Source organism: Pelophylax lessonae (assembly GCF_965119305.1).
Source record: "Pelophylax lessonae genome assembly, chromosome: 6".
Classification (NCBI taxonomy): Eukaryota; Metazoa; Chordata; class Amphibia; order Anura; family Ranidae; genus Pelophylax; species Pelophylax lessonae.
The window spans coordinates 186308737-186369684 of NC_138773.1; the positions used below are offsets into that span (position 1 = coordinate 186308737).

General features: G+C 44.1%; 2 protein-coding genes across 3 annotated transcripts in view; one reads left to right on the forward strand and one right to left on the reverse strand.

Annotated features, from left to right (window-relative positions):
- LOC309559239 (mitochondrial protein C2orf69) overlaps positions 1-8659 on the forward strand; it is a 13984-nt gene extending 5325 nt beyond the window's left edge. Inside the window, exon 2 of the mRNA XM_082262458.1 lies at positions 7676-8659. Within this exon, the coding sequence (XP_082118584.1) occupies positions 7676-8503 (828 nt within the window). The 3' untranslated portion in view covers positions 8504-8659. The remainder of the gene's footprint in view (positions 1-7675) is intronic.
- A 23840-nt stretch (positions 8660-32499) lies between these two features.
- Positions 32500-60647, reverse strand: TYW5 (tRNA-yW synthesizing protein 5). 2 transcript variants are annotated; one of them, XM_082260196.1, is made up of 8 exons: positions 60602-60647; positions 55802-55956; positions 55620-55689; positions 49747-49791; positions 48210-48347; positions 47825-47912; positions 42665-42781; positions 32500-32925 (listed from the first exon to the last, which is right to left on the reverse strand). In XM_082260196.1, exons 2-8 carry the CDS (start codon positions 55888-55890, stop codon positions 32669-32671), a joined length of 804 nt encoding a protein of 267 aa, XP_082116322.1. In that variant the 5' UTR covers positions 55891-55956; positions 60602-60647; the 3' UTR covers positions 32500-32668. The 2 variants fall into 2 exon arrangements, with proteins under 2 accessions (XP_082116322.1, XP_082116321.1); XM_082260195.1 differs by having other exon boundaries at positions 60553-60641.
- Between the last annotated feature and the right edge of the window lie 301 nt (positions 60648-60948).

Here is a 60948-nt window from a genome sequence, read left to right on the forward strand (position 1 = left end):
GAGGATACCCCGGTTTTCCGGAATCCCACAGACCAGCGGTTGTGAGTCTCTAGCCCGCCATACGGTGGCGGGTTCGTTGCTCAAACCCGTTTTCGCGTCCGTTCTGGTGGCTCAGGCGGTGGCTGATTGGACTAAGATGCTTAGGAGCAATCTCGTGTCTGATGGTGTTCCGCCTGCCCGGCTGGAAATGGTGGATCAGATCCACCAAGGAGTCATGTATTTGTGTGATGCAGCCTTGAATGAGGCCCCCTTAGTGGCTCGCCTCTCCAGTGTCGCGGTGCTTAACCGGCGACTGATATGGCTGAAGAGCTGGTCGGCTGACCAGTCCTCGCGGAAGACAGTTGCTAATTTTCCCTATGCTGGCTCTCGCCTTTTTGGCGAGGCGTTGGACACCCTGGTGAAAGGTGTCACGGGGGGCAAGAACACTATGCTGCCCCAGAACGCGAAGAACAAGTCTTTTCGAGGCAAGCGGGGTTCTGCGCCTAGATCCAATCAGGGGTCCTTTCGTGCCTTTCGGAACCAATCCAAGGGCAAGCCTTTCAGGGCAGTCAGAAGAAGCCCTGGGTGGGTAAGCAGAAGTCCGGCAATGCCGGCTCGGCGGGTCAATCCGCCTCTGCCTGAAGGGGCGCCCTCACCCATTTCAGGGGTGGGGGGATGTTGGCGCGGTTTCCTCCAACCTTGGCTGCTCCGGATATCGGACAGTCGGGTTCTGGAAATCGTTCGATCGGGATACAAGATCGAATTCCTTTCCCGGCCGGCGGACAGATTCTTTCCCTCCAATCTTCATCTGCTTCCAGGGCGTCTGCAGGACTTGCATCAAGCGGTGCAGGACCTGCTTGCTCAGGGAGTGATTTTCCCGGTGCCTCATCGGGACAGGTTTCGGGGGTTTTATTCAAATCTGTTCACTGTGCCCAGAAAGGAGGGCAAAGTGCGTCCTATTCTGGACCTGAAAGCGCTGAACCGCTTCGTGCGTGTTCGGAAGTTCCGTATGGAGTCTCTCCTTTCGGTGGTGGCCTCCTTGAGTCCAGGGGAATTCCTGGCCTCGATAGATCTAAAAGATGCGTACCTGCACATCCCCATTTTTGAGGGTCATCAGCGGTACCTTCGGTTTGCTATCGCAGAGGACCACTACCAGTTTGTGGCGTTACCTTTCGGTCTCGCTTCGGCACCAAGGGTGTTTACCAAGGTGTTGGCGCCGGTTCTGGGCCTGCTGAGGGCTCAGGGCATTGCGGTCTTGGGTTACCTGGACGATCTACTTCAGATGCTCCAGGAGTTCGGATGGACCATCAACGTTCAAAAATCGATGACGTCTCCATCGCGTCGTCTTCCCTACCTGTGAATGATTCTGGACTCTGCTCAGGCAAAGGTGTTCTTGGCGGAGGACAAGTTCCTGACTTTGCAGGACGAGCTCAGGTCCCTCAGGGACAACCCGTCCTCGTCACTCAGGACCTGTATGCGGGGCCTGGGGTTGATGGTATCGGCCTTCGAGGCGATACCCTTTGCTCAGTTTCACACGCGGGCTCTCCAAGCGGAGATCCTGGCCAGGTGGGACAGACTGCCTCAGTCCCTGGATCTGTGTGTCTCCTTGAGTCGTCAGACCAGGTTGGCTCTTCTGTGGTGGCTCCAGTCCCCGTCGGTGGCGGAAGGCAAGTCCTTCCGTCCCTTGGTGTGGACGGTGATTACCACGGATGCCAGCCTGTCGGGCTGGAGTCCTGGGCAACCTATCTGTCCAGGGCACTTGGTCGGAGGAAGAGTCCTCCCTCCCGATAAATGTGCTGGAACTGCGAGCGATAAAACTCTGCCTCTTCCAGTGGTCTTCGGGCCGTCCTGTCCGGGTACAGACGGACAATGCTACCGCGGTGGCTTACATCAACCACCAAGGGGGCACCAGGAGTGCTCGGGCGGCCCGGGAGGTGACCGACATTCTGTCTTGGGCCGAGGCTCATGTCCCGGCGATCTCGGCAGTTCACATTCCGGGTGTGGAAAACTGGCAGGCCGACTATCTGAGCTGCCAGACCCTGGACCAGGGGGAATGGTCCCTACACCCGGAGGTCTTTAAAATGCTGTGTGCGAGGTGGGGATCCCCGGACGTGGATCTGTTCGCATCCCGGCTAAATCAAAAGGTTCGTGGCAAGAACGCGCGATCCGTTGGCGGACGCCTCGGATGCGTTGGTAGCCCCTTGGCATCAGTATCGTCTGATGTATGCCTTTCCTCCGATTCAGTTGTTATCCAGGTTCCTCCGCAGGTTAGCCTCGGAACCGCACCTGGTGATTCTGGTGGCGCCGGACTGGCCACGCCGGTCCTGGTACGCCGACGTTGTTCGCCTGGCAGTGGCGCCTTCGTGGCGTCTGCCTCTGCGGGAAGATCTCCTGTCTCAGGGTCCGATCTTCCATCCTGCTTTACGGTCGCTGGCTTTAACGGCCTGGCTGTTGAGACCCAGGTCCTAAAGGACAGGGGTCTCTCCTCTGAGGTCATCCCTACCTTTCTCAAGGCTAGGAAGACCTCCTCCGGTAAAATCTATTACCGTACCTGGAAGGCTTATTTCGCCTGGTGTGAGTCCAGGGGGTTTTCCCCCTCGCTCGTACTCGGTGTCAAGAGTGTTGGCCTTCCTCCAGTCTGGAGTGGACCAGCGCCTGGCGCTGGCCATGATCAAAGGCTAGGTGTCCGCACTGGCTATTCTTTTTCAGCGCCCTGTGGCATCTCATTCCCTGGTTCGCACCTTCATTCAAGGTGTGCGACATTTGGCTCCTCCCAGGAAGGAGCCCTTACCTCCATGGGACTTGAACTTGGTTCTGTCCATCTTACAGCGTGCTCCCTTTGAAAACATTCGGGAAATATCGTTGCCTCTGCTGTCTAAGAAGGTTGCCTTTTTGGTGGCGATCACTTCTCGCAGGGTGTCAGAACTGGCAGCGTTATCTTGCCGTTCTCCGTACTTGGTGATTCACCGGGATAAGGTGGTCTTGCGTCCGCATCCCTCCTTTCTTCCTAAGGTGGTCTCTGAGTTTCACATTAATGAGGACATTGTCCTGCCTTCGCTTTGTACAAAGCCTAAGCATCCTAAGGAGGTTGCTCTGCATTCTTTGGATGTTGTCAGGACGATCATGGTTTACCTGTCGTCTACGGAGTCCTTTCGGAAGACGGATTCCCTCTTTGTCCTTCCTGAGGGACCTCGGAAGGGCATGGCTGCATCTGCAGCAACTATTGCCAAATGGATCAGACAGACCATTGAACAGGCTTACGCCTTGAAGGAACGGGTTCCGCCCTTCCCTGTTAAGGCGCACTCTACCAGATCTGTGAGTGCGTCCTGGGCCTATTGGCATAGGGCCTCGGTGGCCCAGGTGTGCAAGGCTGCGACTTGGTCGTCGGTGCACACTTTTTCAAAGTTCTACAAAGTAGACGTTCTGGCATCAGCTGATGCTTCCTTTGGCCGCAAGGTTCTCAGTGCGGCAGTGCCATGGTGGACCCTTGTTTTTTTTTTTTTTTCTGGGTCCCTGGCTGTTGCCATTTGCTTTCTTGGGCTGTTGCTCCTGTTGAGCATTGTTTTTTTTCTGTTGCCCAGAGGTTCTCTTACAGTGCATGTAAGGTTCCTTTCTCTGATGTGGGTACTGCATTGCCTTTTCTACGGTTGCATCTCCCACCCCTCATGTCTATACTGCTTTGGGACATCCCAACAGTGATGACTTAGAGGAGGCGTCGACTGTCGGAGGACGTAAGAGAAAACTGAATTTTTGTAAAATCTTACATGTAAAAATTCCTTTCTCTGAGTCCTCCGACAGTCGCCGCCCCCGCCCCTCTTTTGGGGTTCTTATTACCTACTGCTATGCTACCAAACTGAGTTGGGAGTGGTTATGCAGGGGGGTATTGACCAGATGGGACAGCCCACATGGGTGTGTATATTCTAATGCCTTTTGTCTTTGGACTAAGTCTATATGCCTAGCTACTCCTGCGGATGGGAAGTCAATACCCAACAGTGATGACTTAGAGGAGGCGGCGACTGTCGGAGGACTCAGAGAAAGGAATTTTAAAGGTAAGATTTTACAAAAATTCCGTTTTTTGTGTGGGTTCCCCTGTCCATTAATGGAGTCCCTGGAGCATTTTTCACCACCTGATCCCCTCTTAGAGGCTGCCAGGCCCTCCGGGTCCTGACATCTGACTGCACTGATGGCAGTCCTTGGTGTCCAAGGTAGATTTGGTCCTGGAAAAATGGGCCAGCAAAAAGCATCCCCTGCCTTTACCTGCCTCCTCTATTTCATCAGATCCTATATCTGATTCGGCTGCTGCAGATGTGAGTTACCCTTTTTGGTCTGCGTCCATGCACCCTGCATGATCTGCTCAGATAGTGAGGATGATTCCTCTGCTCCTCTAGCTGTGCATGAAAAGGCGCTAGTGGATGTGCTGATTGTATCAATGCGGGAAACCTTAAAGATGGAGGATGCAACTAACACAGCATCGGAGGCGCGGGTCACCTTTTGGCACCCACAGGTCTTCCAAGGCGGCAAAGGGGGTTCCCCTTTCCCGATTTCTTTGACAATATTGTCACAAAACAGTGGGGGTGCCAAAAACGCATTTTGCAATCCCTAAGCGTTTTTCAATGCGGTACCCTTATGAGGATTCCCTCCTTAACCACTTAAGCCCCGGAGGATTTGGCTGCTAAAGGACCAGGGGTCTTTTTGCGATTTTTTACTGCGTGACTTTAACGGACAATTGCGCGGTCGTGCGACGCTGTACCTAAACGAATTTGACGTCCTTTTTTTCCCACAAACAGAGCTTTCTTTTGGTGGTATTTGATCACCTGTGCGATTTTTTGATCACGCGCTATAAACAAAAAAAGAGCGTAAATTTTGCAAAAATAACAATATTTTTCACATTTTTTTATATGAAATTCCCCAAAAAAAAAAGTAAAAATCAAAATTTTTTAACATTTTTCGGCCAATTTGTTTTATGCTACCTATGTTTGGTAAAAAAAATCGCAAAAAGCGTATTTTGATTGGTTTGCGCAAAAGTTATCGCGTTTACTAACAAAGAGAAAGATTTTTGTCATTTTTGGTGTTTTTTTTTTTTAACGCGTAATGGCGGCGATCTGCGATTTTTTTTTTCGGTACTGCGACATTGCGGCGGACAGATCGGACCCTTGACTGACATTTTTGACACTTTTGGGGTTACCAGTGACATTACTGCAGTAATCAGTGCTATACATATGCACTGTTACTGCAAAAATGACACTGGCAGGGAAGGGGTTAACTTTATTGGACAGGGAGGGGTTAAGTGTGTCCTAGGGGCGTGCTTTCTACTGTGTAGGGACATTCCTATTGGTGTAAAAGCAAAGATCAACCGTTCTACATAGTAGAACGGTCAGATCTTTACTTTTACACAGGGAGAACTGACAGGCAGCTTGTTTACACAAGCCGCTCTGTCTTTCTCCCTTCACAGGAGCGATCGCAGTGTGACTGGCGGACATCGAGTCCGCCGGTCACACGCACTGACTTGCCTGTGAACGAGCCGCGGCGGGCGCGCGCCTCGGCGGGCGCGCGCCCGCCCGCGATAGGCTCGCAAGTCAGTGACAGGCGAGTGACGTACCGATACGTCACTCTGCCTGGCCGGGGCTGACCGCCGCAGTATATAGTCGTGCGGCGGTCGGCAACCGGTTAAACAATGGATGGTTCCTCATGTAGTGGACTCCCCGGTTTCTAGGTTGAATAAAGCCATTGTAATTCTGGTTGAAGAATCCCCGGTATTTGCAGATCTGGCTGATAGGAGGTCAGAGGCCTTGACCCGCCATAGGCCTTGACCTGCCAGCTAACACCTGTCTGCTGACGCCCGCCGCCATCTGATCTGATGCTGTCTGCAAAAAACAGATGAATGGGGGTCCTTTTACCCATCAATCTGGTGTATGGAAACAGGCAGGCGGTCTGTTTGCATCTGATTGCCCCATAGAGGAGAGCAGGACTGTGTCTGTGTCCACTTGGCATAGCGGAGCAGACATGGACCTGTCATCTGCCTGCTCAGTGGGGATCAGTGGAGAGATTCCCCCCGCTGAGCAAGTGGGTTCCGCTTCACAGAAGTGTCCATGTGAAAGGTGCCTAGGGCTCTAAGAATGTAGGTTTTTAATGTATTTGTTTTTGCCTTTTTTTTAGTTGAACTTAGTGGACATACAGTGTGTTTTTTTTTTTTTTTTTTGTCTTTGTACTGTATCTAAATATTAAAGGATAAGTCCAGTCAAAACCTAACTAACGCGAAACCCGCTCTTTGCTACATTCTAAGACTATTCTGTCGAACCCTGTAAAGCATAAATCACTGTACTTACTTTTTATACACCCAAATCGGTCCAGTCTCCAGCGACGGAAGCTCTTTGAAGGGGAGGACCACCGACAACGGCTGTAAAATGAATGGGAAGTGACGTCGCCCATAGATTTACTATGGGGCTTCCGTTGTCGAGTGCCTCGCCTGCACCCGCCTCCGTGCTGAAGCCGCCACTGACAGCTCCGTGTGGGAACGCCCTGGATCAGATGTAGAAAAGGTAAGTACAGAGCAGGTTTAGCGTTAGTTAGGTTTTGACTGGACTTATTCTTTAATGTTACTCTTGAAACAGTTACCATATTTATTTTAGTTTCCTATACAGCTCGCACTGAACATTTTTTTAGTGCTAACAGTAAGGCATAAAGAGAGTGTAAAGGTCAACCAGATTGAAATTGACTGACATGTAAAGAACCTATAAGCCGCTTATTAAAGTGGTTATAAACCCACCTTTATAACTTGTACCTATAAGTTATAAGGTTTACCTATAGGTACTTTTAAATGTCTCCTAAACTTGCACTGTTAAGGAGATATTTACATTGCATGCAGCCGATAACATTATCGGAGCATGCGCTCTGAAGAAACGGCTGCCTGTGGCGTTTCTTCAGAGCCCTGTGCCGTTGTAGCGTGAGAATTACCTACCCCGTGAGAATTACCTACCCCTCGTCACTTCCGGCCAGGAACAGCTGAGCAGCGCAGCAGTGCGCATGCTCACAGGGCCGGATACCTAAAGGGACGACAGAGGAGCAGACTAGTGCGCATGCGCACTAGTATGGAAATAGCACGGTGTACCGTGGGAAAAACCTACCCACGCGGCGGTTAAATAAAACAGCGGGGTTGCAATACGAATCATCTCCGCTCCTGTGGCTGTCACTTCCCTGCTCTCGGCAAGTAAATATAAAAGCGGCTGGCGTGTCCGTGATTTATGTTTACATACACCCGCCGCCGCTTTTATATTTACTTGCCGAGAGCAGGGAAGTGACAGCCACAGGAGCGGAGATGATTCCTATTGCAGCCCAGTTGTTTTAATGTAACGGCTGCATTCCATACAGTGCCGTGAACCGGAAGTGACGAGGGGTAGGTTTTTCTCACGGGTAGGTAATTCTCACGGAACACCGTAACTGACAGCTCCAGCATGCACGTCACCTGGCTCCGGACAGTAATGCAGCCGGAATCCGCAGATCCGGAAGGAAGACAGATGAAGATGGATGCGGCTGGCAGCGGGGACAATGCGGGCTTTGTTTGTAGTAAGTGTCACATAATCTGCTAGTATGCGATGCATACTAGGACATTATGCATTTACTTTGCAGGGAAGGAAGAAAAAAAAAACAAAGACTTTACTTCCTCTTTAATGATTCCCTTTTTTAATGTCGCCTGCAGAATTACCGCGATGTCATGGCAGGCCACTCTGAAAACTTCCGGTGGAAACGGTGGAGTCTAGAAGATACTGCAACTATCCTTTCTCGGCGCTTCCCTTCCAGTTACATATGGATTGTAAAACCTTCTCGCATGCATCTCCACAAATTCAGTTGCTATGACAATTTTGTGGAAAGTAACCTATTCGGAGCCCCAAAGCACGATGTGGAACTGAGAGCTATAAGGCAACTTCATTCCTTGATCACTAATGCTTTCACTGTGGCACAGAACCTTCTGATGTCTCAGAGTAACAGGTATGTTGTGAACAGTGACCACAATTCTGTGAGCCACACAGGTTCTGTATATTTCACAAATGGCTGCCATTCAGAAGAAGACAGTGTTAATAATTGCTCCAAGGACTCATCTGTTTATCTGGGTTCACCATCTGTTAAGGAGTCCCTGTCCTTCACTGTGATCGGATTCAGCAAAGGATGTGTTGTACTGAATCAGTTTCTACATGAACTGCATGAAGCTAAAAAAGATAAAGAAGTGAATGTATTTGTAGGCAATATTGAATCCATGTATTGGCTTGATGGGGGGCATTCTGGAGGCATCAATACCTGGATAACATGTCCTGATATTTTGAAAGTATTTGCTCAAAGACGTATTGCGGTTCATACCCATGTTACGCCTTACCAAGTTAGTGACTCTATGCGCTCCTGGATTGGGGAGGAGCACAGGAAGTTTGTAGAGCTGCTGAAAGTTTATAATGTAATGGTGAATGACCAGTTACATTTTGCCTATGAAGCACCTTCTTTGGATAACCATTTCAGAGTTCATGAAGTTTTCTAGATTTATCTTTAGCTCCACTTCAAATGTGTTTGCAGAATATTTGCAACTCTTCCGCCTCAGCTCCTTCTAGTGGATTCCCCATAGAATATATGGGAAGCTTACTTGGATTAAAAACACAGGCAGGTCAGTTAGCGAGCCAAGCTGGAGCTGCCACAACTGCATTAAAGCTGGCGGGGGGAATGCAACAAGTACTTTCATTCCACCAGATTTGGCCAAAATATTTTGGTGGACTTCTACTTTACTAATGACTGAAAATTCAAGCATGCTTCCAGTGATGTGACCCAAGTATATATTTTTTCCGATTAACCTTCATTGTTTATTTACAAGATTAAGGGCTCTTTCACACGGAGCGGACCGTATTGCGATCCGCTCCGACACTTTTTTTTTTTTTTTTTTTTTCACGGACACGGATGACACTTGTGTCATCCGGTCCGTATGTCCGCATATCATCCCATCCGTTTGCGGATGATATATGGACATAATGTATGTCTATGGGCATTGCGGATGTCAGCGGATGACACCGCTGACATCCGATTTTGCATCCGTTCCGTTTTTTAAACGGAACAAAAATAGGGTTCTGTTCCGTTCCAAAAAACAGAACAGAACTGAAAGGATGAAAATCGGATGTCAGCGGATGGTCATCCGCTGACATCCGCAATCCCATAGACATTCATTATGTCCGTATATCACCCGCAAACAGATGGGGTGATTTATGGACATACGGAATGTCTGTGTGAGAGAGCCCTAAAACATTAGTCAACAATTTTTGGAGCACATGCCTGGATTCTGCATGCAGTGCTGGATAATCATATGCTTATTGAATAGTGTGTACTGTATAGCATATATAAAGCCAAAGGGTGTGATCCCACTATTAAATCTCATCACTGGTTAGCAGCCTGCTACAATTTCATATGCTGTACCAGATAAAGTAGTCTTTCTATGTTGCTGTAGCAGAGCTCCTTGGAGGGTACAGATTGAATTAACCATAGATACCTTTCCAGTGGTAACAGCTGCTCATTAAAATGATTGTCAATGCGATTCTTATCATTAGTTAACACAATTTTATGTTGTGATCGATAGAAACAGTTCTTCATAATATGAATTTACTAACTAAAATGGCTACAACCAACTTTTTTTGAGATAGGACTTCTTGTATTTAATGCTGAAGTTTAGGTATGCAGATTTTTTTCATAGTTCCACTATCTTAGACCAATGTAAGTGTGTGTGTGTGTGTGCAATACCTGTCCCATGCCCATAGAAGCTGGAAATCGCTGTAGTAGTCACTGCTAGTACAGTGATCGCTACTGGCTCCTAGGTCATTTGCCCTGCTGTTTATCTGAACGAAGACCCCCCATGTTCACTAAAGTTATGTATGGTAATAAATGCAAAGCATTGTTCGTATGGATGAGGTAGAAATTGTGATGTCACAGCCCGCCCCCTTCACCTCATTCAGAGAACACTTTGTATTCATTAAAAATTTGCAAATTGTTCTGATTGGCGCACAGGCCGAGCAAGCAACTGCCTGTATTCCCTAAGCAGCAGGGCAGCCACTGACCATGAAACCCAGAAGCAAGCAGCAATCACTGTTGTGTCTGCTACCATAATTTCTACCTTCTAAAGGGCTTCCACAGGTGTGCCACCTACATACTAACATTGGTGCAAGCTGGATCAATGTAATGATCATAATCCTATACTTAAGCTTTAACTGCAGGAATTTAAATCTGTCACCATTCTTATAGTTTAGAGGGCTGAACTAGGAATAAATCATTGGGCTTCATAATAAAACTGGAAATATCACTGTATGTAAACTGTGCTGCCTTTTTAGCTTGATCTAGTGGAAGAGACAAAACATCTGTTGGGTGCAAGAGTGCAAATTGCTCTACCATCACAAGAAGTGCTTCTAAAGGATAAGTGCACAATATTCTAGATCAGGGATATGCAAACTGTGGCCCTCCAGATGTTACAGAACTACAAGTCCCATGAGGCATAGCAAGACTCTGAGAGCCACAAGCAGGACACCCAGAGGCAAAGACATGATGGGACTTGTAGTTTTGCAACAGCTGGAGGGCCACAGTTTGCATATCTTTGCTGTAGATCATACTTGCATGCAAGTGGGTACCCCACCTTTTGGCACAAGCGCCCAACACATCCTTTTTTGTTCTTGCTGTTCTTTTAGGTGGGAGCTTTTCTAAAATCCACTTCGAGGTTGGATGAGGTTTATATTCGTAAAAATTTGTAACCCTTGTCTTTCACATTTGATGTTACATAATTAGTATAGGCTGTGCCTATAAGCTTTGCATATCTATAACATTCCCTTTTTTTAGTGCTGTGTTTTTTTTTTTTTTCTTACATTTGGGTTCTCTCTTAGACTGTAAATGGGGGGCTGGAGACAGGTCCTGATGTTTGTGGTGCTCAAGTACCCCTGTTGTCTGCAGCACCCAGAAGATTACTTTTTTTTTTTTTTAGAGAAGAAAACAAGCAAGCTACACATGAAATCACACTGATTGTCGGCTTTGAAGTTGCGCTGAAGTAGCTTGAATTTAAAGCTGCACTGGTGTGGACCAGGGGTAAATTTTAAGGCATCATCCGTCATTTCATTCTAGCACCCAGGTTTTAGGTCTATAGTTGGAAGAATCAAAATGTCATCTTTGGAATATGAGAACAAGAATAAGTTCTACAGTAGTCACTGCCATTCCGCTTCACTGAACTGTGTACCCATTTGTAAAAGCCATAGTTTGCATTGTACACCCTGGTATGGATTTCTTTACCTCAAATCTCTTGACCTATGTACATTTTACTGTCAATACCCTCCTATTCTCGGCAGTCTCTGGTTTTCCCACATTCCCCGTTGTGACCCCCAAAAAAAAACTATAGATCTTTGACCCAAATGGTTATGAAAATAGGATTTAAAGTGATTGTAAAGCTTTAGTTTTTTCATTAAAATAATAAACCCATTATACCTACTTGCTGTGTGCAGTGGTTTTGCACAGAGTGGGCTAGATCCTTCTCTTCTTGGGTCCCCTACTGGTGTTCCTGGCTCCTCCCTCCTGTCAGGTCCCCCCACAGCAAGCAGCTTCCTGTACTGAGCCGCTGCTCTGTGTCCATTTACACACAGAGCCGCAGTTCGCGCCCCCTCCCAATCTCCTGATTGGGTCACTGGCTGTGAATGACAGCAGCAGGAGCCAATGGCCAATCAGGAGTGTGAGTCTACAGAGAGGCAAGGCTCTTGTGGACATAGCTGGATAGAGAGGGGGCTCATTTGGTGCGGCTGATGCACACGGAAGGGTTTTTTTTTTTACCTTCATGCATAGAATGCATGAAGATTAAAATAAAAAAAAACTTGTGCTTTTACAACCACTTTAACAAACCTTTTAGACCCCGTTCACACTGGGGCGACCCGACTTTCGGTGGCAACCTGTGAAGTCGCGGTGCGCAGCTCACACCGCGACCTCGGAGCGGCCGGCACGGACTTTATATCATTGAAGTCAATGCAGGTCGCTCCAGGTCGCCCCAAAGAAGCTCCGGACCCTTTTTCTAAGTCGGAGCGACTTGTGTCGCTCCTATTAGAACGGGTCCACAGCTACTCTATGGCAGGCGACCTGTCAGGCGACCAGGTCGCCTGACAGGTCGCCCCAGTGTGAACGGGGTCTTAAACTTCCATATTTTCTTTAACATGGTTAAGTACCCCTTGGTGTAGCCATTCCCATGGTTGATCAGCTATGGTCTTGACCAATCATGGTGACTATTGATATCTGCTTATGAAGTACTGATGATGTAATTCTTGGAGTGGACAAACCTTTGTGTTTTTAGGTTTAATTCACCCCCCTTTTTTTTGTGATCATGCTAAACAAACATTCTTTTATATTGCTTGATTTAATTCCTTATCTAGTCCATGGTGTTTACAAAATAATAAAAGTGAGTGTGGGTAAGCAGTAACCCCCGTTTGGGTTGTCTCAGACCAGAATCTCTTGAATATGCAGAGGAAACGCCTTCCTTGTCTAGCTGGCAACAGAAGGATGCATGCAATGACGTGAGTGGTTTACTGCCTTTACGTGTCCTCAAAAATCATCCTGCCACTGGCGATTTTTCTTTCCAGAGGCAAGATTGTTAGTATGAAAATTGGCCTACTGGATAATCCAGCAAAAGTGTGTTAGGACATGCTGTAGTTATGCTCCCTCTAAAAGTGCCAATGCCTGTGTTAATGCCGCATTGCAATACAAAATGAATGCTAGGCATAATTATTTTCCTTAAAGGCTAGTTGTATGTTTCGCAGTATTAAAAGCATCCATATTGATTAATAAAAATGTGCATTTATTATTCTTCTGTATTGGAGCCTGCAAAGCATCGAAGTCCCAATCAGAATTTTAAAGCTGCAATGCACAGGGTCCTGTTTGTCCAGCCGTAGGTCCATACCAAGGTATAGACCTTCAGTTATGGGGCTGGAGGAAGTATCATTGGATGTGGCTGCATTTTTTTCTGTTGAGTACTATGAGTCCTGCCATGGTGGTAGATGGGAATTTGTGGATTTAATAAAAATAAACTCCTGTAAATGAATGATGCACCAAATCAAAAAAATGTCAGGAGTCTGTGGGAAGAAGAAGAAAGTGCCGCCCCCCCCCCCCAGGTTCTGTAAGTGGGTATAGGTATCCTAAATTAACTTAGGTGTTTTTGAAAAATGTTTATCTTGAGCTATGTACAGATTTGATTTAAAACTGTAGCATGGATCTACCTTAAAGTAGAACTATAGGCATTTTTTTATTCATTTTGGATAGATGAAGGGAGGGCCATAACATAACCCCTATCAGTTTATTTTCTTGCCATCTGTGTACCATTGGGAAGATTTCTGTTTACTTCCTGTCCCACAGCCAAAACAGGAAGTGAGAGGAAATCCCTGCAAATTAAGGGAATCCCTTGGGGACCCCCAGGTCACCAGAACTAGTGTCCCCATTGGATGATTTCCTCTTTATTACTTTTCTGGGGACAACCCAAAATGTGGGTTTTACTTTCAATGATAATGACAAACAGGACAAATGGATAGGGCAAATCTCTATAACGGGCAGAGGTAGCCAAAAAAACTGTCTGGTTATCTAATCCCTCTCCACTCTGCCCAAAAAAAAAATTGCCATTAGTTCTGTAAGGGTAGGTTGACACTGGTGCGATAGACATTGCATGTGATTCGCAACCCATTGCTGTGCAGATCACATGCGATGTCCGAGCAATGCAAATTCAGCCATACAAACTGTATGGCTCAAATCACATTCGCACCAAAAACGTGCAGGACCCTTTTTTTGGTCCGCACTGCAATTGGTCTTCACACCCATGCAATTCAATTTCTGTACCATTTCATAGTTTGCACTGCGATCTAACTTTACATTGACACCCCCAATGAAGATTTTTTTTTTCTTTCCTTTCTACCCTTGTCCCCTGACCTAATATGCTGAGCATATACTACTTACCTAAAACAAAAATGTCCAGAGATTTTCATTGTGTGGCCAGTTGGCCTGGTTGGATTTTTCTTGCTGTGCTAGTATGTGTGTGCTGGGGCTAGATTGAGTTTAAAAGTAAGCCAGTCAGACCAACTAAGGCTAGGTTCACACGTCCGGCTGCACACGTGCCGTTTTTTTTTTTTTTAAGAAGTCTGGTGCAGCTTTCTTAATCGGTTCAGGTGTGAATTTTTACTTAAATTCGTACCTGAACCGGATCTACCACGCCACGGACATGTGTGAACCAGCTCCACTGCAAGCCAGTTTGGTTCATATGTTATGCGAATCAGAAATGCACCTGATTTGCATATATGTGAACCTAGCCTAAGTGTCGAATAATGGCCAACATGGCCTGGCACAGCATTGGATTTTAGCCAGGGGCTGTATGGTACTGGGTCAGCCTCTGGACATCATTATTGTACATGCATTTATATAATGTTCAGCTTGCTGCCAAGAGGAGAGTGGGTTGAAAAGAATAAGCATACTAAATGCACCTATACTAGGAATATACAGTCTGTTTTCCTCCTGTTTCTTTCACCATTCCATGTTTTCTTGTAACGGCAATACTATTGGAAGTCGACTTCAAACCTTTATGCTGTTCAGAGTATTATGTTTTTTTCCCCTCTTAGGAATGGACTAAGAGATGTTCTGCTAACGTTAATTACAATAAAGTATAAATCACTCTATACTTGCCTCCTTTTTATCTGAATTCTGTTTTAAGTTCTGCAATACATAAGAGAACTTGTCCGCCAGAAGCCTAAACTACATGGGCAAAATGTATGCAAACCCAAGAACCTATTTGTGTTGTATGTCCTCAGTCCTTAGACAATGCTCACTCACTGCACTGATTCTATAGAGGAACAGGGGTGTCTTCCGAGGACATTGAAGTGTGTGTGTGGGGACCACAGAACACCTACCACCCCCCACGTTCCCACATAGGTCTCCTTGGCTTTCACTGGTGTAAGGGGGGGGGGGAAATATATATGCCCCAGCTCTTAAGTTGTTAAACTTTCATACATTGTTTTACACCTAAATACTTAAAGCGTAACTCCATTTTTGTTGAGAAAAAAAAAACATTTCCCTCTGGGTGATCTATTTACATTACATGGATTTTTAACAAACTTTGTTGTAGATTCCTACCTTTTGGTATTCTGAAGAAATCCAGGTTTGTGCTTCTGTGCAGAATGGGTCTAATGGGAGTGGTTTCATAATTATCAACAAGCTGTGGCAGTTGCAGGGCTTTAATGGGAAAAGCTGCTGGGCCTGCATCCCTTTAGACGTGTTCCTAATGGAAATATCTCACTGAAAATGAAATTTTTGTTGCAGGGGATGCCAGAAATCTGACTTGTATCTTAGGCAGACTTCTAGGAAAATTGGTGAGCCAATCACACAAGCAGGAAATTATGTTTCTGGGGTGTGGTCAGTACACATTCTGTGTACAGAACAGCTTCAGGTAGCCATATTGCATTGCATTTGCAGAAAATGACAACAGCTGCAGATAGAAAAGGAAAGGTAATTTTTAATAACATTCAATTACAATATGATTTGTGTGGCCATTGTATACGCTATATTGTTTCTTCCCCCACGAAAGTGGAGTTACCCTTTAATGAAATATTGCGGTCCTTTTCTTATAAATTAACCCTTTGCTGCTAACCTCAGTGGCTGCACCTCTGTGGGTCTTACCACTGGGAAGTGGGGGGCGGGCCATGTCACAAAGCTCAAATCTCAATCTGGTTTCTTGAACATGACATTGAGTTCACTGTACTCCCAATTGCCTCCACAGTCACCAGATCTTAATCCAAATTGGGATGTGGTGGAATGGAAAATTGGCATCATAGATGTGCAGCCGACAAATCTGCAGCAACTGTGTGATGCTATCATGTCAATATGGACCAAAACCTCTGAAGAATGTTTCCAACACCTTGTTGAATCTATGCCACAAAGAATTAAGGGAGTTCTGAAGGCAAAAGGGGGTCCAACCCGGTACTAGCAACGTGTACCTAATAGTGGCTGCTGAGTGTATAATGTAAATTTCAGTTTTCACTACACTACAATGTTTCACGAGATGTTTCAATTGGTTTAAAGGGTTGATTTAGTAAAGGCAAATGGATCACGTTTTGCAGGCTGGCTATCTATGAAATGTTGGGTATAAATCAACTCTAAAAAAAAATACTGCTAGCTCACTGAACTTCAGACTGACAGAAAGCACTCCTTAACCACCTGCCGACCAGGCCATAGCCAAATTACGGCTACAGTCCGGTCGGCTGGTTCTGGGAGGGCATACACAGACAGCTCTACTTAAAGTACAATTTTGACTGATTAGGCGTTCCTTTAGTACAAAATCCTGACTGGTATGTGGATTTTCGAGCACCTTTCTTCAACAGACGATCAAATTGAAACACAATCATTCCGTCATCGCCATCACAGATCTCCACAAGATCCACCTACGCCGAATCCTCGTAGATCTCTCCAGGGACCAAGTCCCCACTGCTTTACCTGCTCACAGGAGGCTAAGACAAGATTCACAGATGCCTATTCTACGAGTATTATACAGCACCTTTAGTTCACAGGTTATAACACATCTGTTCAAATATGTAGTCTCACAGAAAAATCGCAATAATAACCTCCATCACTTGGATCAACCTTGAGGAGTGACTAAAACCGATTTTTGTGGAGTTCCGCCACCTCTGTTTCATTGTTTTTACAGATGGATTCATATAGCAATACCTCAAGCAAGATTGGTAGTCTGAATATTCATCTCAGACGCAAATCAAGTTATATTTGCCCTTAAGTTTTAGACACATATAAAACAAATAATAATATGAAGATAGACCTGGTTCTATGTTATGAAATATAACGGAATTTTTGTAAAATCTTACCTGTAAAATTCCTTTCTCTGAGTCCTCCGACAGTCGCCGCCTCTTCATATTCGTCACATATGGGGTATTAGACTTTGCTCCGAAGTAGTAGCTAGGCAACAGAATATGTTAACAATAAAGCTTTAACATATCCCACCCTCAAGGGGTGGTCCCCTCAGTCAATACCCTCCTACTTCCTGCAACCATATCTCAGTTTTAGTGGAATAGCAGTAGAGTATACATTCAAACCCCAAAAGAGGGGCGGGGGCGGCGACTGTCGGAGGACTCAGAGAAAGGAATTTTACAGGTAAGATTTTACAAAAATTCAGTTTTCTCTTACGTCCTCCGACAGTCGCCGCCTCTTCATATTCGTCACATATGGGGACGTCCCAAAGCAGTGCAAACATGAGGGGTGGGAAACGCATCCGCGCCGAAAGGCAACGCAGTCTCCACATCAAAGAAAGGAACCTTACCAAAGGAAGGAAACCAGCTGGGCAACAGCAAAAATAAGTGCTCAACAGAAGCAACAACCCAGGAAAAGACAAAAAACCCAGGGGATACAAAAAACTATCCCAACAGCCAGGATTCCCCAACAAGGGACCCTAGGGAACAGCCGCACTAAGAACCTTGCGGCCAAAGGAAGCATCCGCCGATGCCTGAACATCTACTTTGTAGAATTTTGTGAAAGTGTGCACGGTCGACCAAGTCGCCGCCTTACACACCTGGGCTACAGAAGCCCCATGACGGCAGGCCCAAGACGTACTCAGAGATCTAGTAGAGTGCGCCTTCACAGGCACAGGGGGAACCTTCCCCTGCAAGGCATAGGCCTGTTCAATGGTCTGCCTGATCCATTTGGCGATGGTAGAGGCCGAAGCCGCCATGCCCTTCCGAGGACCCTCTGGAAGAACAAACAAGGAGTCCGTCTTACGAAAAGACTCAGTCGATTTAAGGTAAACCCTTATCGCCCGAACAACATCCAGAGAGTGCAATCTCATCTCCTTTGGATGTTTAGGCTTCGTGCACAACGAAGGCAAAACAATATCCTCGTTAAGATGGAATTCCGAAACTCGTTTCGGCAGAAAAGAAGGATTAGGTCGCAAGACCACCTTATCCAAATGAACAACCAGGTACGGAGACTTGCAGGACAAAGCCGCCAGTTCCGACACTCTGCGAGCCGAAGTGATCGCCACCAAAAAGGCGACCTTTTTGGACAACATAGACAACGAGATCTCCCTGATCTGTTCAAAAGGAGCACGTTGTAACACAGATAGAACGAGATTCAAGTCCCAAGGGGGCAAAGGATCCCTCCTAGGAGGAACCAGATGCCGCACACCCTGAATAAAGGCGCCAACCAAGGAGTTGGAAGCCACGGGACGTTGAAACAGAACGGCCAGCGCAGACACCTGACCCTTTATCGTAGCCAGCGCCAAACGCTGATCGACACCCGTCTGAAGGAAAGACAGCACACGGGAAACCGAGTACGTGCGGGGTGAAAACCCCCTGGACTCACACCAGGCAAAAAAGGCCTTCCAAGTACGGTAATAAACCTTCCCCGAGGAAGACTTCCTCGCGATGATCAAAGTATGAACGACCTCTGGAGAGAGACCCTTCTCCTTCAGGACCTCGGTCTCAACAGCCAGGCCGTCAAAGCCAGCGACTGTAAAGCAGGATGGTAAATCGGTCCTTGAGACAGTAGATCGTCTCGAAGAGGCAGACGCCAAGGGGCGTCGACCGCCAGATTCACGAGGTCTGCGTACCAGGACCGGCGAGGCCAGTCCGGTGCCACAAGAATCACCGTGCTGCGTTCCGAGTGTAACCTGCGAAGGAACCTGGACAGCAACTGAATCGGTGGAAACGCGTACATCAGCCTGTACTGATGCCACGGGGCCACTAACGCGTCCGACGCGTCTGCCCGAGGGTCGCGCGTCCGTGCCACGAACCTCTTCACCTTGTAGTTGAGGCGAGACGCGAACAGGTCCACATCTGGAAGACCCCACTTCGCGCACAACATCTGGAAGACAGCCGGGTGGAGAGACCATTCCCCCTGATCCAGGGTCTGGCGACTCAGATAGTCCGCCTGCCAGTTCTCCACTCCCGGAATGTGAACCGCCGTTATCGCCGGGACATGAGTCTCGGCCCAAGATAGAATGTCGGCCACTTCTCGAGCCGCTCGGGCACTCCTGGTGCCCCCTTGGTGGTTGATGTAGGCCACCGCCGTGGCATTGTCCGTCTGCACCCGAACCGGGCAGCCCTGCAGCCGGTCCGTCCAGCGATGAAGACAGAGCCTCATCGCACGCAATTCCAGAATGTTGATCGGGAGGGAAGACTCCCCCTCCGACCAGGTCCCCTGGGCGGACAGAACGCCCAGAACACCACCCCAGCCCGACAGGCTGGCATCCGTGGTGATTACCGTCCACGAGATCGGACGAAACGACTTGCCCCCGGACACCAACGGGGACTGGAGCCACCACAGAAGGTTTTCCCTGGTGCGATGACTCAACGAGATCTGAAGATCCAGAGATTGAGGTCGCCCGTCCCACCTGGACAGGATCTCCGCTTGGAGACCCAGCGTGTGAAACTGCGCGAAAGGAATCGCCTCGAAGGCCGAGACCATCAATCCCAGACATCTCATACACGTCCGCAGAGACGAGTGTGGAACGTCCCTGAGGGACCTGACTTCCTCCTGAAGAGTCCTGAGTTTGTCTTCCGGCAGGAAGACCTTCGCCTGCACCGAGTCCAGTATCATTCCCAGATAGGGGAGACGAACCGACGGACTCAGTGTCGACTTTGGAACATTTATCGTCCAACCAAACTCCTGCAGAGTTTGCATAGTGACAGACAGGTCCTCCTCCAGACCCTGTCTGGTCGCAGACCGAACCAGAATGTCGTCCAGATACCCCAGGACAGAAATGCCCTGGGCCCTCAATAATGCCAGAACCGGTGCAAGCACCTTGGTGAAGACCCGCGGAGCCGAGGCGAGACCAAAGGGCAACGCCACGAACTGGTAGTGATCCTCCGCAATGGCAAATCGAAGGTATCTCTGATGACCCTCGAATATGGGGATGTGAAGGTACGCATCCTTCAAATCGATGGAGGCCATGAATTCCCCCGGAACAAGGGCAGCCACCACCGAGCGCAGGGATTCCATGCGGAACTTGCGAACCCGCACAGAGCGGTTCAGAGCCTTCAAGTCCAGAATCGGACGAACCTTGCCCTCCTTCCTGGGCACGGTGAACAGATTGGAATAAAACCCCCGAAATCTGTCCCGATGAGGCACCGGAACCACCACTCCCTGAGCCCTCAGGTCCCGCACCGCCAGGTGCAGATCCCGCAGGCGCTCTGGAGACAGTTGAAGATTTGAGGGAAAAAATCTGCTCTCCGGCCGAGAGAGAAACTCGATCTTGTAACCAGATCGAACGATTTCCAGAACCCATCTGTCCCGCACACGGGCCAACCAGGGCTGAAGAAAACCGAGCAAGCGTCCCCCCACCCCAAAACTGGGTGAGGGCGCCCCTTCAGGCCGAACTGTTATGGGCTGCAGGTCCGGATTGGCCGGACTTCTGTTTCCCAGACCAGGGCTTCTTCTGAGAGCCTTGGCCTTTTGAACGGTTTGCCCTTGTAGTGCGGCCGAAAGGCACGAAAGGACCCCTGAGGGGGCCGAAAATTAGCATGCTTCTTCCCAGAAGCCCCCTTAGCCTTGGGGAAATGGGGCAAGAGAGTGCTCTTACCCCCGGTGATCCCCTTAATCAACACATCCAGGGACTCCCCAAAAAGGCGAGACCCATCATAAGGCAGATTGGCTAAGGTCTTACGTGAAGATTGGTCCACCGACCAACATTTCAACCAAACCAGGCGGCGAGACAACAGCGCCACGCTGTGCACACGTGCAGCCAATGGAATCAGGTCCAGGTCCGCATCACAGATACATGACACCCTGGTGGATCTGATCCACCATATCCAGGGTCGCCGCCGAGGCCAAATCGGCCACTAGGACGCGCCTAAGCATCTGCGTCCAACTTGCGATCGCCTGGGCCGCCATGAGAGAAGCAAACAGAGCCTTAAGCATAGAACCCGTAACAGAATAAGTATGACGGGCAAGAGACTCCAGTCTCCTATCCGTGGCATCACGGAAAACAGGGGAACCCTCTGCAGGAATCGCAGTGGCTTTGTTCAAAACCGCAATTGCATGATCCACTGGCGGAGGCACACACCACCGTTCATCAGTGGCAGGCGAGAAAGGATAACGCAGCTTGAATTTACTTGGTACCGCAAAAGGCTTGCGCAGATCGCGCCATTGATCCTTAACAGCGCGCTGAAAATCAGCATTGCAGGGAAAAACCTGCGGCGTCCTGCGTTTCCTCTGCGTCCCATAAGCCGCCAAGGCAGCGGGGGGACACACTTCGTCCTGCAAACGTAGCGTCTGCTTAATGGAAGCAATCAACTCATCCATGATTGCAAGCTCTTCAGGCGAGCCAGGGGGAGAATTATCAACCCCCTCAACTTCAGCCTCTACCTCAGACCCTACTAGATCAAGAGAGGAGCGGGACCCCGATAAGGAGGTCCCTGCCAGAACAGCCCCATCACCTTCACCCTCAGAATCAGAGGACAGAGCAACTCTGGGCCGTTTAGTAGATTGAGCAGCCACCAGCATTTGCACCTGGGCAGCAAGGCCAGCCACAATAGTGGCTAAATCCCCCCCTGGGGGGGAAACAGCGGTCCCCTGGCTTTCCACCAATACTGTAGGAAACTTGCCCTCCTGAGAATCCATTGCCCCTGTAATGCCAGACAACCAAGGGTTAACTGCCCCCTTTTAGCAAGCGCGGCAAGCGCAGCCCACCGCACCACACTCAGGCACAATGAGACCCCCACAGGGAATATACAAACTGAATACAGGCAATGGATAGCAAGAACAGAAGGATAAAACCTGAGGAGACCCCGCTGCTGCTGCTGCCTCGATCGGTGTTCCTGGAAAGAGGAAGTGATGCTGCCAGGGCGCTCTATGTAAGCCTATGGAGGCTACAAGAAAATGGCCGCCGTGCATGTAAACCATGCGGCCGGAGCGGGCGCCGGTAAAATGGCGTCGTTTGGCGCCGAAAACGCCGCTCCACAGTGCATAAAAACACACACATTACATCCCAATATAAGGATACATGTTAGATCGCCGCAGCGATCGCTGTATATGCCCAAACATGCCAAGAAAAAACATGCCCCACAGCACACAGCTTCTCACACTGCCCAGCCTGACACACACAGTGTCATACAGCTCCCCCCCCCCCCCCCCCTTGCAGCCCACAGCATGCAGCCGAGAGATAGGGAGACAAGCAGTGTGATTAAAGGCAGGTTACACAGTCCCAGACTGAGACCCCCCCAGACAGACAGGTCCCCACATAAATACACTTACCTCACATGGCGTGGGGAACCCGCACAGGCGAACAAGCCGCTGCACATCCGAAGAACTAACTAATGCTGACAAAAATAACAGCTAAGTAAAGATAGAGAGAAAACTCAAACAAAATATTAAAAAGAAGAAAGAGTCTGGGACAGAAAGTCCCAGCACAGAGAGAGCCAGCCACTCCTGACAAGCTAGACATTAAAACTGAGATATGGTTGCAGGAAGTAGGAGGGTATTGACTGAGGGGACCACCCCTTGAGGGTGGGATATGTTAAAGCTTTATTGTTAACATATTCTGTTGCCTAGCTACTCCTTCGGAGCAAAGTCTAATACCCCATATGTGACGAATATGAAGAGGCGGCGACTGTCGGAGGACGTAAGAGAAATATATATATATATATAGCCAGAGTTGTATTTCGTATTTTTTATATATTTATTATTTCGATTTTGTATATCACTTCATGATTGTGTCCCACTTGTTGATTCTTCAAAAAGAATTACAGTTTTATATCTTTATGTTTGAAGTCTGAAATGTGGCAAAAGGTCGAAAAGTTCAAGGGGGCTGAATACTTTCCCAATGCACTGTATACAAGGGGACTGAATTAAGCCGAACCTGACACAAAACTCCATGGGATCCCCTCGACCCTCTGATTAAATATTCATAGATTTGGACAGACGCTTGAGAGTTTCTTTATCTATCTTGTTTTCAGGCTCCCATTTACCCTATACATCCGAGGTATTTACACAAGTATCTTAAAGTAAGAATTACTATAAGCCTTGAAACAAGAAATTATTTTATAAAAGTTTATCTGGTTAATGTACTTTTTTTTTTTCTCTCTTCTAGAAATACTCTTATGTTTTTCTAATCCTTACCCAATGATCTAAAACAAGACGCATCATATCTATCTTTCAACCAAGCTATTTCTCGGGAACCACGTATTTATGTATCCTAAAGATGAGACTACACCAATATATTTTCCCCTTCGACTTTCCTATGTAACTCACAAATGACAAGATGTTAAACAAGATCTCCACATAACCCCACTAACTGTAGTTTCTCTAACAGGCCTCAGCCTTCATCTTGAGTCACATATAGGTTACACCACTCCGCAGCAGAAAGTATTTTGTGAGTTAGAGAAGATATTATTTCAACGTGCCCCTTTCTGCTGAATCCGCCTGGAAAATACCTCATCACACCCCCCCCCTCCCCCCCCCCCGCATCTCAAGGCAAGTTAGCAGGTTCTTCTTTGCCTCCCGGGTACATCCTTACCCTTTCCTTCCTTTTCTTCACTTAACACTACAGTCCCAACGCTTTTCAGATAAGCATAACAAAAAAACATCATACCATTAGGGTGATTTTTTTTTTCTTTCACGGTCCCTTCCCCTTACTCCCTACATTATGAATAAATCCAATACACTTTGCTCTACCTTCATCCCCACTACACTCTGTACAATGCAAGCATACTAAAGGTACTTGTTACCTAATACAGTGGTTCTCAATTCTGGTCCTCGGGACCCACCAACAGGCCAGGTTTGCAAGATAACTAAATTACATCACAGGTGATCTCATTTGCTGCTCAGTGATTGTGGTATTCTAGTCTGCATCCCCCAAGGTAATACTTAAAATCTGGCCTGTTAGTGGGTCCCGAGGACCGGAATTGAGAACCACTGACCTAATACACCAAACATGCAACTCAAATGACTGACACACTACAAGGGGGTCAGACCCCAAAACACTGAAACTGATTTGGATTAATGCTCAAGGCTTAAATATACCAGAAAAAAGATCACAACTTCTAACTCTGGTCGGTTTGAAAGTGCGTCTCTTGGACAAGTTTAATATTTGCTTTTTGTTTCCGCTTTGAACACCTACATTGAATAATCACAACTTTCCCACAGTCTATCATGCTACCAATAACTAAACCAAAACCAAGGGGGTATCTATACTTATCTCAAAACACATCCCTATAATTATTACCAATACTCTTGCTGACAGTGAAGGAAGATATCTCTTCCTTAAAGGAAATCTATATGACAAACCAATTACAATAGTGAACATCTACTGCCCGAACACGAAACAATCATCATTCCTGAATTCAGTATCATCACAACTATCCACTTTTAAAACTGGGCTCTTAATCATCGGGGGGACCTAAACACTCCCCTTCAACCTATATTAGCTACATCTACTGGCACAACATCCATTCCCTATCGAGCCCTAAAAAAGGTCAATCTATCTTTACAAGAACTACTGGTTCATGACACCTGGCGTACCTTAAACACTCCTGTCTCAGTAGAAGTCCTATGGGAAGAAACCGGTCAGATTAGGAGGCGCACACGTCACACACAACTTGCGGTCCGTGCTGCAGCCGGCCGCAAGCCTTTGCAGGAATTCGTATGCCTATGTTTATGCTGAATACAAGACATCTAATTGTAAGTGCATTATCAACTGTTTTTTGAATAAATCTCAAGGGTAATACACTATTAGCCCTCTTTTTTCCTTTAATACACGGTGGTTTTGTGAGCTTGTAAAGAAGGATGAGGCTGTGTTTCTTGCTGGTACTCGTTGCCATCTAGTGGAGAAAGAAAGGTAGAGCGGTTCTACATCCCACTTCAGGATTTTAAAGAGGAAGCAAGGCGGTGGTTTCACTGAACAAGTGCATACCTATTACCATCTGGTAAGAGGCTAATTCTTGGTGATTTACACGTGGTGTTTGTTCACAAGGAGATTGGATATTTTTTCAGCACAAGAAAATATAGTTTTACCTTATTTATTTCCGTTTGGTAAGGATGAATTTCACTCGGTGGTGGATACACGTATTATTCGGATAGAATACAATTCTACTCACCTGCAAAATATTTATGGACACTTATGAACTTTTATGTTTATGCACCAATGGATTTGCATTATTAATTGGCTTCACAGATTGATATATGTTATATATATTTACTTTTGTTGATTTGGTTCACACATAGATATATGTTATATATTCATTATTTATTTGTTGTTTAGCGCACCCCACACCACATGTACCTTAAACCCACATACACGTGACTATACCCATGTCTCAATTCCACACAACAAATACACCAGACTCGACTAATTCTTCCTGTCACAATCAGACTTACATTTGCTGACAAATTCGACCATAGAGCCAGAAATTTTATCAGACCACAACCCTACCTCCCTAACATTGAACATAACTGCCAATACAACATATACTAAAACTTGGCGTCTAGAAACTTCACTACTCACAGACAAAGATTTGTCCAAGAAATTCATGCTTTGTTTACAATCATTCTTCATAAAAAACATAAATCCTTCATTGTCTCCCACATTGATTTGGGAGGCACGTAAGTGCGTAATAAGGAGAATTTATCCCACAGAAGAAAAGAGACTCAAACCCAGATAAACAAACTCATCTCATTCAGAGCAGACATTTCAAGAACTTCTTCAAGCAAGTAAAGAACTACTAGTAAAACTAGAGAAGAATATCAAACGTAAATACATGCTTACTGAGAAACTGTCCTACAAACACATACTATTCACCAAATAAAAACACCAGACGATAAGCTCCTATCGTCTAACAATGACATTGCCTCCAAATTTGTTTAATACTATACAAAACTTTATAACTTATATTCTGAAACCTCTTCTCTAACTGACCAAACCACCCATCAAACAGCTATCACAAACTTTCACAATATGGTCCAAAAGTGCTTTCCACACCTCATGCAAACCAATTAGACTGCCCAATCTCCACATAAGTACTTAATATTGCCATGAAGCAGCTAAAAATAGGAAAAAGCCCAGGCCCAGATGGCCTATCTACAGTTTACTATAAAACCTTCATAAACATCCCAACAACCCCATTTTTATAGATGCATATAACTCACTGGCCTCAAAGTCCAATGGTCTACAAGGTTTACTTGAAGCACACATTTCAGTAATTCCTAAAGAAAACAAAAATCATATGCTAGTAACCAATTATAGACCTATCTCACTATAAATGTAGATCTTAAGATCTTTTCTAAAATCCTAGCAAACCGCCTTTCGACTTCCATGACTTCTCTGGTCAACAAAGACCAAGTGGGTTACATACCAGGCAGAGAGGCAAGAGATAACACCCTGAAAGCCCTAAATTACACTATTGGATAACCAAAACTAATAAAAAGGGATTCTTCTTATGACTGGACACGGAGAAGGCATTTGCAAGAGTGGCATGGGACTACATGACAGCAGTTTTGGAAAAAATAGGGCTGGGAAGGAAAATGCTCATCTTTATTTCCGCACTATATTTATCTCCAATTGCCAGAGTAAGAGTCAACAGCTATCTGTCAAATGCCTTCCCTATCGCAAATGGAACTAGACAGGCATGTCCCCTCTCACCCTTACTATATGTTATATCATTATTGCACCACATCAGAGCAAATAGAAAAACATTACCAGTATTGATGTCAAAGATCACACACATACCATAGCAGAATTTGCAGACGACATACTCTTCCTATCTAACCCTAAAACCACCATACCGACTTTGATAAATGAATTTGAACAATACAAATCTCTATCCAACTTACAAATTAATTTCTCCAAATCTTATGCCTTGAATATATTCTTACCAATAGCAGACATGATTGAATATAAAACAAAATATCCATTCTTATGGAAAACACAATCAATAACATACTTAGGTATACAAATACCCTGACACCTATCTGACCTGTATCAACTAAACTATTAGCCAAAACTAAAAAAAAACATACAAAATGATCTTCAAAATTGGCACAAAGGCATGTTTTCTTGGTCTGGACGAGCTGCTATAATAAAAATGAATATTTTGCCCCGCCTTGAAAGAGTGTATCAACGTGCCTTGCTAAAATATATTTCATATTTTATCTAAGCTAGGGCTCATTCTACGATGGAATGTGGCCCCCTGCAATTACAGATTTAACGAGCCACACTAGCACTCATTCATAACAACCGTGGACATCAGACAGCTGTATTTTGCATTTAGACGACATGTTAAACACCTTTCCATTCATTCATTTGAACACTTGACAGTTGGATATTTTGCATTTAGACGACATGTTAAACACCTTTCCATTCATTCATTTGAACACTTGACAGTTGGACATTTTGCATAGAGATTACTGACACCACCCATAAACAATTGACAATTGCTTACATTAACACATCAGACAAGCTGAACACAGATGGACCGACTCTCCAACAAAACACAGATTCAGATACAAGACACCTCATATTGACACAAATGCATAGGGAAACAAAATCCTTTTCATGTAACTGTTTCTGTGAGATATGTCCTATTGTTAATTTGACTGATGACTTATAACCAGTTTAAGGCAGTCTTTCCCGCTCAACTTGCCTTAAATACGAGCTAAACTTACAATAAAATCAGTTGTGTCTGCACTAAGTTTGAGTGCTATGTGTCGTCATAACTCCCGACCGGATGAGGGACAATTCACTATCTAGGGGGGGTTAGCAACTGAAGGGCCGTATATCATCGTGATTGCCTCCTGACGAGATTTGAGCTAACACGCCTCCTATATATTCTTCAAACCATACCTATTAGCCTCCCCAAAACTTTCTTTGCATCCTATAGAAGGATCTGTACACTTTTCATTTGGGGTCACAAAAGACCCAGACCCAGATTTGACCTGATCACGTTACCCAAACTAAAGGGAGGCATTGGTCTACCAGACATACATAAATATTATATAGCTTGACACCTAACAAGAATTGCAGACTGGAACTTACACGCAAATACCAAAGTTTGCGTACAGATAGAAAATGCAAGTGCCCAAACTCCCCAACAAATGATCGCCTGGCTACCAGAGAAACACACAATTAAAGCCCACAAAGACCACCCAACTATTGGACAATCCCTTCAATGCTTAAATATAAGCAACAAACTAAAGTCGACATCTTACCCAGGCCTACCGTCTCCTATTAAACATAATCCTGACTTCACACTTAGCATCTCGTCTCAGTTACTTAGTGAAGAGTGCCCATCTAAGCAGGATCCAATATGAAACTCCTCAATCTAAAATGAATGACTAAAACTTCTCTTTCTGGACATACATCCAATTAAGAAAGTTCCTAAAACACCCAAATACATCCCCGAATTGGTATAGAGAACATACCCCATTTGAGGCATTTTGTGATAGAACCTCCTCCCAATGCCACACAATGTCGTTTATGTATGATTTACTGTATTCAAAGCAAGAAGCGAAATCCAGTAACCTTGTCAAAAATGGGGAAAAAATCTTGACCTCTCCTTTATTAAAGAGGAATGGGGCAATATTTTATAGAACATCCATAAAGGCACAGTAAATGTCACAACTCAAGAATCTGCTTATAAAATGCGATCTAACAAATCACATCAAATATGCTATTGATTCAGTATACAAAGTAGGGGGAAGAACAACATCCTTATTCCCTCTTTAACCATTTAAGTCCCCCTCCCTTTCCCCACTTTTTCCTTGACTATCTGGCAAGATTCACACACCCACTGATCACAGACACTTTTTACATCCATCCCAAAGGGAAAGATTATGAATAAGACCTTGAATGGTCACTTTGACACTTCAAAATTCTTCAGAATGATTTGATTTGAATATGCAATCTCAAATCTTGAAAATATAAAAGAAATATACAAGTGATGATTGGCCACGCCCCTATCCAGACAGTTTGTTCCCATTGGAGTGTCCGGATGGCATGGTGATATGACCAACAATACAACTTTGATGTTGAATTAATAACATACAATGTTTGTTTGGTTTTATTATATTTTCTCTAAATGTTATACCTTCACTAAGTCATGTTACACACGCATATACTGCTACTTCAATTGTCAGAAATCTGAAAATGTTTTCTGAAAATGTTTTATCGAATTGCTTGTACCCCTATTTTTTTTTGAAAAGTTCTCAATAAAAACATGGAAACACACAAAAAAAATCTTCATTTTGCAAAGAATTGTGGGAAAAAAATTACAACTTCAAAAAACTCACCATGTCTCTTACTAAATACCTTGGAATGTCTACTTTCCAAAAAGAGGTAATTTGGGGAGTATTTGTACTTTCCTGGCTTGTAAGTGTCTCAAGAAATTAGATAGGCAGGCAGTACATCAGGTGGGATCATTTTTCAATAATTGGCACCATAGCGTGTAGACTCTATAACCTTCACAAAGACCAAATAATATATACTTATTTGTGTTATTTTTACCAAAAAGACGTAGCAGTATAACTTTTGGCCAAAATTTATGGTGAAAATTTACAAAATTTTAAAACCGAAATTAAGAAAAATGCATTTTTTTACAATATCTGCGGCCTTTTTTTATTTTTGGCTCAAAAAATAAAAAAACCCAGTAAAGATTAATACCACGAAAAGAAAGCTCTATTTGTGTGAAAAAAGGGCAAAAATTTCAGATGCGTACAGTGTTGCAAGTCTGAGTAATTGTCAGTCAAAATGTGAGAGCACTGAAAGCTAAAAATTGGTCTGGTTAGGAAGGGGGTATAGTGCCCAGTGGGCAAGTGGTTAATGCAGTTTTAGATCCCCTTAGTAACAGTTTACATACAACTATTATGAGTACCAGAATATGTCTTTAATTCAGGCTCCTGTCATCTGTTGCATAGAAGCAATTAGATTGGAAGGGGTGCATCATTAATGGCTAATTGGTACTGCTGCATGCTAATGTGCTGGTAAGGAACATGTTGAGAAGAGATCAAGACCTATGATTTATCAGTGTGTTGTTCCTGCATTGCCTAATCAGCAGGCTCAGAGGGGATGCCACTGCATTTCTTAACAGGAAAGTATGCTTACAAGTAATATAAATAAATAAATAATAAAAAAAAAAAAAAAAATATGCAATTATATACAAGTCAGATATATTAAAAATTAAAATATACAAAAATGTGCATAATTAATAAGAAAAAATACATGCAAAACTTAAAATACCATAAATGACAGATCATATGCTTTAGCACACTAAAAACGTGTATCTCCATTGTTAATTATAAATTGTGTGTAAGGCCCCATTGCACACTGGAAGTTTTGCAGCTGCTCCTGAGGGCGTTAGACATTTATTTTTTCTGCCTCTAAACTTCCCAGCATGTTAGCATGGTATGTGTCGATGCACACATATAAGGATATAAGGCTTTTAGCAGCGTTTAGTGTCATGAAAATAATCCCCACTGCCAGTCTGTCTAAAAGCAAGCGGCATTTTAGCAGAACAAAATGCTTGACAATGCTAGGGGCTTTTATCGATTGTTTGTGGATTCAATTCAATGGCCAGAATAAATTATTATTCTGGCCATTGAAATTAACACCCAAGCGCTTGACGCCTGTAAATGCACCTTAACGTGTTACACACTTTTACAAGCATTTTTTTTTTTTTTTACAAAAACGCTGCTGGCAGGAGAAAAGGCTTTTAAAGTTTCCAAAATGTCCTATGTGCATGAGGCCTAATAGGTAAAGTACACCAAAATTAAATCTATTCAAAACAAATGGCTAGTTGATTTCACAATTCCCCAAAAGTTTTTTCTTTCACAGTGTTTCAGTTCGTGAACAATCCATATGGAAAAAAAGTGCTTGGGAGCCAGCTCACTTAGCATATTTTTATGACCCCCTTATCTCTAAGCAGCTCAAAAAATGCTTCCATTTATCATTAGCTTAACATCTCCTGATGTAGTGCACCGCTTAAATCTCTACTTCTCTCATCGGCTTGGCTCCTTATATTTGGACCACTGTGCATAAATTCAAATGACCACTCCTCCACTCACCTTCATATACCAACTATAAAAAAGACCTCCATAGAGTAAAATTGTAAAGTGTTTTTAAAAGATATTTTAAACCAAACAACTTCTGATAAAGTCCATTGGATGAAACGTGTTGAGAGTGATGTCAGGCCTTGAATTATCTGTGTTAACTGGATAATACAATAGTGGAAAGTTTCAACTTGTAATACAGGCACAGCACAAGTGTTTTAAAGCTAAGTTGTTTGGTATGGATTTTTCACACTAGAGTGACACACTGTAGATGAGAAAATAACTTTTGGGGAATTGTGAAATCAACAAGGGATTGTTTTGAATATTTTCATATTTTGTGGATGTTACCTCTAATACACAATTTATATTTAACATATTAAATAGTTAAATTTGTACATGCCACTGAGGATGCATCTTTTTTTGTGTGCTGAAGGGTGTGGTCCTTCACTTATGGTATTGTGAACGTTTGTATATTAATTTGCATGTTTGGATTAATTTGGATTGTATATATTTGCATATTTAGGGGGTGATAGCACTAGCTTTTTATTTAAATTTTTGGTACTGATTATTCAGGGGGATAATATATTCCTGCTGCTTTGGGCAATGGGAATCTATGGAATTTTCTTTAGAGGGTAACTCCACTTTCGTGGGGGAAAAAATAGCAAATAAAACAATAATATTATAGTGTATACAACTGCAACACAAGTCACATTGTAATTTATTATTATTAAAAACTACCTTTCCTTTTCAATCTGCAGCCACTGTAATTTTCTGAAAATGCAATGCAATATGGCTACCTGGAGGTGATCTGTACACATAATTTCCTGCTTGTGTGATTGGCTCACCAATTTTCCCAGAAGCCTACCTAAGATACAAGTCAGATTTCAGGTATTCCTTGCAACAAAAATTTAATTTTTGGTGCGATACTCCCAATAGGAAATCATTTCTAAAGGCATGAAGGCCCAGCAGTTTTAATCATTAGTGCCCTGCCAGGTGCACAGCTGATTTGATAATTATGGAACCACTCCCAATAGATTTATTTTCCCACATGGACACATACAAACACACAGGGATTTCTTCAGAATAACAAAAGGTAGGAATCTGCAACAAATTTTGTTAAAATCCTTGCAATGTACAAAGATCACTCAGGGGGAATGTTTTTTTTCTCAACAAAAGTGGAGTTACTTTTTAAGTATACCTTCAGGCTTAATTCATACCACTTGCATTTAGCTTAAATTAACATGGTGTTGTACACATGGCGTCAAAAATTATACCCACTGTTGTGTTTTGCAGGCAGTACCACCACCGAACGAGACCCATTCAAGTGATTGCACCTGCACCACGATCAATGCAATGCGGTTACAGCGCAGTGGTGCAGGCTTGAAACAGGAGCTTAAGTGCTGATACTACCCCTCCCAGCTGCCCTTTTAAAAGCATTCTACCGCAGACCACTTTTCAGAGGGGCAACAAGGGCTGTCGCAAATGTAAACAAGCCCTTTAGCTGTTTGCCTGGAGTTATGCTCCAGCAGGGCCTTTCAGTTACATATTTGGACAAATCACTGTCAGTCACAAAACTCGCAGGATTCAAACATCCGTCAATTTGCTGCCAATTGATATTTCACTAAATAACAGAGCACAAGTTTTATTCAAAGTTGGTACTGTAGGATTTGGATTGTATCCGTAATACCATTTTTCTAGCATAAAAGTCTCTATATTCCTCAGGAAGTTCATCTAATGTTTTCAGGGCCCGATCTAATATCTGTACAGCTCTCGAAGCTGCAGTAGGGTCCTTGTTCCCATATGTGTCTGTTTTATCGTAGCATTCAGATGGCAGGTGTTTCCAAAAAACATTGACTCCAACTCCAAACTCTTCAGCAACTGTATTATGGAACCACAGAGCTGAAAACCAACAAGAAACAGGATAATGAGTTATATTATAACTGCAACAATTCAATTTAACAAGCAGGCATGTTTTTGGTAAAGCATAGAAAAAAATTTAATGTGTATGTGAAGGTTTAAAAAAAAAAAAAAACACAGGTATTTAAAGTCACTAAACCCAATAAAAATGTAATACAAGACTTCCACTGACTGGCTGAGGTGGGGATCGTGATGTCATCCACCCACCTCAGCCATGAAGAGGAAGCCTTGTGTTCATTCATAAAATACAAAGCTTCCTCTGAATAGCTAAGCAGTGCTCAGCTTGATGATTTTGTCCTGGGAATGGGATAAGAAGTCCCAAAGCGCTGCGCAGTTGGCCCTCAAGAGGTCATTTGTGTCCCACTGGTTTCTCAAACTTTCATATGTCCCATCATGATCTTTAACATCTGCCTTGACCCAGTCTAATGATTAAAGTTAACAAGTTAGCCATGTGGCTACAAATGCTGGGGTATGTTCCTGGCTTATGTAGCAGAATTTCCAGGCACTGGGCCTGATGTGGGTCAGCCATGGTTACCGGAAACACCAGCAGCCCATTTAGCTGAATACCCAAGTGTGAGATCTGAGACAATGAACAGTCGGGCATCTTTGTTTTGTTTTTTTTGTATGGGGATGCGAGAAGGGAATGAGTGGGATAGTCTTCTGGCTCAACTAGGTACAAATTGGGACTCTTGAAGAAAAATGCCTACTGACGCTGGGATGACGTTGGCTGACTACCGGTCAACGCCTGTTGGCACTTGTGAATCTGCCTTGCTATCTGTGAACTTGAGTGTAACTTCTGACACTTCTGGTTAGCTCAAAAGTCTAGCACTGCTCCCTCCATCCTTCCTGACTGAGGTAGCCTTTGTAAACTGCTTCTGCTACAACTCTCAACACTGCACGCTGTACACTTAAAGAGGAAGTAAACCCTCCTCTGACACTTTTACCTATAGGTAAGCCTATATTAAGGTTTACCTATAGGTGGTGTAAATATCTCCTAAACATGTACCGTTTAGGAGATATTTACCTTACATGCAGCCAGTGACGTCACTGGCACATGCACTCTGAAGGAACGGCCGCTGGTGCCGTTTCTTCAGAGCCCCGTGCCGTGACCGTTGGCTCCCGTGCGCGACGTCACCGCGGCTCCGGCCAATCAGATGGCCGGATGCCGCGATCCCGGAAGACAGGCGACTGGACATGTCGCCCGTCATACAGGTGAGTGAGCGGCACGGCGGGGGCTCGTTGTTAGGTAAGTATTTCATAATGAGCTAGTATGCGATGCATACTAGCTCATTATGTGTTTCTCTTTCAGGTTACAGAAAAAAAAAAAAAACGTTCATGGGTTTACAACCTCTTTAACACTTCAGGGCCCAACCGCTGGCACTCTCACTAGGCAGACCCCCAGGGGAAGTTTGCAGTACTCAGGACAGGGAATGCTTTCCTGAAACTCGACCCCTCTCAGCTCCGATGGTCCTCTGAACATCGGATTCTCTCTGCAGCTCAGCCCTCTGACCAGTGCTGTATTTTGGCCTAGGCCAACAAGGCCCAGGCCTAGGGCGGCACTTTGCAGGGGGGCAGCAAAGAAGCCGCCCCCCTCCACCTTAGACTCTATTGGCCACCGGTTGCTAGGGCCGCCTCTCTCATTCCCCCCTCTCTCACCCCCCTCTCTCTCACTCTCATTCCCCCTCTCTCTCACCGCCCCTCTCTCTTTCACCCCCCCTCTCTCTCTCACCCCTCCTCTCTCTTCACCCCCCTCTCTCTCATCCCCCTCTCTTTGTCTCTCTCTGTCTCTCTCCCTTTCTCTCTCTCTCATCCTCCCCTCTCTCTCTCATAACCCCCCTCTCGCTCATCCCGAATCACCCACCCCCCTCTCTCTCTCCCTCACCCACCCCCCCTCTCGTGAGATCTCAGGGGTTCATGCTGGGATTTGTAGTCCTTCAATTTTGGAGGGAGCCACATCCATTAAAAAAGAAGGAGTGGGGCAAAGTTACATATGGCACTTTTCCACTGCAAGTACCAGCTCGGCTCTACTCAGCCCTGCTTGGCCCGGTTTGCATTTCCACTGCTGGTACCGCATGGTATGGTGTTGGAACGGTTCGGTACGGTACGGTATAGGTTTGCTTTTACACTAAAGTAGTACTAAAGTTAAATGGGTGGGATAACAACGGGGTGGGTGGGATTCTCTGACCAATCAGTGGCTGGTAGTGACTGCATGCAAAGGATTGTGGGATATGGTACCAGTTTGGTACCTGTTGGAACCACAATCGAGTAGGTACTGTTTTTTCAGAGCCGTACCGTTCGGTTCCATGCAGTGGAAAAGTGCCGCCGTACCGTACCGAACCATTCCGACACTATACCATGCGGTACCAGCAGTGGAAAAGCACAAAAGCGTGCCGAACCGTTCGGTTCCATGCAGTGAAAAAGCGCCAATAGGTAGGGGGGGCGCCCAATTTTAGTCTTGCCTAGGGCAGCACAAAACCAAAATACACCACTGCCTCTGACCCCTCAGGTAAGCCGCCTGGGACACCCGATTCCTCTTGACAGGAGGAGAGAAAGCCATGCTCTCCCTCCTGGGACTCTGCTTCCCGCCAAAGACACTGCATCTTGTGCTCCCCTCAAACTTTTACACAATGCCAGAATGCTGTGTGCCAGAATCTGCCTTTCTGGGGAAGATACAAGCCTGGGTGAGCCATTGGCTGGGATTTCTCCACTGCCCAATGAGAGCCCTCTTATTGAGCACAGTGGGGAGACTCCCCAGTCTCAACAGCCACACCTGGGAACCATGACAGCCCAACTGAAAATCATGGCCCTGCTGATAAGAAGACAAGGCCCACTACACTTTACCTAGCACCTACCTTGTAGGGTACTACACTTATATTAGAGCCAATGAGGCTACTTGGATAAGCAACAAGACATCTTCAATATTACAGGACAAGTGAATTTGAATGCGTTTACTGACTACTAGATATACAGTATCTCACAAAAGTGAATACACCCCTCACATTTTTGTAAATATTTTATTATATATTTTCATGTGACAACACTGAAGAAATGACACTTTGCTACAATGTAAAGTAGTGAGTGTTCAGCTTGTATAACAGTGTAAATTTGCTATCCCCTCAAAATAACTCAACACAGCCATTATTGTCTGAACCGCTGGCAACAAAACTGAGTACACCCCTAAGTGAAAATGTCCAAATTTGACCCAATTAGCCATTTTCCCTCCCCGTGTTATGTGACTCATTAGTGTTACAAGGTCTCAGGTATGAATGGGGAGCAAATTTGGTGTTATCACTCTCACTCTCTCATACTGGTCACTGGAAGTTCAACATGGCACCTAATAGCAAAGAACTCTCTGAGGATCTGAAAAAAAGAATTGTTGCTCTACATGAAAATGGCCTAGGCTATAAGAAGATTACCAAGACCCTGAAACTGAGCTGCAGCACAGAAGCCAAGACCATACAGCGGTTTAACAGGACAGATTCCACTCAGAACAGGCCTCTCCATGATCCACCAAGCAAGTTGAGTGCACGTGCTCAGCGTCATATACAGAGTTTGTCTTTCGGAAATAGACGTAGGAATGCTGCCAGCATTGCTGCAGAGGTGGAAGGGGTGGGGGGGTCAGCCTGTCAGTGCTCAGACCATACGCCGCACTCTGCATCAAATTGGTAGCATGACTGTGGTCCCAGAAGGAAGCATCTTCTAAAGATGATGCACAAGAAACCCCGCAAACAGTTTGCTGAAGACAAGCAGACTAAGGACATGAATTACTGGAACCATGTCCTGTGGTGTGATGAGGCCAAGATAAACTTGTTTGGTTCAGATGGTTTCAAGCGTGTCTGGCGACAACCAGGTGAGGAGTACAAAGACAAGTGTGTCTTGCCTACAGTCAAGCATGATGGTGGGAGTAAAACAAAAAATATATCCTGCGCTTGGTAACCTCAGGGTGAGGTCTAATTGAATACACCCTACTGGAACTGCTGCAGACCAAAAAACAGCCGACACAAGACAAATAACAAATCTTATACAAACAATAGTGCACTGTCCCTGTAAGTGATTAAATGAACATGTGTAAATAATCACATTATATAAAGATATCACATAAATAAAAAACTGCAAATCTAGTGCAAATAATACATAAAATGAAAATAACATATAAAAATATTTCACATAACATGGGTCCTTATCGAAAAAAATTGTATAGTGCAATAATAGTCCATTATAGATAAATGGTGAAACAAGGTGCTTGATGTGCAATCACTTTCCAAAGGTGCAGAGTGCTCAAAGGTGCTCCTTAAAGACAAGTTGCCACTTACCCCACAGAGTGGATCCCATAAGCCTGTACTCCATCCAGCATTGTATCTCCCCAATATCAGTGGATATCCCCAATCACAAACTTTGTGTTGATCCAATAGACAAGAAAACTCTCAATCTTCTCTCAAATGCTCATCAGCGATAATCATACAAAGCAAACAGGTAGAATCCCATAGTGAAGGTAAGAAAGATCTGCTGCAGGTGGGATGGGTGAATCTGATGGAACCTCCACATGAGTGCTAGCCCTGGCTCGCCTCCGTGAACAATGTCAAGATGAGAAGAAACGGCCAAACATCACTGGAGTTCCAAATGCCTTTACTGTGATTTCTAAAGTGGCACAACAAAACACCAACCAGTCCAGGTAGACGCGTTTCACACAGTACAACTGTGATTAATCATTACTATCATTAATGATTAAGCACAGTTGTACTGTGAGAAATGTGTCTACCTGGACTGATTGGTGTTTTGTCGTCCCACTTTGGAAATCACAATAAAGGCATTTGGAACTCCAGTGATGTGCAGCCATTTCTTCTTATCTTGAGAATCTCATAGTGTAAAACAGCAAGCTTTTATTAAAAAAACAATCTGGTTCACACACATCAAAGTAAAGGAAGATGAGCTTCAAATAAGCGTTATGGGTATGGCCGCAGTGTCTCACACTCCAACAGCACTTAGCGACGTCACACTCACTCTCTCCTACTGGCACGTTTCCCTAAAAATGGCATCGCCTGGGACTGGAGACAATGCCATTTTTGGGCAAATGTGTAGGTAGGAGAGTGTGTGTGTGTGTGACGTCGCCAATGCAGTTGGAGTGTGAAACACCATGGCCATAGCCATAACGCTTTGATGTAAGTGAACCCGATTGTTTTTTAATAAAAGCTTGCTGTATTACACTATGAGATTCCCCCTGTTTGCTTTGTATGATTATCGCTCATGAGCATTTGAGAGGAAATTGAGAATCTTTTTTGGCTATTGGATCAACACAAAGTTTGTGATTGAGGATATCCACTAATATTGGTGACATGCAATGCTGGATGGAGTACAGGCTTATGTGATCCCTGTAATTCGGGATCCCCTCTATGGGGTAAGCAGACAACTTGTCTTTAAAGGAGCACCATTAAGCACTCTGCACCTTTAGAAAGTGATTGCACATCAAGCACCTTGTTTCACCCTTTATCTATAATGGACTATTATTGCACTTTACAATTTTTTGGATAAGGGCCCATGTTATGTGAAATATTTTTATATGTTTTTTATTTCTGTGTTATTTGCACTAGATTTGCACAGTTTTTCATTCATGTGAAATGTTTATATAATGTGATTATTTACACATGTTAATTTAACCACTTAAGAGGGACAGCGCACTATTAAACAATAAGATGGTGGTGGGAGTGTCATGGTCTGGGGCTGCATGAGTGCTGCCGGCACTGGGGAGCTACAGTTCATTGAGGGAACCATAAATGCCAATATTTACTGTGACATAGTGAAGCAGAGCATGATCCCCTCCCTTCGGAGACTGGGCAGCAGGGCAGTATTCCAACATGATAACGACCCCAAACACACCTCCAAGACGACAACTGCCTTGTTAAAGAAGCTGATGGATTAGCCAAGCATGTCTCCAGACCTAAACCCTATTGAGTATATGTGGGGTATTCTTAAACAGAAGGTGGAGGAGTGCGAGGTCTCTAACATCCACCAGCTCTGTGATGTCGTCATGGAAGATTGGAAAAGGAATCTAGTGGCAACCTGTGAAGCTGTGGGGAACTCCATGGCCAAGAGGGTTAAGGCAGTGCTGGAAAATAATGGTGGCCACACAAAATATTAACACTTTGGGCCCAATTTGGACATTTTAACTTAGGGGTGTACTCACTTTTATTGCCAGCAGTTTAGACATTAAGAAAAGGGATGGTGGCCTCTGCATCTTTCATAACATGTTTACTTTTTTCACTTCAATACTGGGCACTTTTACCCCCTCCTGCCCAGGCCAGTTTTAAGCTTTCAGTGCTGTCACACTTTGAATGACAATTGAGCGGTCATGCAACACTGTACCCATAAGAAATGTTTTCATTTTTTTTTTCACACAAATGGAGTTTTTTTTCAATAAATTGACCTAAATTTAGGAAAAAATGGTTAATTGTATTCTGCTACATTTCGTTGGTGAAAATAACCCAAATCAGTGTATATTCTTTAGTCTGTAGGAAAGTTATAGAGTCCAAACTATGATATATATATCTGAAAATCAATCAATCCCGATGTACTGATCTCATTTATTGAGGCTCAAAAATGCCAGGATAGTACAAATTAGTGAACGGCCGATATCGGTTTTTCATTGCCGATACTGATATTTTGACCAATGCATATCCGTTTTTTTCTTGACAAGTACTCTTGTGGAGGGATCTGGGGGTCTAAAAGACCCAAAACCCCTCCTCCACAAAATGGCAAGTTTGGCGGTTTTGAATGCGGTCATTTTTTTGTATCTGTTGCCAGTACCCGGAACTTCAGGAAGTGATGTCAAGACATCACTTCTGGGTTTTTGCATGGAGACCCAATCAGAGCCGAATGCGACTTTGATCGGGTCTTCGGTGGCCATGCAGGCTGGTTGCCCGGGTCTCAGCCACATCGGTTGTCATTACAAGACAGCCGACCATCGGCTATGGACGCCGGTATCGGGGTAATGCTTCTTAGCTGCAGGCATCACTCCGGTACAAGCACTTTCCCGAAATATTGGCAACCTCCGGGGCCGATTCCGATATATCAGGGAAAGTGCATATCGGCCCTCAATATATATCGGCTGTGCCAATAATCGATCGATCCCTAGTACAAATATCCCCCAAATCACCCCTTTTTTGGAAAGTAGGCAGTCCAAGATATCCAAGTAAGAGGCATAGCGAGTTTTTTTAAGTTGTAATTTGTCGTCACAATTTTTTGGAAAATAAGCCATTTTTATCTTTTTTGTCTTTACATGCTATCACTAGTGTGGTTCAGTGTACTAGTTCAACATATAACTGGTGTGGCAGTGATTAGCGATACTGACTGGTGACAGTATGCAAAAAGTAAATAAATATATATTTTTATTTATTTTTTTTTTCATTATTTTTTTAAATTACATTTTTTTCCTTTTTTTTTACGTTTTTTTCTTTCTTTTTCTTTAAACACAATGTAACCAGAGCAATACAGTGTTACCATAGTAACACTGTACTACTTTGTTGAAGTGTTTAAGATTTTTATTTTTTTACACGATTGCTTACAGTGCCTTGAAAAAGTATTTATACCCCTCCACATTTTGTAATGTTACAGCCCAAAACGTGAAGGTATATTATTTGGATTTTATGTGTCAGACCAACACAAAATGGCACATGATTGTGAAGTGGAAAGAAAGCGATAAATGGTTTTCAAAATGTTTTACCATCAAATGTCAGAAAAGGGTTGTGTGTATTTGTATACAGCCCCCTTTACTCTGATACCCCTAATCTCTCTAAACCCTAAACCCCTAGTAAACAAACAGCATCATGAAGGCCAAGGAAAACACCACACACATCAGGGATAAAGTTGTGGAGAAGTTTAAAACAGGGGATTGGTTATAAAAAAAAAAATCCCAAGCTTTGAACACCTAATGGAGCACTGTTCAATCCATCATCTAAAAAATGGAAAGAGTATGGCATAACTGCAAACCTACCAAGACATGGCTGTCCACCCAAATTGACAGGCCGGGCGAGGAAAGCATTATTCAGAGAAGCAGCCAAGAGGCCCATGGTAACTCTGGAGGAGCTGCAGAGATCCACAGCTCAGGTGGGAGAATTTGTCCACAGGACACATATTAGCTGTGCCCACGGGCCTTTATGGAAAGAAAGCCATTGTTGAAAGAAAGCCAAAAGAACTCCCCTTTGCAGTTTGCAAGAAGCCATGTGGGGGACACAGCAAACGTAGAAGGTGCTCTGGTCAGATGAGACCAAAATTGAACGTGTGGCGGAAAACTAACACTGCATATCACCCTGAACACACCATCCCCACTGTGAAACATGGTGGTGGCAGCATAATGTTGTGGGGATTCTTTTCTTCAGCAGGGACAGGGAAGCTGGTCAGAGTTGATAGGAAGATGGATGAGGCCAAATACAGGGCAATCTTAGAAGAAAATCTGTTAGAGTCTGCAAAAGACTTGACACTGGGGCAGAGGTTCACTTTCCAGCAGGAATGGTTTAGAATAGATCAAAGCATATCATGTGTTAGAATGGCCCAGTCAAAGTTGTGACCCCAAATCCAATTGAGAATCTGTGGTAAAATTTGAAAATTGCTGTTCACAGATGCTCTCCATCCAATTTGACAGAGCTTGAGCTATTTTGCAAAGAAGAATGGGCAAAAATGTCAGTCTCTAGATGAGCAAAGCTGGTAGAGACATACTCAAAAAAACTTGCAGCTGTAATTGCAGAGAAAGGTGGTTCTACAAAGTATTGACTCAGGGGTGCTAAATACAAATGAACGCCACACTTTTCAGATATTTCTAAAAAAATGTTGACAACCATTTATCATTTTCCTTCCACTTCACAATTATGTGCCACTCTGTTTTGGTCTATCACATAAAATCCTAATAAAATACATTTGCATTTTTTGTTGTAACAGGGCAAAATGTGGTAAATTTCAAGGGGTGTGAATACTTTTTCAAGTTACTGTATACCAAGAATTTCATTGAATGCCATTTTTACTGAATGAAACTGATTATTTTAGTGTCTTTTGTTGTAATTAGCTGTGATTGGCAAAAGCTAAACAACATGGTACACATGGGCTGTGATTGGCCCTGTCTGTACCATGTAATCACCGTGACCAATCACAACTAGCAACACAATTGTATACAATAAATGGCATGAAAGGAATCATCTATTGTTTACAATCATTATGTGATATGCTGTGATTGGTCACAGCGATCACATGACACTGGCAGCAGACCGGTATAGTGATCAGTCAACGGCTGTGTCTGTTTGACATAGGACGTCCACTCAGAAGGAGGAAAGCCCTGTCTGGCCATCAATTTGCTATAGGTCGGGTGGGAAGGTGTTGAAGTGGTGCCTATTTCTTTGAGGGCAATGGTGTAGTAGTGGCTTTGCCTTGTCTACTCTATTGCCTTTTATTTTTTTTTTCTCTTGTTTCTGTAACTGCAATACTTTCTCTTTATTTCTTTAGGCACTAGGAAAGCAATACACATAAGCCTCTAGCAAAATACCTAGTATAATAATATATTAATTGCTAGTTATACTTGAATTTGGGCATCCAAATATGTTTCAAAGCATATTGTAGAGGTTTTGTACTTCTTATCCCTTTCTGTATTGACCTTAGGTCTTGGTTTCCCAACAAGCTCACATATACTGTACACATATTCAAGAAATTCCTTTAACCTAAGAAAGATAAAGTCACTTACCCGGAATAAATAACACATCCCCAGCTTCTAAGGTGCATTCATAACGCCTTGCTTGAGAGAAAAGTGGATACGTGGACAAATCTGGGTTATCTACATCTAATACCTCAGACTTGTCACCTGGACACAAAAAAAAGTTCACGCTCAGAAAACTTATGAATTCACCTGAGAATACGAAGGTACAGGTACAAACTATTTTGTGATGAGGTCATTCTGATAAAAGTACTGTATTTCTGCATATCTGAGCTACAGTCTTCAAATACCCCCAACAGGTCATGTTTCCAGGATTTCCTTTAGATGGCACAACTGTCATAATTACTGATCCTGTGATAATAAAAAGTAAAAGCTCTAAAAAAAAAAAAAAAAAAAAAAAAAAATCAAAATTTCAACCCCACTATTCCTGACTTCTGTAGAAGAGGTGCACACCGTACCCCCATTCAACTGAAATAATTTTCACTGCCAACTTAGTGTTTATCAGCATTATTACTCTACGCCCCTATTTAAATCCTGTGCACCAGGCTGATGATTGTTTCTGACATAGAGAATAAAGTTGAATCTCCCTCTGACCTTGGCATATGTGTATGTTTTAGGTTACCACTTGCCTACCAGGTACTTTTCCCCTTTTCTTGCCCAGGCCAATTTTCAGCTTTCAGCGCTGTCGCAATTTGAAAGAAAATTGCGTGGTCATGTAGTACTGTACCCATACAACATTTTTATCATTTTTTTTCACACAAATAGAGCTTTCTTTTGGTGACATTTAATCAACACTGGGATTTTTATTTCCTGTTAAATAAACAAAAAAAAAGACAATTTTGAAAAACAACAAAAAACCTTTTCATAGTTTGTTATAAACTTTTGCAAGCAGGTAATTTTTCTCCTTCACTGATGTGCGCTGATGAGGCTGCACTGATGGGCACTGGTAGGCCCTGATTATTAGTGTTCATGCCCCTTTTACACAAGCCAGTTAACAGCTCTCTTCTCTCCTCATGCTGTCAGCTGATCTCCTGTAAAGAGTCGCTAATTGGCTCTTTACCCCCACAGGGGGGCGTGATCACGGGAGGACGTCATGACAGCCTCCCAGAACTAGCCGGCCGCGCTGTAGCTGTCATTCGGACATAGAGCGGTTGGCAAGTGGTTAAGGATGCAAATTACTAGAGGTAATATGCATTGTACCAGCACAGTGGACACAATGGTCTCTGAAGCGGCGTGCAGAGCACCCCTAACACGGAGCAGGCTGGATTATGTACAGGTATGTGATTCAACCTGCCCATGCTGGCCACCCAAAGTAAATGTACTGCTGGTGGTCAGCAAGTGGTTAAACATTTGATATGTTTTCTATTGTGAATAAAATATAGGCTTATGAGATTTGAAAATCATTGCATTCTGTTTGTCGATTTTTCAGTGTCCCAACTTTTTGGGAATTAGGGTTGTATTTAAAATGTACCTATGCTATTTCTGTGGAGGATGAAGGAACTCCTAAAAACGTGATGCTACTTAAGTACTGAGGGCATAAACACTGCTGCATATGATATTTGAGGTTGACTCAACAGTCTGTGCTGAACGTCACAACCCATACGCTTCTAACCTGCACTAGAAAATGACAGAAGCAAACTGAGGGTTGTTTGGAGAATATATAAAACAGTAGGACCAGAGCAAAAACACAAAATGTGCAGTTTAATTTTAGTTGCCCTTTTTCTGAAAGAAATATAATAGAATAATAGGAAACCGGTCTAAATAGGCTATTTGCTGAGCGATCATTTTGATCCAGGAGCTTAAATGCTTTTTGAATCAATGACAGAAATAAGTAATCATATCATGAGTTCTGACTTCCCTGTTTCAGTGACTAAGGTTACAAAGATACATGGCGCGAATTTCTTTCCTGCAACCAAATTCGAAATTTGCACAATTGTCCCATCAATACAGACAGTCCTGACAAAGGGAATCAGTAATGGTCTTCTCCTGGCGGCTGGGGGAAGCCACCCCCACCGGGAGAAGACAGTGATTATCGCTAGCGGCTATAGCAGCTGCTAGCAATAATCCAAACAGAGTCTGGCAGGCTGGTTGTATCCAACTTGATTGATCAACTGGGTACATTCAGCCTGCCCATTATTTTCACATTATTTTAATGCTGCGTGTTTTTTCCCTTACATTTTTTTTTCAATTTTATCATTCGATTATGGTATTTTGAGTTATTTCAGTGCATTTAGGATAGCGCTGTTATTTACTCTATTGTGAGTGATTAATTAATTGTGACATATTAGGTATTGTCACACATCATAGTAAAAAGGAATAATTCTAAGGCTACTTTACAGTTAAAGTGGTTCTAAAGGAGACCATTTTTTTAACCTTAATGCATTTCCTGCATTAGGGTAAAAAATCCCCCAGTATTTGTATCAAACCTTCAACCCTCCAAATAACTACCTGAGTCTTTATTTTAATCCAGCGCTGTACCCGTCTGCAGCGGCTCTCTCCTCTCTCCCAGGAGAGAGGAGGCTCATGCTGCTGTCAATTAAATACTGTGAGCAGAGAGGCAGGGACAGAGCCAAGCAACGCTGTGTGTATCTTTGAACAGATAGACTAGAGCTTGAAAGTGCACCCACACGTGTGCCACCATAGGAAGAAGATTCCTATAGTGGCACAAGGATAGAGCACCAGCGGGACCCCAGAAGAGGGGACAGAGGAGCTTAGTATAACATATTTATGATTTTATTTAAAAATAATGAAGGTTTACAACCTCTTTTACTCAAAACTGATATAAAATGTATGTATTGTAGATTGTCACCATTTTGCAGGCCTAAATTTTGAGGCTTAGCATATGTATTAATTTACTCGAATTTGGATTATAATGTTATTGAATGCACTAAAACAGTGGTTCTTAACCTTGTTGGAGGTACTGAACCCCACCAGTTTCATATGCGCCTTCACCGAACCCTTCTTAATTGGTAAAATAAAATATGATTTTTTCAAATTCAAAACATAGGTATATATTATTTTAGGTATATATTTATACATAGGTGCACAAAATGAACACAACCATTAAGAACAAAACCATTAAAACATGATTTTCACACAAAAAACATAATAATGAATATTTACTGCAATTTAGTGTGACTTCTGCTGTTGTCTTTCAGAGACCAGTTCAGAAATGCGCGACTTTATCTTGGCAAGTGCCACTCTCATGTCATTTTCGCAACAAAGTCTGTTCCTTTTCTTTGTTTTTATGTCCAGCATCCCACCTTACAGCAGGCCAGGGTGAGATGAGGTCCCGTCCCCCATATAGATCACCCCCTTTACAGTAGGCCAGGGTGAGGGGGATCTATATGGGGGACCCCGGACCTCACCTCACCCTGGCCTGCTGTAAGGGGGGATCTATATGGGGGACGAGACCTCTCCTCACCCTGGCCTGCTGTAAGGGGGGATCTATATGGGGGACCTCTCCTCACCCTGGCCTGCTGTAAGGGGGGATCTATATGGGGGACCTCGGACCTCACCTCACCCTGGCCTGCTGTAAGGGGGGATCTATATGGGGGACGGGACCTCACCTCACCCTGCTGTAAGGGGGGAGATCTATATAGGGGATGGGACCTCACCTCACCCTGGCCTGCTGTAAGGGGGGATCTATATGGGGGACCTGGTCCCCCATATAGATCCCCCTTAGAGCAGGCCAGGGTGAGGTCCCCAATATAGATCCCCCCTTACAGTAGGCCAGGGTGAGGTCCCGTCCCCCATATAGATCTCCCCCCTTACAGCAGGACAGGGTGAGGTGAGGTCCAGACCCTGGCCTGCTGTAGGGGGGATCAATATGGGGGACCCCAGAGTGACCTAACCTCACCCTGGCCTGCTGTAAGGGGGGATCTATATGGGGGACCCCAGAGTGACCTAACCTCACCCTGGCCTGCTGTAGGGGGGATCTATATGGGGGACCTCACCTCACCTCACCCTGGCCTACTGTAAGGGGGGGATCTATATGGGGGATCATGTCCCCCATATAGATCCCCCTTACAGCAGGCCAGGGTGAGGTGAGGTCCCGTCCACCATTTAGATCTCCCCCCTTACAGCAGGCCAGGTTCCCCATAAAATAGATCCCCTTTACATAGTCTTCTCAGTGTTCTCACACAGTCAGTCAGTCACTAGACTAGTGCAGCCAGTACTACTCCAGTCCTACCTTTTTTTCACCTGTGTCCCGACCTCCGATCATAGGCTAGGTTTTTCCTCCTGCAGGCTGCAGCACCACTGTCACCACTGGCTCTCTGGCCTCTCACCTGCCGGCTTCTTCTGCTGCTGCGGCTGCCTGGCCTGGTGGTTCTCTCCCGTGCTGCGCTGGGCGGCCGCTGCACGGGTTAGTCCCTCCTCCAGACAGTCCCTCTGCACAGCCAGCAATGAGAGTGAGCCAGGGGCAGAGAGAGCTGCGAGTGCGAGCAGACTCAGCGGGCGGCGGTGGCCAGCCTATCATGACAGAGTGAGTGACATGACACTGCAGAGTGGATGCGCCCCCCCCCCCCCCCAGATGTTGCGCCCAGTGCGGCCGCCCCCCCTGCACCCCCCACGCTACGCCACTGGATGTTATGTATTTCCATGTTGACGGCGCAGAGCGGGAGCGAAAGGACATGCCCGAAACTGGAGAAATAGTCCCTGACAACGAAGTGGTACTAGCGGAGGCTGTGCCCGAACCCTCAAGACTGACCCACCGAACCCCTGGGGTTCGATCGAACCCAGGTTAAGAACCACTGCACTAAAATTAATGATAATGTATTTTTACTGAAAGTAAAGATTTGATAAACAGTTGCGTAAATATTGTGCAGCATAAAAATTTGCAACTACCATCCTTTTAATTGACAGTTTTTCTGCTTTCAGAAAATAAATAGGGGGGATTTATCAAAACTGGAGCAGCCAGAATCTGGAGCAGCTGTAGATGGCAACCAATCAGCTTCTAACTTTCAAAACTTATTTGAACAAGATTTACCCTAGGTCCACATCTATGTGTTTCTGTAGGCCACGTTTGCGCAGGCACGGCAGCCCATTCATTTCAATAGGCTGCCGTACCTGCATTTCCAAGCACCTTTTTCAAAACAAGGCCCACAGGGAAATCACATGGCCCTTACTCTACCCAACAGATAATAAAGAACATATGTAGCAAGGCTTTATTTGAAATATCATCCTCACCTGATAGATATAAAAATTGTGCATCCCGAGGGCTGTACAGGACAACTCTTTTTCTTCCCGTTACTTGAATAAGTAAATTATCCATCACCTAAAACAGAAGAGTCTTCTGTCACTGCAAGAACTGAAATAACATAAACTGGCATATTACAATAAAACATTCCTTTCTTTGTTGTATGTATTAAGATTTTATCAAGCACATCATCTATCCCTAACCACAGCTAACTACTGGATGTGCGGGTAAATGCGGATACATGCGAATGGCGATGGACAGCTTCTGTCAGCCTGTCATTGTTTTCTTGCCACAGGAATCGGCTGTTCAGCCCTGTGTGCATGCGTAAATGAGGCCTTATGGTGTAACATACTTATTTCTATAGAAAGCACATACATCATAGTGTGTCCAGAGCTGCAGCCCCGGAGAGCTGATACGAAAGACACTGGAGAAGAACTGGTCCTTTTCAAAAAATTCAGGAATCTTGATGTCTTCTGCCAGCTCTGGAAACTGTTTGTTGATGTCTGCAATATCCTGTGCAAAACGATATTATAACACGACATTAGTAATTAGAAACATTATAAACCCAGTGCTAAACTGATCCATATTCTAAATGTTCTCTGGCATGATGTGGGTATCCCCAACGTTATTATACAATTCTCAAACACAACCTCTGTAGTCAATATTTGAACTCCCTCCTTCTGCCCCCTTGCCTTCCTATTGCCCATAAAATGTAAAGGACAGTCTCACTGAATGCAGCAGACACCTAGAGATGCTTGCTGCATGGATATGGGCTAGCTTACAGTGGTAATCCCAGGTTTGTGCACCTTATACGTACCAAAATGAAATGCATTGTTCAGTCCTCCACCTAGAAAACCTCCCTATGGTTATATTTACTGTTACCACGACACATTCATTCACATTTTCTGTGGCCATATACACATTTCTTTTTCATTCAGCCCCCGGGAAGGTATCTACTAATCTGATCACTCTTACTCTAGGTTACTTTCTGCTACATTATAGCATAAATGCCCTATGTTTACATGTGTAAATGGTTTTATTATTTTCTAATTGTTTTATTATTTTCACAACTAAAACACAAAGAGGGATATTTACTAAAATTGCTGCACACAAAATCTGGTGCAGCTGTGCATAGTAGCCAATTAGCTTCTAGGTTTAAGGCTCCATTCGCACTTGTGCAACTTGTCATGTGACTTTGGACATCAAAGTCGCATTACTAGTCGCAGCCCTTTCTTTTCAATGGCACCCATTCAAATTGGTGTGACTTAAAGTCGCAGCAACTTTGAAGAGGTACAAACAAATGGCCACTGCCTCCACCTATCACTGGCCTTTGCAGCAAGGAGCACATGAAAAGACGACGCATGTCAAACAAATCCAAAGAAAATTCCCAGCTCAATTTACTGACCTGTCTGCCACTAACCAAATTATCCTGGAACAGTATGCAATAAAAACAGGGGTTTTGTTTGCACACATTTGTAAATGCATGCGTAAGCTGCAGAGCCACTTCATGTCACTCCAGTATTATCTGCAGTCCTAACTCTAAATTTTGAGAGCCTCCACAATGGAGGCACATGCATTATAATTGATGGGCAGGAGGCAGGTGAGCCTGGAGGGAGCCCACCCTTCTTTAAAGGCACAGGGGAGCACTGGACACCCAGCATATATCACATTGGCAGCAAAGGTGTCCAGTGAGTCCCCTCACAAGAACTTTGAAAAGGTACCTGCAATGTTTAGATGTGAATTTTGATGTAATTTTGTTTCAGAGAGTGTAAAGTCGGATCAAAGACATACTGGAAATTTTGGAGTCGCACAAGTGTGAATGGAGTCTTATTGTCATAAATCTCCCCCCAAAAAGTACCTGTTTCTGTTACAGTTCATATAATTCCCTTTCCATTTCATGCTTACTTTTTACCTTGCGAGGGTCTTCACCTAAAGATCGGAGATAGTATTTCTCATCCTAGTAGAAAAAAAAAAAAAAAAAAACTTTTCAAAAGACAGAAAGGAACCTGGATTATAATACATCTCATGTATAATTCAGAATGAAAGCTAGGATGGCACATATAGACAACAGAGCTGGATTCCTCTTAATATTATATTTTCCCCAATCAGACAATTCCTTTGTAAAGCAGCACTGCAAATTGGAGAACAGCATGCTAAAAAAGAATGTGTGATCTAAATAGATTTACAAAATTGCATGCAAAGAAATTTCATGACCAAAGTTTCATAATTTCTGCAAACTCCCAATAATATTTGCAGTTTGGACTGTTATCATCAACTGCCACTAAGGCTGCATTCACATGTCAGCATATGGATCGCGGGCAGAATCGCCGCGTTTCCGCCCGCGATCCGGAGATTATTGCAAATCGCGGGACGCCTGTGCGTTGCCCATGATTTGCAATAGCACCCCAAACGCTGAGCAATGTTGCCGCGATTTCCGCCTGCCGAATCGCGGTAACATCGCGCAAAAAAAATTGCGGGACGCAATACGCTCCAAAGAAGCTCTTGTACTTTTTTGGGCGTAATGCATCCCGCGATTTTTTTTTTGCGCAATGTTACCGCGATTCGGCAGGCGGAAATCGCGGCAACATCGCTCAGCGTTTGGGGTGCTATTGCAAATCACGGGCAACGCACAGGCATCCCGCGATTTGCAGTAATCTCCGGATCGCGGGCGGAATCGCGGCGATTCTGCCCGCGATCCATACGCTGACATGTGAATGCAGCCTAATAAGTGGCCAAATATGTATACAAACTGTCATAACTCCCTGGCTGTACTACAGAACACCTCCCCTCTCATCAGCTCCATAACATAAGTGGGAAGTGTTCTGAATTCCAGCAGGGGAGAATTCAGGCAGTGTTGTCAACTCACTGAATTTTTGACAGGAATAACGTTTTTCTGCATTTGCGTTGGTATTGAAAAGACATAACATGGGGAAGTATGTATTGCAGTGATATGAGGTATACACACCAATCAGCCATAACTTTATGACCATTGACAGGTTAAGTGAATAACATGGATTATCTTGTTACAATGACATCTGAAAGTCTGTGGGATATATTAGGCAGCAAGAAAACATGTCAATGATGTTGATGTGTTGAAAGCAGAAGAAAATGGGCATCACAGTTTGTTGTGTATAGCGCTGTGTAGCCCCAGACCGGTCAGGGTGGTTATGATGACCCGTGTCCACAGTCCAAATCACCTACAATGGGCATGTGGGCATCAGACATGGGCCACAGAGCAATGAAGGTGGCTAGGTCTGATGAATCATATTTTCTTTTATATCATGTGGATGGTGGGTGTGTGCGCAGCCCTTATTTGGGAAAGAGATGGCACCAAATTGTGCCAATTTCATTGTGACTTGCATAAACTTCTGCTAAATGAAGTCGCAAGCTGCAATAAAATTGGAGGTGCAAATCGCACTGATCTGCAGCTTTGAAATTCCACTGAAGTAGCGCAGTTTCAAAGCCACACCAGTGTAAACCAGGGCTAAGTAACTCAACTATGCACAAAAACATAGGAACTGGTGTGCAGAAAAATGGCAGCAGGGGCTCTGGACTAATAAGTTAAAATTTGAAATATCTGGCTGAAGCAGGAGACCGTTTGTTCACCGAAGGGCTGGAGAGTGATACAGTAAGTGTCTGCAGGTGACAGTGAAGCGTGGTGGAGGTTCCTTGCAAGTTTGGGGCTGCATTTCTGCAAATGGTGTTGGAGATTTGGTCAGGATCAATGGTGTGCTCAATGCTGAGAAATACAGGAAGATTTTTATCCATCATGCCATACCATCAAGGAGGCGTGTGATTTGCCCCAAACTTATTCTGCAGGAGGACAACGACCCCAAACATACAGTCAATGCTATTAAGAACTATCTTTGGCGTAAAGAAGAACAAGGAGTCCTGGAAGTGATGATTAGGCCCCCACAGAGCCCTGATCTCAACATAAAGTCTGTCTGGGATTACATGAACAGACAGAAGGATTTGAGGCAGCCGACATCCACAGAAGATCTGTGGTTAGTTCTCCAAAATTATTGGAACAACTTACCTGTTGAGATCCTTCAAAACTGTGTGCAAGTGTCCCTAAAAGAATTGATGCTGTTCTAAAGGCAAAGGGTGGTAACACCAAATGTTGATTTGATTTGGATTTCCCTTCTGTTCATTTACTTTCCATTTTGTTAATTGATAAAAAGGTTAATAAACTATTAACACTTCTATTTCCAAAAGCATTCTTAAAGCGGACCTTCAGTCTCTTTTACAACTTGGATCTATTTTAATGGTCTCCCCCTCCTTTATTATAAATGGAATTTAAAAAAATGCAATTTTTCTAAACCTAAATATTTTTTTTTGTGTAGTTTGTAGTTGCTAGACATACAGGACATTTTAAGGGGAAGAGGGTTTTATTTTACAATGCTCCAAGTATGACAAGGACCCACTGAGGTCTAAAATATACAGTAGCAGTTCAACTCATTTATATGGACAATAATAAAGCTATTTTATCTTTCTAAATACAAGAATACAAGAATCCATAGTGTGGATTTTGGAAGGGTTTTTCTGGTGCCTCAAACCAGGAAGATTGGGACTTTATGGGCAAGTGTAATTTATTTACAATGCTGGTTTCATGTATATAGGCAATTTGTTCTGTGAACAATGTGCTTGGGGGGAGACCCCAAGTGTGAAGGAAATAAAAGAGGTGATTCCGAAGAATCAGTGACAGTAGTGAATTTGTGACATTTGTGAGGATTTTTTGGCTGTTTCCCAATGGATGTTGAATAGGACAGAGTGCCCCCAAAAAAATCCCCAATTTCTGCCGCGTTTCGGCTCTATCATGGGCCTTTTTCAAAGCATTTTGAGTCACTCAGTCTTTAAACAGAGGGAAAAATATACATGATTGTTTAGGTCCTCTCGGTATAATTTCTGTAGCATCAAGTATATATGAAGGAAATAATGGAATAAGTACATACACGGGTGTAGCCGCTAATTCTGCGCAGAGCTCCCTTGTCCAAAATTGCAATCACATCGGGAATCGTGTCCTGCATACAGCCTGGGTTAATATGAGGAGTATTGTTGTATTAATGAGACTTGACACAGTGGGTCTCAGGTATTGAGAAAGTGTGAGGTGTCTTCACTTACAAGTATATAGGCTGAAGGGGTTAAGCTTCCACGGTTCTGGAGGTGGGTTTTCTCCCTTTCACTCTTGGGCCAGATTCTTGATCTATATTGTAATGTATTGTAATATATGATCATGTATATGGTCCGTTTTGTTAACAGTATTTTATCAAAGATTGTATTTGCATACTGTGACTATAGTGCCGGTTCCCAAAGGTATTCCATGTGTGTTAAATCATAGTGCTTAAACAGTAGAAAAGTAAAGTGACTCTGGTGCCCAGGATTTTATTGTGGGTATTTTAACAGGAGTTCCGTTGGAACTTACGTTTTGGCTGAAATCTTGGTGGGGAATCATCTATCCAGCTGCCGCAGGTTCGGTCCGTCCTCTTCTCTCAGCTCGAGAGAAGTGAGGACTGACTCTCGTTCCCCGGCCTTATGAAGTCCCTTGTACATGCGCAGTATGCGCTGCACGCAAAGGACTTCCGAGGAGCGTGACGTGGCACCGATCTCTGCGCCTGCGCTTAAGAGATGCGCGCGCAGGTCGCTCGGCTCGTAGTGAGCGCAGGCGCAGAGATCGGTGCCACGTCATGCTCCTCGGAAGTCCTTTGCGTGCAGCGCCTACTGCGCATGCGCAAGGGACTTCATAAGGCTGGGGAACGAGAGTCAGTCCTCACTTCTCTCGAACTGAGAGAAGAGGACGGACCGAACCTGCGGCAGCTGGATAGATGATTCCCCACCAAGATTTCAGCCAAAACGTAAGTTCCAACGGAACTCCTGTTAAAATACCCACAATAAGTGGGTATTTTAATTTTGAGTGACTCAAAATGCTTTGAAAAAGGCCCATGATAGAGCCGCGTCAGCAATTGGGGATTTTTTTGGGGACACTCTGTCCTATTCAACATCCATCGGGAAACAGCCAAAAAATCCTCACAAATGTCACAAATTCACTACTGTCACTGATTCTTCGGAATCACCTCTTTTATTTCCTTCACACTTGGGGTCTCCCCCCAAGCACATTGTTCACAGAACAAATTGCCTATATACATGAAGCCAACATTGTAAATAAATTATTGCCTTTTATTTTTACAATATATTGCTTATTTTTCATTTACCCATTTGCACCAATGTTCACTTGCCCATAAAGTCCCAATCTTCCTGGTTTGAGGCACCAGAAAAACCCTTCCATATTCCTTACAGGGACGGTGGCAGAACCTACTTTCTGTATGTGAGCAAAAGAAACCCCCCCCCCCCTCTCCATAGTGTGGATTATTTCTCAACAATTTAACAGTGAAACTTTTGAAATAGCTTTCCATTTTCAGGGAACCCCTGCTACTAATTACAACTAACTGCATTAGTGCTGCATGTGATGATCCATGGGAAGAATGCTGCTTACATTTGTGGTTAGTGGCAAGAATCCCACTCTTACAGTTAGCTAAAGAGATCCTTTACATCATTAGAAGCTTATCTGAGAGGTAGGAATGGCTCCTTGTTCAAGGAACACCTAGCTGCCTCTGGAAGAACCCTAGGGTGCCATGCAACTCTGATTGAGAAATGCTGGGAAAGGTTGAGATCCTTAAAGCGGAGTTCCGGGCACAGAAGTCATTTTTTAATAAACATACCCCCGGGACAGTCAGGACTAGCACATTCCACAATGGCTAGCCTCTGATCTGTCCTGCTTCACACTTACCTTTTAGAAGAAACACTTACTTATAAAATTTCTTCCACAGCGTTTCCATCTCTCTTGTGGGCAGCTGAAGCCGGCGCAGTCCTCTTCTGTGTCTTCTTCCGTGTCTTCTTGTCCCAGAATGCGCCTGCACCGGCCTCTCTCATCACTTCCGGTGCGGCGTCGCCCGGAAGTGACGAACGGGGCCGGTGCCGTCGCATTGATTCCTGGGAGCGATGACGTTCAGCTCCCAGGAATCATCGCGAGGCAGGAAGTGACGGGGTGAGCCGCGGCGCTGAGGGAGGAAGTACTCTGAGGTGAGTATTTACGATCTTCAATTACAAGGTGAGTAAACAAAAAAAAAATAACTATCCAATTCCTTTTCAGGTAATGTCGAACTAGCGGAGGGGCACAAAAAAAAATATCGTTTTTGTGCCCGGAACTTCGCTTTAAAGTGATTTTAAAGGCTTTTTTTAATAACAAACATGTCAAACTCACGTGCTCTGTGCAGTGGTTTTGCACACAGCAGCCCACATCCTCCTCTTCTCAGGTCCAATGCTGGTGCTCTTGGCCCCATCCCCCCTGTGGAGTACCCCCAAAGCAAGCAGCTTGCGATGGGGGGCACCCAAGCAGGCTAGTTTCTGAGCTGCTGCTCTGTGTGTCCATTCACACACAGAGTGGTGGCTCAGCCCCGCCCCCTCTCTCTCCTCATTGGCTCACTGGCTGTCTCAGCCAATGAGAAGGGAGCATCCAAGAGAACTGAGGCTCTCCTGCACATCGCTGGATCGAGATGGGGCTCAGGTAAGTTTAAAGGTGGGAGGGGGGCTGCTGCACACATAGAATCGATGAAGATAAAAAACCTTGAGCCTTTAGAACCCCTTCAAAGTGTCATTAGGGTGTAAAGACTGCACTGGGCAGTGGCTTGAGGAGGTGTGTGATCTACTTCTAAGGAAAATCCTCTACAAAGCTACATCTGCTGATTATATGGGAGACCCTGCACATCCGCCACTGAAGTTTACAATTACCTCAGAGATAAAGAAGTCTGTGTGCTTGTCCTCAGCTGCTCTATGTACAAAAACATCAAATGGAAGTGATCTGAAATTCAAAAAATAAGAAAATTAAAAACAACTATAACTCAACAGACTGCTTGTATTTTTTTTGTGTTGTGTGTATTTTAAAAAGACTGTAAAATGTTATGGTCCCTCACCTATATAAAAAATTCTTCTTAATAAAGTCCAGCTGTGGTAGCTCAGACACATGGATCTTTACTTCACGTCCTCCTCCCTTCCTGCTCATATAATCCAAGGTCCATTGTGATTTGCACACTCCCAGGTCCAAGTCTTGGAACACAGCTGGCTTCCTCTAGAAAGCAAACACCAACAATGTCAGTTAGGTCTAAAGCTGGACATAAACAACCAGCCTTATATTCCAACAATGACCAAAGCATAAATATCACCAACCACCAACCATTTCCATGGATCGAGAAATGATTAGTACTGTCGGTATCATTATGCTTTTATCTGTCTGATCACTGTCATAAATGAAAGCTTGTTAATAGTGGCTAAAAAAACAACTATATGGCTGCTTCATCCCACATGCGGTCCAGTGCAATTTTTTTCTGCATCAGAAATGCATGGATAGTAGGTTATATGGTTTCCAACTGCATAGTTCACAACAGTGCGGTCAGTTGCAGTGCGTTCCAGTTCAAGAAAAAAAAAAAAAAAAGTAGAACATGCTGCATTTTTTTGCACTGAGCTTTACTGTAACGCGGTAAAAATGCATCAAAAAGGAATGCACCTAAATGCACAAAAACAGCACCGGGACGCACATTTCCCCATTTAAGGTGAAGAAAAAAAGGCGTCCAAAACTGCGTTTCTATGGTGTGAACGGGCCTCTATAGGGCTTAAGGCTGGATTCACACTACTGCGAATTGGATGTAGGTTTCCCTGCATCCAGTTCGCATGTCAGGAGATTGCGACTGGCCCTCTATGGAACCAGTTCACATATCTCCGGAGCGAATTGCACAGGAGTCCTGTGCGTCTTCCGGTCCATTTCAGGTCCAAATTCAGCCACAAATTGGGGCTGAAATCAGGCTGAAATGATGAAACGCACCAGACTCCTGCTGTGAGCTGCTTTGTGTGGCAGTGTGAACCCAGGCTTAAAGCGGAGTTCCAGCCAGTTCCAGCATTTTTATTTATTTTTTTTTTTAAATCACCCCCCGTGATAGTCGCCAATTATGTATTAGAAAACGGCATATGCCACATCTGACAACGTTTTCTGTGTTATTAAAAGTATTGCTACTCACTGTACCCTCCTGTTCCAGCTAGTGTCCATCCTGAGTGTGGGTATCTGAAGCCCACTAGGAGTCTCTTCCGGGATAAGGTGCTGCTGGCTACCCAGCAAGCACCTCCCGATCTCGTGCATGTGCAGTGGCACTTTTTCACGGCTGTAGCCTAGCCTAGCATCGCGTCATTTCTGCTTTAGATGTAATGGGATGCTAGTCGCGGAGGATGCCCACTCCTGGGATTGCTTACCCTGGTATCCCAGAAACCATTGCAAAGAGGATATGACGTTCTGCGCCGCGGCCGGGTTTGGACGGAAGTGCATCTTTTTTAGAAGAAAAGGTAAAAAAAGGGTACTTTATATTTAAAAAAAAAAAAAAAAAGACACTATCGAAAAGGGAATGGCGGAGTGATGAGCAGGACATTCATATTTAGATGCAAATTAGGGTGGAACTCCGCTTTAAAGTGAATCTGTGCCCAGACTATGGACAGTAACTTCTTCCCACTCCTCCTCCCGGCAGCCCTTTACCTAGGTTTAAATGCCGGGAGGTGGGACAGAATTCCTGATTACACGATCACAGTGATTGGTTGTTAAATGATTTTGGAGCCCATACTGCTTGCTCCTGTACACAAACAGAGGCCAGTAGCTGTCTGTGACAGCTCAGTTACTATTCTGGGAACACGCTCTCAACACAGAAACCACCATGGACACAATACTGTATGTGCAGTGTGTGGACGTTAAGGCCCACTCTCTGCGCCTCTTCACAAAGGTGTTCTGTGGTCAGCAAAGGGTTAGGCTTTGTACATATTAATAACAAGCATTAAAATATCTTTAGGACCAACCCACACTGACCTCTCTAGTTGCATTTAATCTGAAGTTACTCATTATTCATTAGATGCTGACAACAAAGGGGTTGATTTACTAAAGGCAAATAGGCTATTCACTTTGCAAGGGGATTTTCTCTTAGCTTAGTCCTGCGCCGCCTTAGTGAATGAAGTAAGGCTCTGGTAACTTCTGTCACCAAATCGTATGCAAGCAAAATACTGCTTCCTTTTTTTTTTTCTATGCACATGATTGGATATTCTTTATAAAGTGAATTCTTACCACATTCACTAAGCTAATCAAACTAATCCTGGCCATACACGTATAGATTTTCGTCCGGAAATTTTAGTTTTAAGAAAATTCATTTAATTTTTTTCTTTTTTTGAACAGTTAGTGGGGTCAAATCGATGTCTGCTTTCGACTGCAGTGATGGGAAAATTCGAAGAGGCAGATCGGAAAACTTTTCTCGATCAACAAATTTCCGGGGCAATGTTTCGGGCAAACTTTGGGTTATCGCGCAGAAATAACATTCATTTTAAAACTGAATGTTAAAAGCAAAAGAAAATTTTCAAACGACATTTGTCCATTCATCGAATGTTCATACGACCATTCTCGCCCAAAAACCTATACGTGTATGGCCAGCATTAGACTGGTTCCTGACTTCTTGAGATGTAGCCAACTGATCTGATCATCCCTGCATTGGTGTCCCGTACACTGACACCAATGATAGGGGTTATTATTGCTACGCACACCAATGCTGAGTGTTAATGCTGGGAATTTTTATTGAAGAAACCGACACCAATGCTGGGAATTATTATTGAGAAAACTAATATTAATCCTGGGAACTTTTATTGCAGAAACTGGCACCAATGCTGGGGTTTATTATTGTGAATTTGGCACCATTGCTGGGGGTTATTATTGCTGCTTCTGACACCAATGCTGGGGTTATTATTACAGAAACTGACAGCAATGCTGAGGGTTATTCTTGTGGAAACTGACAGCAATGCTGCGGGTTATATTTGAGAAACTGGCACAAATGCTGGGGTTATTATTGTTGTTACTGAAACAAATGTGGGGGGGGGGGTTATTATTGCGTAAACTGACACCAAAACTGGGGGGTTATTATTGCAGAAAATAGCACTGAATCTGGGGGGTTATTGCTACAGAAACTGATCTATAGTGAAGCACCGAAATTTCAGCCGCCGAACATTATCGGCCTAAAATAGGGTTTTCCGCACTGTGCTGAAAGAAAAAAAAGTGCAGGTAATGGCTGCCGAATTCGTACTCGATTTTACCTTGCTTATGGTGTTTTTTTAATGCGACTCAAAAAATGCATCAAAAATGCAACCCGAGTGCATTTTTGATGCGTTCTTGCTGCGTTTTTAATGCATTTCAATGGGGAGGTGCATTTTTGGTGCGGTTTGCTAAATATGCACCAAAAATGCAGCAAGCAGGATTTTTAACACCACTTCAAAAGGTGCTGTTAATGGCTGACAAAAAGTTCATGTTCATTTAAATTCTTTATATTAAACAAAAAGTTGAAAATATATAAATATATATTTTTTAAATCCGTCAATTTCGGTTTTGGCCAAGTGCATCTTGAATTTTCGGTTTCAGCACCGAAATGACCCGCCCCTCAGTCTAATGCCGGGGACTGGGACATGTGACGTCATCGCGCTTGGGACGCAGCGGCCATCTTTTTGGTTAGAAACCGGCAGTGTATACATACGCTGCTCCATGTCATGTGAGTGTATCAGCTTCTTTTTAATAAAGCATTATCCTGATTTGAAAATGACTACTCTATGAGCGATTATCTTTTCTCTGGGCTCCTTCTGAGTGCTCTTTTTGGATTCTGGTTGTCCTCCTTTGGGAGCGTCTGGAGTTAATATCCATCCATTAAAGTGGGACCTGGAGACCAGATGAGCCTGTTGTGGGACATACGAGATGCTCTATTAATGTCAACTGGATGGTAAGAGGCAGTGTGGTCGGTGGTGTGATGGTGGTAGGTTATTCATCTGCCTGATCAGCTGATCTGTAATGAAGGATTACCGGACTGATTTGACTCACTATAAGACCCCATTCACACTAATACGACTTGTCAGGCGACTTGGTCAGCCTGACAAGTCGCGGACTGTCGCGGTCCATTGTGTGGTACAGGAACGGTTCTAATAGGAGTGACACAAGTCGCTCCGACTTAGAAAAAGGTTCCTGTACTACCTCGGGGCGACCTGGAGCGACTTGCATAGACATTCATTTTATGAAGTCCATGCAAGTCGAGCCGAAGTCGTGGTGCATGCGACTTCACAGGTCGCCCCCTAAGTCGGATCGCCATAGTATGAACCGACTGTAAGCGCTGCATCTCCCTTTATTATCTATGTTATAGTTTATCCCATATATGTGCAGCAGCTGGTCTTTTTGCAAATATGTAATTTGGTTAATTTAATGCCTTTTTGCTTCAATTGATCTAAGCACAGCTTTCTTTGTTTATTTTATTATGATTATGATTGGCTATGTGCAGTGACAGTCCTCATGGGATAGCTCAGGGAGATTTGGACTAGAATCTGAGTTTGCCTGAGCTCATCCCTATTAGGACCCACATTTATCAGTGGTGCCTAGACATAGCAATGTGGCGTCCACAATCCACATATATTTGCAAATTTATGTAGATGAAACCTCTGTTTTTAAAGAGTAAAATCAATTTAGTTATTTTTCTAGCTTATAAGTGTGTCATGGATCTTCTGTAAGGTTTTCAAACCTGCCTAATCAAAGCTCCTCTTGTAGCCTGCCATCACAGACATAGGATTGTACACCAAACCAGCCAAAACATCCAGATCAGGTTTTCTTTACACTTACCAAGGGATAAATTTCCTGTAGAAATCTATTTTTATCTACACCTGTGTACCTTGGCAAAGGGATTTTTGTTGGTTTAAACTCCATAACAGCTGTCTGAAAAACAGAAAATAAAGTCAATTCAGTCATTTTTGCAGCATCAATAAGTAAAGTGTATGTCTAACCAAAGTCCTTCGTTTTCGAGTTGGGAAAGATTAAAAGCCATGACTGTTTTACTATTTGGGTGCCTGTTAGAGAGATTCTCTTACTTTACCAGTGACAAAAGTTTTACCAGACATAAAAACAAAGAAAATCTGCAACAGGGACACAGACAGAAATAAAAATTTGACAGGGGTTCTAGACTTCCCTTAGGCCCCTTTAACACGGGCACCTCCACTAAGCGGAATCCGCTTGCTCAGC

What these genes read in the sequence shown, in the direction of transcription:
- TYW5 (XM_082260195.1), bottom strand. Translation starts at nt 60,636, where the DNA reads ATGGAGTTTAAACCAACAAAAATCCCTTTGCCAAGGTACACAGGTGTA. An exon ending in AAGAAGAATTTTTTATATAG is followed by an intron (nt 55,690 to 55,801) that starts GTGAGGGACCAT and finishes TTTGAATTTCAG; the next exon opens with ATCACTTCCATTTGATGTTT. An exon ending in GGATGTGTTATTTATTCCGG is followed by an intron (nt 32,926 to 42,664) that starts GTAAGTGACTTT and finishes GTTGGTTTTCAG; the next exon opens with CTCTGTGGTTCCATAATACA.